Consider the following 72,089-nt stretch of genomic DNA (forward strand, 5'->3'; position numbering starts at 1 on the left):
ATGCGTAATTAGTAAACTAGAAAAAAGAGGAAATTTTGATATTTTTTTAAAATTTAAAAGAGTAATTTCCAAGACATTGGAAATCCATTTATTCCAATGATTTAGAGAATAAAATTGGAATGCTAAAATAATGTATAATTTATGAAAGATTTTAGTTAAATTTATCTTTTTATATAGATAAACTTTTATGATGAAAGAGGAATTCCCACCATATTGAAATCCAAATATTTAAATAAGGAAAGTATAATTCCTAGTGCAAAGGAATTAATGAAGATTTTTATTTAACTTTTAAGAGAAAATATAGTTAAATTTATCTTTTTGAATAGATAATTTTTTATAATGAAAGAGGAATTTCCACCATATTGGAATCCAATTAATTAAATGAAGAAAGTGTAATTCCTAGTGTAAAGTAATTAATGGAAATTTTTATTTAAATTTTAAGAGAAAAAATTAATTAAATTTATCTTTTTGCATAGATAAGTTTAAATGATAAAAGAGGAATTCCTACTATATTGGAATTCAAATGTTTAGATGAGAAAAGTGGAATTTTTAGCTTAAAAGAATTAATGGTTATTTTTATGTAATTTTTAAGAAGAATTTTAATAGATTTAATTTAGGGAAAAGAGGAATTCCCATGATAATTGGATTGCACTCATTAAAATGAGAAAAAGAAAGATTTCAAGCTTATTCAAAAAACTAGATATTGATATTTTAGTTAAAAGATGAATTTCCATGATAATTGAGAAAAGATAGATTTGAATTAAATTCTAATGTCAAAAGATGAATTTCCATCATAATTCTACCTAATGAATTAAGGTTGAGAATTTATATGGGAAAAAGAAAATCTTGGATAATTGAATTGGAAAAATCACTAAATGGATATTTACCCAAAAACTAGATGTTTAGTTGAAAGGAATCCTGGTAGAACTAAACTGAATGAATTTAGTTAGACTACGTGAGATCGGACAGTAAACCTAATTGTCCTTCTCTCAAACTGAATCAGACAAAAACTTCGTGACCAATTCCAGTTACTAAATCCAAAGAATAGACTGCCGGAACTAATCTAGTTTTTCCCTAACCAATCTCACCAAGAATCTAGTTGGATAAATGGATAAATTTACGGGTAGATTACCCTCATGAGAGATCAAGGATCCTCATTATTGAAACTGGGAATTATTGGAAAAAGGGTCTTTGGAACCAATCTCAAACTAGAATCTCACTTGCATTGGAAACTCTGTTTTTCATTCAAAGGACTGTTTTACGCCAGGTAGCATTTGGCTTATGTTTTTCTAAAGGAGGTTTGTTGGAGCAGCTGGCGGGGAGTCGTCAAGGGACGTCGCCTGCCGCCGCCGCCGCGGCAAAGCCTACCGAGGTCTTGACCACCCAACCTCGGTACAGTTAAAATGGTGCGCTTTCGATACGATGGGCGAGGGCCGATGAAGCAGTCCCTGAGTGAAGTACTAGGATACCTAAGGAAGATCCTAGAGGGTTCTGACCAGGCGATGCACGGGCTTGCGGTTGCTAGGACACCCAGGTGTACGTCATCGAGGAAGATATCTGATGGACAAAAAGGAAAGGTTTTGGGAATAAAATTTTAATATTGGATCTCGTTGGTTGGCCAGCTGGTCTTGATGCATTTTTGTAATACAACGGACTTGGAATCTTGGAAAATGATGATCGAAATATTATGATTTTATTCAAGGATTGTCTTAAAGCCACTCAAATCTGTTATAAATGGCAATTTCATATTGGGTGTGTATGTGGTGTGCCTATTTGATTTTTGTATGAATCGTCGGCTAGGGAGCCTGGGAACACTTTTTCTCAGACTCCTTCATATCAGTCCAATCAGGGTCCCGAGCGCCAAAATCAAGGTAACCCCAGAAGAGTGCCAGCTCAGCCTGTAGCCTAGCAGTCTCCAAACTCCCTCCCAGAATTGGAATAACCAAAGAGAGAGAGTTCCACCTTAGACCGCAGCAGCCAGAGCAGTCACCATAGTTGAGGAAGTGGAGGATGAGAAAGGACAGATCTATGCAGCAATTGAGCATCAGGGGAATAACCATCAATTCTCAGTCCTCCAGACTCTAGTAGAGTACCAGGGTAAGAAATTCAAGCTTTTGATTGATTCAGGCAGTACTCATTCTTTTATTTCCCCAGGATGTCTGCGTAAGTTAGTCCTAAATCAAAAATCAGGGAAACCTATGCAAGTGGTATTAGCCAGTGGGAAGATTCTTTTCACTCACCTTGAGACTGACCTTATTCAGTTTAGCTTAGATGGGAACGTAACAGAGTGCCAGTTCAGAGTCCTACCCCTGGGAATATATGACAAAATCCTTGGAATGGATTGGCTTCAAAAGAATCAGGCTGACATTCATTGTCACAAAGGAACCATCTCTTTCCTAGACCTTCACGGGAATAAAGTTCAAGGAATTGGAATTTCCGGATCCATTTTTGTTTCACAATCAACCAGATTAAGAGTACAGTTACTCTACTTTTCATACTGACAGAACTTTCTAAGTCTCGACCAAGTACTTGGCTTAGTTAAAGGCAAGTTTTCTTGACTCAATTCAATTACATCTAAATTTTTGTTCACTTTTGGATCCTCGATCCTTTCAAAAATTCCAGAATCCTTTTCTAGGGAATCTAGGAATAAGTCAGTCATCACAAGTATTTACATTTCATCCAACTAAGCATGTCCTGGTCTTTTTCTAGGAGATCCTTTTTCCCGTTTAGAGTGTACTTAAGATTCTATTTCTCGAGAGTCTAGACGTATACTTCATAATTCCAAAAGTTAAATATGTTTGTGATTCCTCTTTCTAATTAAAATTTGTCTATGTTTTCTCGATGCACCCCTATGAATATTTTCACATCATTTTCTCAACTTTCCCAAAATAAAATATGCTCAATGTTCCTCTTTTAGCATAAAATATTTATGCACACATACTAATTCATTTTCATCTAAATGAATTATACTCATAATCCCATTTAAAATTTAGAGAAGAATTGTACATAACCTTTTTATAATTTCTAAAATGAATAATGCTCAAAACTCCACTTTTGGTATAAAATTTATTATGCGTAAATTTTAATTCATTTTCTAATGATAAAAATTTTACCATAGTTTCTCCGCATTTTCTATGAAATGAGAATGTTCAAAATTCCACTTTTAGCATAAAATTGAATTTATGCATAGACCTTCATCTCTAGCTTAATAAGCTTAGAGTTTAGGGTAAGAAAATGAGATTAGAATTAAGGTTTAACCTTCCAAGAAGGATTAACCCTAAGAAGTGAGTATTCATTCATAAAGAGTGAATATAAGTCATAAACAATACACCTAAGCATAGGAGATTAACATTACTTCATCTAAACAACAACATAAATCAAGAAGGGCATGGTTTTAAGAAGAAACCATGAGATAGAATGCTTCCCAAGCATGTAGAGGAGAGAAAATAGTATAAACATCATGGTTTAGGCTTACCCTTGGTGTGCTTGATTCTTTACCTTGCAAGGAGATGCGTAGCCCTCAAGGAAGAGTCTTGGCCGCCAAGAGAAGAGGGTAATCTTCAAGAGAAGAAGAGGTTTAATGAAGCACCAAGTTTCACAATGGAGAGGCAAGGAAGAGGGAAGAAGGAATTACACTAAAATAAAAATTACACTAGCATGGAAATACTCTAAGATGAAAATACAAAGGAATGGGGTTCTATTTATAGGTGATGAGGCCACCAACCAAGCTCAACTAGGATCTAGAGGTTTCCAGCTTCAGTTTTATCCAATTTGGACAAGTTTTTGGACTAGTTAAGCTCATTTTCTGATCTAGTTTGGAAGAGGAGAGATGAGAGATGAAGTATCTCATTTTTTGAATTAAAAAATGGGGTAATGATGGATATTCTAGGTGCCTCCTTTTATGGCCTCCTCCCACCCCCGTGAGGTGTCAAGATTCACATTTTAATAAGGCTAAGTACCATTACTAGTCAACTCTTCATCTTATGTGAGAATTTACTCATTTTTGGTGAATTTTTTTTTCTTCTTGCATTTTTCTTATCCAAACACTTGGATGTATCCCATTGGCCCATTAGAACATTCTTTGGAGTAACTTTGTATCCAAAAATATCTCAAAATAGTATTATCTCTCTCTAGAATATTTTCTCTCTCTAAACCAAAACAGGGTCAAACAAGATCTTTTTCCATTCTGAAAGGTTGGATGATTATTACAAGAGGCTGAAGGGGAGGTTCTTACATCTTTTCATCATCAAAAGTTGGAGGGAGGAATCTTACAATGGCGCTGTGTGATTGGCTACGAAAAAATTACCGTTTCATGGCATGAAACATTTTGAGCTCTTCACGGCGTGAGACTCTATAAGTTGGTTCACGACGTGAATGGCTGTTATGTGGTTTATGACATGAACCCTTTTTCTCTAGTTTCACGTGGAACGCATAAGATCGAGTTTTTCTCATTTTTTTCTTTATGCTCAAGCAGTCAAACATGCACATAATGAGTGAATGATGCATTGCTTACCTTGTATCCATTTGTGCACTCATTAGATACCTTTTGTTTATCGCCATGATAACCAAGGGGTCACGTGGGCACGTTTGGGCATTTTATGTTGCAGTCATTTTAGTTCCATGTGGGAGTTTTTTATTGTTCCTTCCACCCAACTAAACAATTTTGTTCCTTCCACCCAACTAAACAATTTTGTTGCTGTGTCTGGTTGTGGAGGGCTCCCTGTTGAATTCCGTTGTTTTTGCCCTTAAGTTCCCTGCTCAGTTCTAAGTTAAAGTGGGTACTGTCGTTGCTTTGGGAATTCCCAACCCATTTGGCTGGGGTTGCTTTTTCCTTGGCACAAGGGTTGGTGTGGTGCTAGCTTGGATTGGGAGTAGATGTTGCACACTTTTACCACCCTCTTTTTGATGAACAAGCTAGATAATGTGAGATTTCTTCACTCCATTTGGGCACCATGTCCGACTTAAATAAACAAGCATCAAGGAGGTCATTATCAACACCAATTGCTGGTTCCCCATTTGGAATCCTTGACATGTTGTCGGGCCAGCACATGCTGTGTTGCCTTCCTTACCCGTGACTGTAAAAATCAACGGCTGTGCCTCTCAATGAGGAAAAAAGCATTGGTCTCTATGATCTAAGTGCAATCTTTTCCCTGATCTGACTATGGGACTTACGAGTTTGGTCAGATCAATTGAGTTAGTTAAGGCTTTTGACTACATTAGAGAAAAGTTATCCTAGAGGAATCGCCCATGCTTTTCGGGCAAGGGAAGTTTTTTCCGGGTCAGTTTTGGAAGAACCGATGGATTAATCTCTTGTCCGGATATCCGTGGGCAAGGCCCCAAAGTGTGGGACCCTAGCCCACGCAAGAAGTGCTACTTCCACTGCTAGCACCCCTGAATTTGTTGCTGCGCGGTGGGGACAGGGATCTCACAGAATCTCTTCATTATCCATGTAAAATCCAATGTAAGTGTGCATTTTCTTCTAGAGTTCTACCTATAGCCCATGAGATTCTCTTGAGGATTTGTAGGAGGTATTTAGCCTCGAATTGAGGAGATAGATAATCAAGGAGATAATAGGGGAGATAGATAATCAAGGAGATAATAGGGGAGATAGTAGTGGCACGTCTTGCCTTTGTACTTGCCTATATAAGAGGCCTCAAAACATGGATTAATACAATTGTTTTTCACTAGTATACTCTAGTGCATACTTGTGTTCTTTTTAGGTGTATTTTTCTCTAATCATAATTATAAGCACTAACACCTTCTCATAATGATGCTTACACATAGCTATGATCAAAGAATTATCCAAAAGTGATTTTGACTTTGTCCACTTGGTGATATAATTGAAAACCACCATAATATACTTGTTCATTGTCGGGGTTACCTTCTTGTGAAGGTGAAGGGTCTCATGAAATCTAACACCTACTTCATAAGTGATCCTAGAGGTTGAATAGGGTTTAAGGGAATCATATCACTTGGTATTACTACATCATTAGAGATCCTTTCTTGGAGATTTGAAGTTATTAAGGGAGGTTGTAATATGCAACAATTCGAAACTTTACTTGAGATAAATGCAATGAGAGACGATAAAGTCTAGTGATGTATTCATCAAGCGGTAATGGGGTACTAGCAAAAATTTCTACATTCTTCTACTAAGGCTAGTTTGTCCATTATGATTGACAAGCTAAGGTGCACGATGCTGAGAAGGATCAATGATCTAAAGTTATTTCAGCTACAAATTTCCTCTTGGTTTTTAAACATTGTCATGACCATAAGAAAAGATATTGGTAGGGTTGACCAAAGTAATATTATTTGAGCTCCATATAGCATCACTCTTGCATATCTCTATCCAAGGCTAGATACACAAAGGTTATGCTCACACCACTTCCTTAAGTATGGGTTATGGTTTGCTTCTAAGCCATAATAAGAGCCTGCATCCATTCATAATTCATGTACTAACCTCATTCCTTTATTCGCTAAATAATTTTAATTTTTGATCTTTTTACCTTATTAATCTCTAGCATGACTTCCAAATCATGCAAGGTCGCCTTCATAGTCATTTTATACAAACTCATCAAGGAAGTTAGCCTTGTAATAGACTTTCATAAGGATAGGGGTTCATCGTCTAGTATGATATTCCCTTTGATTATAAACAACATCATGGTCACACATAAGGTTCTCTAAGTATCAACCATGGCTATAATAGGTGTTGATAACAGTATGCCTATGGAACCAATAGTGTCTTTGCTCAACATCAGTATAGGAAAGTGCTCAAAGTGTCATGTTAAGGAAATCCTTTCTCTCGTCACATTAATAGTTTGATAATAAGTTCTCCAAAAGAAAAGGTAGCCAGTCGATAAGCTCAAAATACCATATAAACCTGTTGTAGATATTTCTCAATTCATTTGAACATAAGGAGTGTTCTTATAAGGCCAAGTAATCCATCTTATAACCCATAATCACTGATTTTATAAGTTTATCCTATGAATTAAAAACATGTTTCAAATATAATCCAACAATCATTCTTGAAAAGAAACAATCAAACATGGTTTAAAAGCCTTTTTCCTTACAAAGAGACACTAGGTTTCCACCCTTACTCTTAATAATTCTAGATAGAATGCAAGGGTACAATAGTGCCCGTACATGGACAAGAGGGCCAAGAGATCTTTCCACATGCTCATTGTTATTAAAACCAAGGGTACCTCTTTTCTAGAGTCTAAACCAAAAGTGTCTCATGATCCTTTTATTTCTAAGTTTTGAGACTACTTTATGGATGATCTACCTCTAGTTTACCTAAGTCCTCTCCACAAGATCATAAAATTGAGATAACTCCTGGAAGGATTTTTACCATGTAAAGCTCCTTATCAAGTTAGCATGCTTTAGTAGAAAGAGATTCAGAAACAAGTAGAAGAATTGCTAGAGAACAGACTTATTAGACTCGGCAATTCTCGATTTTGTGTGCTAGTTCTCATTAAAAAAAAGAATGAGACATCTGGAGTGTGTATTAATTTATCATGTTTTAAATAATATTACTGTAAAGAATCAATATTCCGATACCACTAGTGCATGACTTGCTAGACAAGCATAAGGGACAAGTGTTTAGTAAAATTGACCTCAAGTCTTGTTATTACCATCATATTCATATGGATGAAGGAGATATTTTCAAGACTACTTTAGAGCCCAAACCGGTCATTATGAGTCTTTAGAAATGCCGTTTGGTTTGACTAATGCTCTAGCTACTTTCAATAGAATGATGGATATAATATTCTTGAAATATTATTTTTTTGGTAGTGTTTTTTGATTCAGCAGCATACCAGCTGCTCATCTCATCAAAAACAACATCCTTGCTTACTCTCAATTCATGTGTAGCAGGGTTATAACACCTGTATCCCTTTTGCTCAAGGGAATACCCAATAAACACACATTTTTTAGCTTTTGGATCCAGCTTAGTTCTCAGCTCATCTGGCAAATGCACATATGCAATGCATCCAAAGACTTTCAAATGAGACAAATCAGGTTTTTTGCCAGTAAACCTCTCCTCTGGAGTTACATCATGTATGGCTACAGTTGGAGTCCTGTTCATGATGTAAACTGCTGTAGAAACAGCCTCAGCCCAATAGCTATGCGGCATATTCTTCTCTTCCATCAATGCTCGCACAATCTCCGCAATGTGCCTGTTTTTCTGCTCAGCAACTCTATTTTGCTGCGGAGTGTATCTGCATGTAAACTGTCTCCGAATACCATCAATGCTCGTGCAATCTCCGCAATGTGCCTGTTTTTCTACTCAGCAACTCCATTTTGTTGCGGAGTGTATTTGCATGTAAACTGTCTCCGAATACCATTCTTCTTCAAAAATTCAGAGAACTCATTGGAGAAGTACTCTCCCCCTCCATCTGACCTTAGGCACTTTACATATTTCCCTGTTTGCTTTTCAACCATAACTCTGAAATTCTGAAAGTGAGTGAACACCTCACCCTTCTCCTTCATGAAGTATACCCACACTTTCCTTGTGTGGTCATCAATACATGTCACATAATACCTGCAACCTCCCATAGACATGGTCTTCGTAGGACCCCATACATCTGAATGCACAACATCTAGTGCATTTCTGCTCACATTTCTGTTACGTGGAAATACATGCTTTGTTTGCTTTCCAAATTGGCATGCTTCACATATTTTCTGCATACCTTCAACTTTAAACTTTGGCAGTCCTGTCACAATTCCTTTAGTCTGCATAGACTTCATTCTCTGCACATTCACATGTCCAATTCTTTTATGCCAAATGTCTGTGTCTGCTGCAACAATTCTTGAACCATCTGCAAACATCGCAGCACTCACTTCAGGCATGTTTACATTCAACATAAACATTTTGCCCACTCTGTTACCTTTTGCAACCAATCTACACTTGTCTTTAAAGTCTTCAACATAACAACCATCAGGGTTAAACCGAACCTGCAAACCCTGCTCAATCATCTGGCCAATCGAAACCAGATTTTTTGTTATGTTTGGAACATGAAGTACATCTGCAAGGTACTTCACTTTGCCATCCTGCATAGACAATGGCACATCTCCAACATGGGCAATTGGATGAGCAGTGTCACCCCTGTTTCCACAAAACCTGGTCTTTCAAGATTTTTCATCTCCTTATACCACTCCCCACCATGACTTGTCATGTGGTTCGTGTTGAGATATCGAGCTCATCTAGTGAGGCAGTGGACACTGATGACCCACCTGGGGGATAGGCCCCACACTTACACCACTGGCATGGTTGGTGAGATCATGGGTGATATGCGGCCAGTGGGATGACAGGCTGTGTGACAGCCATTCTAGAGACTGGCATAGTTATAGCGCCAGCTCATTTAGTTGGGTTCACACTATAGAGAACCCTAGTATGTATTTGGTTGAGTACCTTTTCATATGGTGTGTACTCTTATCTTTGTATATGGTGTGTTGAGTGTTGTGTAAAGAAGAAGAAGATTTTCAGCCTCTCACCTTGTGTGCTCTCTTTTAGGGTTTTGTGAGTGTGTGTGTGCTTTGCAAGAGCTCAAGCTCTCTTCTCCCCTACATCTTTTCATGGTATCAAAGCCTGGTCCATGCTAAGGGCTGAGCTGCAAGCAAGAGAAGCACAGGAAGCGGTACGAGGGTAAGAGCTTCAACTACTCTTCCCTATTTGTGTTGGCGACGACTACACCCTTGTCGGGAGCTCTACGGGAGGCACCGGCAAACGATCTCTAATTGAGGAGCTTTCTTCGTGGGAGTAAAGCTATAGGGCAACTATATTGTCCTATAATGAGACAATATTTTTTTGGACCAAAAATGGGTTTCGGGCGTGTTATGACCTCCGTTTTTCAGAAAGCAGGCGATTTCGAGCACTGCGGGTAAGTCATCGATTCTCTGTAGAACTCAATTTTAAGAACTACAGGAAGATAGATTGGTTGTGTAGACATTGTGTGTGCTGCAAGGAGGTTAACAATTGCCATTGGGTGTATGTATGCACATTGAGCTCACTGGTTGTTGTGACATTTGAGTGTAGTACAGTACCGCTGTAGAAAATATAGCAGTTGTGTAGACAAAATTGTTATAAGAAGCAAGCTGACATGCAAAATGGAAAATTGCAGCAAAACAACTATGCATCCTCGAGCAGAAACAATGAGGATAATGAAAGGTCGTTTGTTATGCAGCATGTCGTTAATGCCATGTTTGAAAATGTAGAACTAACACATAAAGATGATGTATGGTACGTTGCTTTAGGTGCTTTGAACCACATGACAAGTCATGTGGGGAGTGGTTCAAGGAGATGAAAAACCTTGAAAGACCAGGTTTTGTGGAAACAAGGGATGACACTGCTCATCCAATTGCCCATGTTGGAGATGTGCCATTGTCTATGCAGGATGGCAAAGTGAAGTACCTTGCAGATGTACTCATGTTCCAAACATAACAAAGAATCTAGTTTCAGTTGGCCAGATGATTAAGCAAGGTTTGCAGGTTCGGTTTAATCCTGATGGGTTGTTATATTGAAGACTTTAAAGACAAGTGCATGTTGGTTGCAAAAGGCAACAGAGTGGGCAGAATGTTTACATTGAATGTAAACATGGCTGAAGTGAGTGCTGCGATGTTTGCAAATGGTTCAGGAATTGTTGCAGACACAGACATTTGGCATAAAAGAATTGGACATGTGAATGTGCAGAGAATGAAGTCTATGCAGACTAAAGGAATTGTGACAGGACTGCCAAAGTTTAAAGTTGAAGGTATGCAGAAAATATGTGAAGCATGCCAATTTGGAAAGCAAACAAAGCATGTATTTCCACGTAACAGAAATGTGAGCAGAAATGCACTAGATGTTGTGCATTCAGATGTATGGGGTCCTACGAAGACCATGTCTATGGGAGGCTGCAGGTATTATGTGACATGTATTGATGACCACACAAGGAAAGTGTGGGTATACTTCATGAAGGAGAAGGGTGAGGTGTTCACTCACTTTCAGAATTTCAGAGTTATGGTTGAAAAGCAAACAGGGAAATATGTAAAGTGCCTAAGGTCAGATGGAGGGGGAGAGTACTTCTCCAATGAGTTCTCTGAATTTTTGAAGAAGAATGGTATTCGGAGACAGTTTACATGCAAATACACTCCGCAACAAAATGGAGTTGCTGAGTAGAAAAACAGGCACATTGCGGAGATTGCACGAGCATTGATGGGAGAGAAGAATATGCCACATAGCTATTGGGCTGAGGTTGTTTTCTACAACAGTTTACATCATGAATAGGACTCCAACTGCAGCCATACATGATGTAACTCTAGAGGAGAGGTTTAGTGGCAGAAAACCTGATTTGTCTCATCTGAAAGTCTTTGGATGCATTGCATATGTGCATGTGCCAGATGAGCTGAGAACTAAGCTAGATCCAAAAGCTGAAAAATGTGTGTGTATTGGGTATTTCCTTGAGCAAAAGGGATACAGGTGTTATAACCCTACTACACATGAGTTGAGGGTAAGCAGGGATGTTGTTTTTGATGAGATGAGTAGCTAGTATGCTGCTGAAAAAGAAGCTGTAGGGGGTGATGTGAGTGGAAATGTGGTTGCACAAAATGCAAGTCAGCAATCACAGTCTTTGAGTGGACCAGGAGAGTCCTCATCTAGTGGTTCAGTTGTTGATAGACCATGGAGTGGCAGGCTACGTCATAATACCAGTCCTACAAATGTGATTAGTACATCACATAAAGGCAAAGAGAAAGTGGTTGAGCCCCTTAGTATGCCTAACATTTCTGCAGGAGGGCATTCTCATGTTGATGGAGACTCTAGTGGCTCAGAGATGAGCCTTGATGAGGATCATGGGATACCAGCTAGAGAACACCTGGTGTAAAGAAGGCTATGGAAGCCATGAATGCAAAGCTGCGAAGATCTGGGAGAGTGAAGAATCCTGTGCAGAGGTTTACCTATGATGGTTATGTGGCACATCACTATGCATACATGGCAAAAGTTGTACAGGTTGTAGAGCCCACATGCATTGATGAGGCTGTTGGAAATGTGTGTTGGGAGAAAGCTATGGGGATGAGGAGATGGATGCACTATATGGAAATGAGACTTGGGATTTAGTGCAATTGCCTGAAGGCAAGAAAGCCATTGGATGCAAGTGGGTGTACAAAGTAAAACATAATAGTGATGGAAGCATAAGCAGGTACAAGGCTAGATTGGTAGCCAAAGGATATGCGCAGACATATGGCATTGATTATGAGGAAACTTTCAGCCCAGTTGCCAAGATGGCAACAGTGAGAGTTTTGATAGCAGTGGCTGCGTCAAAGCAATGGTCTTTACATCAGATGGATGTAAAGAATGCATTCTTGAAAGGGGATTTGCAGGAAGAGGTGTATATGTTGCAGCCACCTTGTTATGAGGATGTGAGTTAAAACAAGCACCAAGAGCATGGTCTGACAAGATTTCTGAATATCTTGTCACTATTGGCTTTCATGTAGCCAATGCAGATTTCTTGCTGTATGTGAGACAGAGTGATAGAGGGGTTGTGCTTGTTGTCATCTATGTAGATGACCTGATCATTACGGGGGACCATGATGCAAAGATCTTTGATGTAAAGATCTTGCTTAGACAGAAGTTTGAGATGAAGGATCTGGGGGAGCTCAGATATTTCTTGGGCATTGAGGTGATTAGGTCACTACATGGTATTGGATTACTGCAGAGACAGTATGGCTTGGACATGTTGTCCAAGTATGGTATGACAGGCTGTAAGCCTATCTTAGTGCCATTGGATCAGAATGGCAAGTTCAATGCAGATTCAGGAGAGATTTTGGAGGATCCTACTATGTATAGGCGCATAGTAGGAAGCTTGATCTACATGACGATCACCATGCCAGATTTGAGCTATGCTGTTGGGTTGGTGAGTCAGCTTATGCAGGTTCCTCGAAAGCCGCATGTGGATGCGTTGAGACGCATGTGGATGCATTGAGATGACGCATACTGAGGTATGTGAGGTCTACTTTGCATTGTGGACTATTTTATGAAACTGGGACAGAGATATGTGTACATGGGTACACAGATGCTGATTGGGCTGGTAGTATCTCAGATAGAAGATCTACTAGTGGCTTCATATTTTCTTTGGAGAGTGCTACTATGACTTGGAGTTGCAAGAAGCAGCCTACGGTTGCTCTATCTAGTACAGAGACCGAGTACAAAGGTGCTGCTATGGCAGCATGTGAGGTAGCTTGGTTGAGAAAGCTACTTGCAGATTTGGGTCTATCAGTGGATAAAGTTGTCATTTTTTGTGACAACATTAGCAGTATACAGTTGGCCAGGAACCCAGTTTTTCATGCTCGCACGAAGCATATAGAGGTCCACTACCATTTTGTCAAAGAGAAGGTTTTGGCAGGTGACGTTGACCTTGTTTATGTCAGCACACAGGATCAGGTTCGCTGACATCTTCATGAAAGCATTGGGTACAGAGAAGCTCCGCAGATTTAGGGCTTCGCTTGGTGTACATGAGATGGAGTTGAGCTCGAGGGGTAGTGTTGAGATATCGAGCTCATCTAGTGAGGCGGTGGACACTGATGACCCGCCTGGGGGATAGGCCCCACACTTACACCACTGGCATGGTTGGTGAGATCATGGGTGATATGCGGCCAGTGGGATGACACGTTGTGTGACAACCATTCTAGAGACTGGCATAGTTATAGCGCCAGCTCATTTAGTTGGGTTCACACTATAGAGAACCCTAGTATGTATTTGGTTGAGTACCTTTTCATATGGTGTGTACTCTTATCTTTGTATATGGTGTGTTGAGTGTTGTGTAAAGAAGAAGAAGATTTTCAGTCTCTCACCTTGTGTGCTCTCTTTTAGGGTTTTGTGAGTGTGTGTGTGCTTGCAAGAGCTCAAGCTCTCTTCTCCCCTGCATCTTTTCAGTTCGAAGCACTTGAATCAACGTACCATACATCATCTTTATGTGCTGCTTCAACATTTTTAGACATGGCATTAACGACATGCTGCATAACAAACAACCTTTCATTATCCTCATTGTTTCTTCTCGAGGATGCATAGTTATTTTGCTGCAATTTTCCATTTTGCATGTCAGCCTGCTTCTATTAACAATCTGCTTGCACATGTCCAGGCTTACCATAATAAAAGCATCCATGTGTATCATTATACTGCCTTTGCCAATTTCCACGACCTCTTTGACTCCCTCTGCCTCTGAATTGGCCTCTTCCACCTACGTGTTGTTGTTGTTGTGAATTCTGGGACTGTTGTTACTGCTGCTCTACTGGCCATAATTTTGATTACCTGTTCGGCCACCTCCTTGGCCGCGTCCACGGCCTCCTCTACCTCGTCCTCTTCCTGAACTTGTGTAGAAGGCCTATTGCTCTGAACTGTTTTTGTTTTGTGAAGACTGTTGGTCTTCACCCAAGCTCTTCTCTTCTATAATCAACATAGACACCAAATCTGTAAAATTGGGAATGTTTTCCCGAGTCTGAATAGACGTCTTGAAAGCCTTGTATGGACCGAGACCACGTAGACAGACTTCCACCTTATCATCATCATCTAATGAAACACCAATAGATGCAAGGGATTCCACAATACCCTTTATCTTCAATGCATAGTCATTTACAGAGATACTCTTTTTCTCCACAGTATGAAGTTCATTCTTCAACTGTATCTTTCGTGTCTTGGTATTTGTTTCATACAGTTTTACCAAGGTGTCCCATGCCTCCTTGGGGGACTTAGCATCCTGTATGTGCCCAATCATGGTGTCTTGTACATTGATAGAGAGCCAATACATAACTTTTCTGGCTCCTTGGTTCCAATCCTTGAACTCTTTCACATCTGCAGCAGTGGATTGATCTCCATTATCTCCGGTGCCTCTTCATGCTCACCTTCTATATAGTCCCAGTAACCCTTTTCCATCAAGAAATTTGTCAGCCTGAACCTCCAAGCATGGAAGTTATTCTTATCAAGATTCTTAGCAACAATCTGGTTTATGCCATCATTTGACATCTTGCCAGACACACAAATTTACCAGAAACAGCAGTCTGGTTTGTCCTGCACAAACTGCTGTATTTTCTGCAGTGGTACTGTAGTACACTCAAATGTCACATCCAGTGACCTCAATATGCATACATACACCCAATTGCAACTGTTGACCTCCTTGTAGCACACACAGTGTCTGCACAGCCAATCTGTCTTCGTGTAGTTCTTAAAACAGAGTTCTGCAGAGAATCGATGACTTATCCGGCAGAGCTCGAAATCGCCTACTTTCTGAAAAACGTAGGTCGTAACGTGCCCGAAACGTGTTTTTGGCCTGAAAAATGAAGTCCGATAGGACAATATAGTTGCTCTATAGCTTTACTCCCGCGAAGAAAGCTCCTCAATCAGAGATCATTTGCCGGTGCCTCCCATAGAGCTCCCGAGACAAGGGTGTAGTCGCCAACACAAATAGGGAAGAGTAGTTGAAGTTCTTACCCTCGTACCGCTTCCTGTGCTTCTCTTGCTTCCAGCTCAGTCCTTAACATGAACCAGGCTTTGATACCATGAAAAGATGCAAGGGAGAAGAGAGCTTGAGCTCTTGCAAGCACACACACACTCACAAAACCCTAAAAGAGAGCACACAAGGTGAGAGGCTGAAAATCTTCTTCTTCTTTACACAACACTCAACACACCATATACAAAGATAAGAGTACACACAATATGAAAAGGTACTCAACCAAATACATACTAGGGTTCTCTATAGTGTGAACCCAACTAAATGAGCTAGTGCTATAACTATGCCAGTCTCTAGAATGGCTGTCACACAGCCTGTCATCCCACTGGCCGCATATCACCCATGATCTATCAATCAGTGTCCACCGCCTCACTAGATGAGCTCAATATCTCAACATGCATGACTCATAGTTCAACTTGTTTCATATATAACATTTCTTTGAATCAAGATGGTATGGCTTCATAAATAGTTTTGTCTATTCATCTATGGATATTGTGTATGTTTTAAACTAGCAAGAGAGAGAGAGAGAGAGAGAGAGAGAGAGAGAGAGAGAGAGAGAGAGAGATCAGACACACATACATACATACCTACACACATACATACACACATACATACATACATGCATATACATATACATATACATATACATATACATATACATATACATATATACATACATACATGCATATACATATACATATACATAATATACATATACATATACATAATATACATATACATATACATATACGCACGCACATGCACACGCACACACATATAAAGAGAGCTCTGAAAGATATTTTTCTTAATTTCTATATATATCGGTCTATCTATCAATATTTGTGTGTGCACGCATTTTTGTGTGTGTGTGTGTGTGTGTGTGCATGTATGTGCTCGTGTGAGTACGTAAGTGTGTGTGCATGTGTGTTGAGAGAATTCATAACATCTTTTATAAGCGAATACACATGTCAAATGAGTTTTTCACACCCCTAATGTAAGTTAGAGACATCTAATACTACCATACGTGTCAAATGAGTTTTTCACACCCCTAATGTAAGTTAGAGACATCTAATACTAACATACGTGTCAAAAGAGTTTTATGTAAGTTAGAGACATCTAATACTAATTAAAAAAAGCCATCCATAAATTCTGTGTTATAACATCTTGAACTAGGGCTAGTTGAAAACCATCCATATACTCTATTCCACATTTTTTTCAACAATTAAATATGGGCCAAGTTTAAGATATTCCTTGTATCCTTCTCATTGCAATTTTCTCAAACAATCATTTCACTAAGGTGTCCAACAATAACAAATGGGATTGAATGCTAGTGCTAGGCTCCAATATGATTGGCATTTTTTATATGTTTCTAATATGCCATTGAAAACATATAAAAAATGCCATACTTGCTTGGATGATGGACAAGATGGAATAGAATATTGACAAGAGAAGAAGAATGCTATGTATGAAAAGATTGCAATGCTTTCTACCCCATTGAAAAGAGGAATGTACAAATGTAATGCATAATTGGGCATGATAAAATAATGCCCCCCTTGTAACGATTCCACTTTTGTAGAGGGTTGAAAAAAGGAATTCAAAATGAAGGATGTTGCATATAAGAGGACTTATACGTTATTTTTTTAATACTAAGAAGCCTTTAGGATCACAATTTTAAAATGGGAAGGGGCTTGTGTTCGATGGTTTATTGAAGTAGGGTTCTCAAATGTTGCATATACCATGATTCCTTTTTATACTAAAACTCTTTCGACTCATAAATAAAATGGGAAGGGGCGTGTAGTAGTGTTTACCATCCATGAAACTTCGATGTTCATGACTTGCCTTAAAAATGGATGGTAGTTAGCTTGCTAGTCTTTAAACACTATAAGTGTGAATGATAAAAGATTTGAGCTTATGCCTTGGAAGTTGGAAGCTTTGTGAAAACATTCGTGTCCACATGTATAATTGTATAGACATGTGGGTGCAAAGTCTTTATAACTTGTATAAACTTTGCGTATGTAGCTTGTAAGATTGGGGGACATGGAATCTTGCAGGTCCACTCACGGGGACAAGGATATCCCTTGTAAGAGAAGAGAAAGAGGTGGAAGCTTGAGGGACCACTCAAGAGTGATGCATTTTTACTTGGGTAAATTCTAAAGGCTTTAATCACTTCACTTATTTTTTTCTCCCATTTTTTTGTTTTTCTGGCAATATCATTGTTTTCCTGGCAATTCCATTGCTTAATGCATATAGGTAAGAGGTTTACAAGGAAAAATATCCATTTAAACATTTCCATGTAAACCTCAACTTTCTTAAATAATTTGCATAAGATGTTTAATTTCAAGAGAAGAATCCATTTGAGCTTCCCAGCTTGTAACAATCTTTATTTTCTGAAGTTAGCTTGTAGAGAACTTCATTTGAAGCATATTTTTTAATGAGATAATGCATTATAAAAAGTAATGGTGTAATTTAACATTCGAGTTAGCTTGTAAAGAACTTCATTTTGAGCATAATTTTTAATGAGATAATGCATTATAGAACGTAATGATGATGTAATTTAACATTGAATAGAAACAAACCACATAGAGACAAGGAGGCATCAATGTATTGGGACACAAATCTAGAAAAGGAACCCTTCTTCTTTAGAGCCTATAGTAGCTGGGTTGTTTTTTCGTACATGGCCCACCTTATCATGGTAGTATAGTAGGGTCTTGGCACTGGGCTAGAAGTCGCGAGTCGCGGACATCGGAATGATTACAAGGGGAATGTTAAGGTGGGAACGGCCCCTTAGAAGGAACAAGGAAACCACCAAGGTTAAAAGGCCCACAAACAAGTAAAAAAGTGGACAAGTTTCAAGATGGCCACACCAGCATGGTATGTGTCATCCTCAACCTTTTGCCCCCCCATAGATCAAAAATCATCTCAATCATGAAGCTCCATTCTTTCTCTTTCCAGAGGACCGCTAGCCGTGGGTTTTGCGTAGCCTTGCGGGTTTGAGGTTCTTCATTTGTGCACGCAAAGTCGCCTTCAACTTCGCCGCGAAATTTGACATCCTCTCCCTGCCGCAGGCCGGATTTAAAAGCGCACAACCAAAAACCACGTCTATTCTTTGCTTGCGAAAATGGTAATGAAAGGACGCACAGGGTTTGGATTTCCTCTCATGATGCAGTTTGCGAGCGTACTTCAAGGGGAAAGAAAACGCCTACAACGGTGATGATGATAGAGCATTTAGCAAGACTACATCTACTATGTGGATTCCTGTGTTACAAGCAGTAGCAGGGTTTTCTGTGATGCTAGGGTTTGCGGGAGAACGGTTGCCATGGCAGAGGCTCTGAGAGTGGCGCTACGGCTGCTGACTGCCGCCAAATCTTCCGCCAGATTCAGCAGTGCCTCCGGCGTTAAGGCATTGCTGGTGGGGTATCAATATGTACGGCAGGTCGTACATCATAGTATGGACCTCGCTCGCTTTGCCAAAGCCGTACGGACGTACGTGGGAGTTGGCCGTTCCGTGGTGACGGCCAATTAATTCACGGGACCCTCATCTCTGCTTGCCAAGTATGTTCTCTCTCTCTCTCTCTCTCGCTCTCTCTCTCTCTCCCCCCTGTCTAAGTCTGTCATTGAAGTTTGTAGCCTTTATGTCTCGAGATGGGTCATGACTTGGAAGGCAAGATGCCCTGCCCACCCAGCTTCTGCTAGGACATCTGGTATGCCCTTTGACGAGTCCAGATTTGTATACCCATTTGATAATGTGTTGAATAGCATGCCCAGGTTGCCTACATTTTCGATGATTCACCATGGCGGAGCCAGATTGTCTGTGTGTTTGTGTTAGAATTTATGCATCTCAATTTAATTGGGTTGTACTATTGGGCATTTTATGTATTTTCGGCCTGTGCAGTCTCCAATATGGTATCATTTGCTTAGGTTCAAGCTGCGCCATCTTTTGCATATCTGTCGGCCTTCTCATCTGTGCCTTGCATTTTCTGCCCTAGCTCCTCTTGGTTGCAGATCAATCCCAAGCAGTGGCTGCATTTCCCTAATCTGCTGTGTTTTCTGGTCCAGCCAGCCCTTTTTGTTGCCTGTTGGCCAGTTTCTTGGCTCTGTTGTCTCCTACAGAGGCAAGCCGGCCAATGTGCTTTCTTCTACGGAGGCAAGCGTTGGGTTTTTTGTGATAGAATGTGTGGCAGAAGAAGGGAAAGTGGAAACATAGGAGAGAGAGAGAGAGAGAGAGAGAGAGAGAGAGAGGAAACACAGGTGAGAACCTGCTCTCAATATCATCATCCAAAGGAATACATGTCCCGAGCAAGAGGGGAGAAAACCTCGTATGTGAGGGACTGCAACAAACAATGCTAAGCAAGCAGTGAAGAATGAGGGAGGCAAGCCAGCTATATATGTGCCAACATGAAGGTAGCCGACTAGGGAAAAGATCCTCCACAACTAGGGAAAAGTGCCATAAGACTCCATAAAATGGGGATAAAATATGGTTAAAATAAGTGAGGGGTGACCAGTCCTCTAGCTAAGATGGTTAGCCATAGAGGCTAAAATAGGACACCAAATAGGAAGCCAGCAACAAGGAGATGATGTCTAACACCCCCTCTTAGCACCGGATGCTGAGTGAACTCCAAGAAGCCAGAGACGCCATCCTCGATCAAAGATGAAAGACTGCGGTAACAGGTACCAAGAAAGCTCTACAAGCAATCTCCTCAACAACTCAGCTACAAAAGCAACATAATAAACTGCCAGGTACACCGCTTCTCTGGAAGAAAACAACCAAGTAGGTTGCGACGTGTTGCTTCAAATAATGGTTCCGAACCCAAGTGTAAGATCACTCCCTGAAGTCATATGTCGTGTTTCCAGCCTGGAGAAGGTATGAAAAACCTCAAAACCAACCAAGATGAGATCCTGTAGATAATCAATCTTGGGAGAAGCAGGCTGCTCATCACTGGAACCCTCAAAAGAAATATAGTCAATTTGCTCCAACACTGTAACAAAAGTTGCCAAATGCTGAAAAGAAGCATCCTCTGAAAAGGTCGGCATGGCAAGATGTAAAGACTCTGTAGAAAAGATGGGGTCCATCTGCCCAAACTCCGTACCATGAGTTGCTCAATGCTGTACATAAGCACATGGCCATCGCCAGATGAAAGGACTCCACATCCCCCTCTAAAAAATGATGTCGTCGGACTGGTACAAGTCCAACCTGATTCTGATTCAAATCCAAAAAACTCTGGAAGTACCACTGTGCCCCAGGCACGGTTAGCAACCACAGATTCAAAGCATCCCACCGGGTCCAAAAGTCCATCCTCCAAAACAACAAACCTGCACACTGCATCAAACTGGCAGGGGGAGGGGCATCCTTAGAAGCATCACAAAGAGAGGCAGAGGTAGACTCCTCACACACATGAGAAAGGGAAGCAGAAATATAAACTACAATGGTAACAAAGTCCTCAAAAGCATCACTGAAAGCAGAAGACTTTTCCATAAGTAGAATCAGATCCCAAGAATCAGCAACAAACAAGTGATCCATGTGAAAGTATCACATCTCACAGGCAAAACACTCTCCTTTCTTTGCAAACACTGCAAAGAACACAGGCTCCGACAAAAAAATGAACTCTGCTCAGGATCTGAAAAGATCACTACTCTCCTCCAAAATCTGTAAACTCCTATCACAGAAGAAAGTCCACACAGATACAAAACAACTCCCGAAACTGATCCTCAAGTGAAGTAGCTGGAGATGGGTCCCCCTTGAGCATAGAAAGCTTTTGTGGGAAGCAAAACACTGCTGAAAACACTTCTGTCCAGCAAAAACAGCACTCCACCTCTAACAGAAGACAAGGAACATGAAGAAACTGGGTAATTGTGAAGGCCAAGAACAAAACACAAGTATAGATGCTCCCAAATCAGCAAAACGTTGACTAAAATCAGAAATTCAGTACCACTGTTTTGAGGGCAGCAGCACCTAGTTTGCTGCATTTTCTTCTGCAGGTGTTTTTTACAGCAGATTTGCAGCGTTTTCAGCATCTACCCCTCCCGGTAGTGTTTTGGCGGCCTGTTTTGTACACGATAGCAACAGCATCTTTGCTGCGTTTTTTTCTACAGGTTGTTTCTTCTGATGCTGTTTGTTAATCTGAGGACTTGGGTGTACCATACCACTTCTGCTTTTCCTGATTCAACCCTTTCTACAGCCCTTTTTACCTCTCCGTTTTCAGAATTCCAGCCCTTGTTGCTACATTTTTTTTCTGAATAGATCTTGCTGGTAGCTCTACCTTCATCTAGGCTTCATCCGTTGGACCCAAAGGTACCTTCTCTTCAGTGTTTTTCCTCATAGGAGGTGTGGACACTGGTTGGCCTGAATTTTCAGGTTTGCAGCCCTCTGTTGGGGCTGCGTTTTCTTCTTCAGTGGACATAGATCAATTGCAAAGGGGGTTTTGTTTGGATTGTGGCTTTGGAAGCAGTTTGGTACTTGAGGAGGAAGCCAACAGGTGAAGGGGGTTCTCAGAAGGTCAAAACATGATATGGATGACCATGGGCTGCAGAGAAAAACTCCTTGGCTTCTCTCTCAGGTTTGAGAGGAGGTTGATTGGTTCTAGAGCCTCGCTTCGTTGGAAAGCACTTGAGAGAAGTCTTTGAGCGTTGAGATCTGTGTTTCTTGTTGTTGTGGATATGGCTCCCCCCCTTAGGAACAAGGATGACAAGTTGAAAGGACCCAACTATGCCCATTGGAAGCTTCAAATGCGGATCTGGTTCATCCACAAGATAGCCACACCGACTTCTCACCTCCGAGAATTCGACGTGCGGGTTATCTTTGTTCGTACTTCTGCACAGGATCTGGATCATTATTGTTTTATACTCAGGCGTCATCCTTATCTGGGCGCTATCCTCCCCGAGTGTAGCATCATCTTTCATGAATATTGCACTTATTCTGAAGACACTCTTCATTTACGGTGCGTCCCTCTACACCGGAGTATACACCCTTGACACCAGTAGCTGCCCCTACTCCTGTACCTTCTTCTCCAGTTAGCAGACTCTCGTGCGAGCCCAGTCCCAGTGGATCGCCCTTACTATACTGGATGGTCTATAGCCGCTTCACCAATACGTAGCCTCTCCTCTCGGGATTTATAGATGTCGCATCCTCCAGCGGATGGTTCTTACTAGAGCCCAGCGGCGTCATCAACAGTAAAAACCCCCAGAGCCTCATCATCCTGAAGCCTCTACATCAACATCTCCTCTCATGGCAGAACCTGTGGACATACCAGCCCCTTCGGAATGGCAGTCCGCTTTACAGCGACTCCAACAACAGTTCCAACGGCAACTCCAGGAGTCTATGGCATCCTTGGCCTCTCAAATCCAACAGCTTCACACGGATCGCCACTCCAACACAAGTTCTGTACCAGCAGCAAATGTTTCAGCAACAGTACCAGCAGACGAAGACGTCATTCCTTCCGAGGTAGAAGGTGACGACCTTAAAACTCTTTATCGTCTTTTACAAGCCAGTAAAACAAAGAAATTGGAAATTAAACCCCTTGACTCTTATGGTGGTCAGCGTAATAAGCGCATCTTAGACCAATGGCTCTACAAACTGCAGTTATACTTTGAATCCATGACCCTTTCTGACTCTAAAAAGGTGACTTTTGCGGTATCCCTCCTCAAAGACACTGCTTTATTATGGTGGCAACGACTACAGCACTCTGGAAAAACGGTTACAACGTGGGAAAAATTCGAGCGGGTCCTCCGTAAGTAGTTCATACCTGCCAATGCGGATTTCCAAGCCCGTACTCGCTTACGCCATTTGGACCAAACTGGTTCCTTGGCCTCTTATAACTCCCAGTTCACCAACTTGATACTGGAGATTGATTCTTTGTCCCCAGCGGAGGAACTTCATGCCTTCGTTGAAGGACTTAACCCCACACTGCGTGCCGATGTTCAGAAATATAACCCTGTCGATCTTGCCGATGCCATACGATATGCCGAGCGTGTTTCAGACATTAATTCTCGAAATTCGGCCTCTTCCGGTCGAGCTAATGACTTTCAGAAAGCCAGTGGATCTCGTATGAGCCAAGATAGTCGCAGAGAGTCATCTAGATCTTCTACCTCCGGGCCTAATCCTCAATGGAATAATTCTCAACAACCTCGCCGATCAGAAGGATCGTCCTCTTTTCGGTTCCGACGTCCTAACTCCTTCCAACCACGCAGTTCGGATCGTGGACAGGACCAAAGACGTGGCCAATCTCTTAATCCTCGTCCTTCTACTGTTCCTTCTGGACGGGATCAACAAAAGACAGGATTGTGCATAATTTGTAATGGACCTCATCGTTGGTTTGAGTGTCCCAAAAGACCAACCCATCGACAGAATTCTAATGCTGAACCCCCCATTTTTGCGGAGAAACCCCTAATTGCTGACAAAGGAAAGCGTGCAGTTAATCACCATGCTATTGCACATGCTTCAGTAATTACCGCTACTGCTACAGCACAACCTGCCTCTTCACCATTGCCTCAGCGGTCTACTCAGGTTTTGGTTCTTCAAGGTTCTATTTCCAGTCACCCTATTCAGGTGCTCATTGACAGTGGGTGTTCTCATAATTTTGTGGGAACCACCTTGACTCAGAGATTGAAGATTCGGACTTCTCCAAGTAATGTTGTTTATGAAGTAGAGCTTGCCGATGGTTCCACATCCTCGTGTAACACCATTGTCAAACACCTCTCCTTTCGAATTCAGCACTATCGTGACAAATTGGATTTCCAAGTCATGAATTTGGCACATTATGATATGATCCTTGGTCAAGAATGGTTGTATCAATATGATCCCCTGATCAGTTTCCGGAACCATTCTATACAATGTACTCAAAGTGATATGCTTGTGGCTCTCGAAGGAATTAGAGATCAACCTTCTACACCAACCCTTTCAGCTCTTCAAGTGAAACGGTGGGTCCGCAAGAGTGGTTGTTTCTCAGCACTTTTAATGGTCTATTCAGCAAACGACCCTCCCGAGGACATAGATACAAAGGTGATGTATCTCAAGCAACCTTTCTTTGCTCCATACTTGGATCTTTTTCCTCAGGAGCTCCCTGCGGTCCTCCCACCTCGTCGACCAGTCGACCATGCTATTGATATTCTTCCTGGCAGTGCTCCACCTACTCGTGCTCCATATCGATTTTCTTTTACGGAATCTCAAGAGATACAGCGACAACTTACTGAGCTTTTGGAGAAAGGACATATTCGACCAAGTAAAAGCCCTTTTGGAGCTCCAGTGCTTTTGGTGAAAAAGAAGGATAAGTCTATGCGTCTTTGCATCGACTATCGTGGCCTTAATAAGTTAACTATCAAGAATAAGTATCCTCTTCCACGCATTGATGAATTGTTTGATCAATTGCTCCATGCAAAGGTCTTCTCCAAAATTGATCTTAAGTCTGGATATCATCAAATTCGCATTCGCGAAGGTGATGAATATAAGACAGCTTTTCGCACAAAATATGGTCATTACGAGTACCTGGTCATGCCATTCGGGTTAACCAATGCCCCTGCAACATTTACGAGTCTGATGAATGATCTTTTTCGTCCTTTTTTGGACAAGTTCGTCATTATTTATCTTGACAACATCCTGGTGTTCAGTCGCAATATGGAAGAACACAAGGCACATCTTAAGATCGTTTTCCAGGTGCTTCGAGACAATGCTCTTTATGTTAATCCAAGCAAAAGTGAATTCTTCAAGACATCCTTGGAATACCTTGGACATGTTGTTTCAGCAGACGGGATTTCCATGGATCCAAAGAAAATACAGGTTATTGTCAATTGGCCAACTCCCACAAACATCCATGATGTTCGTTCTTTTCTGGGACTTGCCAACTTCTATCACACAAAGGTTCATCGATTTTCCGAAATAGCTGCTCCTCTCACCGAACTTTTAAAGTCCGCTCCTGCATTCCAATGGACTGAGCCGCAACACAAGCTTTTGTAAATTTAAAGACAGCTTTGACAACAACTCCTGTCATGGCTATTCCAGACCCTACTCTCCCCTTTGATGTTTACACGGATGCTTCTGATATTGCCACTGGTGCCGTCTTAATGCAACAAGGACGTGCTATTGCGTTTGACAGTCATAAGCACTATGCAATTCAAGGAAGGTACCCGGTATATGACAAGGAATTTTTAGCTATTGTTCATGCCTATTGTGCATGGAAACATTATCTCCTTGGTGCGGATTCAGTGGTGAAAACAGATCATCATTCTTTGAAATATATCTCCACGCAGCCAGTTATGAATGCCAGGCAAGCACGTTGGGTCGAATTCTTAGTCAATTTTCATATGACAATTGAGTATGTTCCTGGTCTTACCAATGTGGTTGCGGATGCTCTCAGTCGTATGCTGTCAGTTTCGGTCTTGGCTATTTCTACAGTTGAAATGGATATACCTCAAAGTTTCAAGGACCGTTATTCATCAGATTGTGATTTTCCTTGGTATTATTATATATTGCCCCTCATCGATACAAGACAGTGAAATCAGTTTTCCCAAAGCTTCGTCCAAGATATTATGGACCCTTTCGTATTATTAAGAAGAACTCATCTCTCAGTTATAAGTTGGAGTTACCACCTTCTTGGGGTAGAATTCATCCAACTTTCCACATTTCTTGGCTTAAGAAGTTTGTGGACGGTGATTCTCCAGTTTTAGATCATTTGGATTATGTTCCAGAAATCGACAATGAACACATACTCTTAATTCCAGAGATAATTCTTGATGTCAGACAGAAAGAAACAAGACATAAACTCACTACAGAATTTTTGGTTAAATGGAGAGATCTTGATGATTCTGACTCTACTTGGCAAAGTGATGAAGACTTACAGGAATATCCAGAACTTCTTCGGGAATTCTTTCAAAGACAACCATCTCTTCTTAGCCGGAGTCTTATTTTAAGTGGGAGGGAATGTCATGATTGTGACTAACTCTCTTAATCTCTCCTTAATTACTCCTTAATCCCTTATTAACTGAAAGGACACCTGTGAAGGGTCACACCCTTACACATGGGTCACTATCAAAGGACATGTCTATTCATTAAAAGGCACACTCCTGAGTCCAAAGGACATAACTGTTGACTCAAGAGCCACACCCCTTCCCAGGGATGTGTCTCTTCATTTGTACCCTTTCGGCCTCTCTTTAAGAAAGGCCCCTGTCTCAATGCAAACATCTCAATCTTTCTATCAGCATTTGTCTTATGTTTGTTAATTAAGTCTTAATAATGTTAATAAAGCTATAAAAGCTTTACAATCAGGATCGTATTTGTGTACCTCATGATACTCATGTTCAAAGAGTCTTGGTGAAAGAACATCACGAGGTCACTTATGCTGCACACCCATGCATCAACAAGACATATCGTGTCACCAGCCTGGACATTTCCCGGTATGAAAGGGGTCTGGTGGACTCCCAAGATGTCTAAATATTTGGAAAGTACAACTTTGGGAATGGGGGCTTATCCTAGAATACAAAGGACCACACTCCTAAAATTTAGGAGAGTTGCTATTTTTGGCCCGACTCAGATGGAAATTCTGTTCGCGTCATTACATCTGGAATGGAGTAGAGACCAAGAGTTGGCAAAGTGCCTATGACAGAATGTCTACTAGTTGGGATATTTTTAGAGGTAAAGATTATGGAAGGACCCATCTCTTAGATTGGGACATGTGGCAAGAAGGTGGACCAAAGTAAGACAAGTGGCCTGACACTTGTTAGAAAATGGACAAAGTGAGACAAGTGGCCTCACACTTGTCACTTCAGCTATTGTGTGGCTCTCCACTTGTCATTGTAGCCTTGTCTTGCCATTTGAGCTCATGGGAGGCCCAAATCTATAAATTGGAGCCCTCTCTCTTCATTAAGAGAGGCTCTCTTGGTGTACACTAGCCTCTACCACTGTTACAGGCTGCCCTAATGATGGCTAGCCTCTTTCTCTCTCTCTTGAAGGCTGCCCATGAAGAATACCGGCTGTTGGGGACTGTTTTGGAGGCTTCCATCGCGAAGAAATACTGAAGGCAAGGGTATTTAATCATTTATTATGATTTCTAGCCATTGTACTTGTTGTACCAACCCTTCTACTTGCTGTACCAGCCACTGTAATGGTTGTACAAGCCCTTGTACTTGTTGTACTTATTGTACCACCCATTGTATTGGCTGTACCAGCCACTGTACTTGATGAACCAGCCACTGTACCTGCTGTACCGACTGAATGGAGAGTTGTACTTGCTGTACCAGCTCTATTGCATGAAGACCCGTGGTTTTTGGGGAAGAATCAGTACCCACACGGAGATATATGGATTATATTGTTGGCTCGGCATTTCTACAGCCTATGTTCTGGCTTGGTAGCCTCGTGTTGGGCTGTGTTATGGCATTTGTATATGGATAATCCAGCATCTCCCGTGGGGAGAGTAAGGCCCTCAAAGGTTGTACAAATTATTCTCCTTGGGTAATAAAATACTCCAAGGGGGGGGGTCGGCCCATTCCGGCCTCTATGCGGTGTCACACGTGCAAGCTCCATTTTCAGCATTTGTGGATGTTTTGTTTAGCTTTATGTTTTATGCAAAGTGATGATGGATATGTGTTAAGGCTGTGGCCATGTTTAAATGTTTTAATATGCATTGATGGTATCAATAAGTGTGTCAAAGGCCCTAGTCCCTCGGGCACCCGCCGCGAGTTTCATATCGTCTTTTGACGGCTACATACTATTGGCCTCAAATGAAACAAGATGTTATTAAGTTTGTCACAGCTTGTCTTTCGTGCCAACGTATGAAAGCTAGCAGACAAGTTCCAGCTGGTCTTCTTCAACCACTTCAAGTTCCCAATGAACGCTGGGAAAGTATTAGTCTGGATTTTATCACTTCATTGCCACGTTCTTCTAAAGGACATTTTTGGACTTCGATATTCAAGTCTCTTGGTACAAATTTACTCTTCAGCTTTGCTTATCATCCATAGATAAATGCTGCGTCATTATGTTTAGTCTCGATTAGCTTCATGGGAAGAATATTTACCTTTGGTGGAATTTGCTTGTAATAATTCTTATCATTCAGCTATTGGCATGATACCTTTTCAAGCAGCTTATGGCCATTCTCCCCTTGTTCCTGCCAACTTTGTTCTTCAACATAAAGTGGCTTTAGCAGACTAACTCATTCAAGAAATGCAAGATATTCTGTTACAGATTAAGGATAAGATGGTTAGCGTCGAAGAGCAATATCAGCGCACAGCTAATAAGCATTGTCGTCACATTGAATTTCAAGAAGGAGACTTGGTATTATTATATATTGTCCCTCATCGATACAAGACAGTGAAATCAGTCTTTCCAAAGCTTCGCCCAAGATATTATGGACCCTTGCGTATTATAAAGAAGAACTCATCTCTCAGTTATAAGTTGGAGTTACCGCCTTCTTGGGGTAGAATTCATCCAACTTTCCATATTTCTTGGCTCAAGAAGTTTGTGGACGGTGATTTTTCAGTTTTAGATGTTTTGGATTATGTTCCAGAAATCGAAGATGAACACATACTCTTAATTCCAGAGACAATTCTCGATGTCAGACAGAAAGAAACACGACATAAGCTCACTACAGAATTTTTGGTTAAATGGAGAGATCTTGATGATTCTGACTCTACTTGGCAAAGTGATGAAGACTTACAGGAATATCCAGAACTTCTTCGGGAATTCTTTCAAAGACAACCATCTTTTCTTAGCCAAAGTCTTATTTTAAGTGGGAGGGAATGTTACGATTGTGACTAACTCTCTTAATCTCTTCCTAATTACTCTTTAATCCCTCATTAACTAAAAAGACACGTGTGAAGGGTCACACCCTTGCACATGGGTCACTATCAAAGGACATGCCTATTCATTAAAGACACACCCCTAAGTCTAAAGGTGTAACATGCGGAAGCTTCGGAGAAGATCGGTAACTTCAATGCTCAGAAATCAGCACACTTTTCGCGACAGAATTAACGCACAAACTGAATGAAGATGTGCAGAAAATAGAGAGAGAGAGAGGGAGAGATGAGAGGACACAGTATTGGGTCCCAAATACCCTCTGTAGGGCCCCCACCACGAATGGTGTATTTGCTTTATTAGAATGATGTAAATTTGAAAAGAAAATATAGAAATCTTGATCTTTCTTGGCTGAGAAATCTGTGTCCTTGACCTGCAGTCCTCTACCCCTTTGCTTTAGCAACTTCTTGGCTGTCCTAGCCCTGGTTTGCTTGAGCACTTGGTGAATGATGAGATAACTAGGGCCCCCACCACGAATGGTGTATTTGCTTTATTAGAATGATGTAAATTTGAAAAGAAAATACAGAAATCTTGACCTTTCTTGACTGAGAAATCTGTGCCCTTGACCTGCAGTCCTCCACCCCTTTGCTTTAGCAACTTCTTGGCTGTCCTAGCCCTGGTTTGCTTGAGCACTTGGTGAATGATGAGATAACACAACTGAATTATGGCTCACCTACTCCCCAACAGCAGTCGGCCAGCCAAGCAGCCAGCAATAAAAGTCCCATGACTGAATATTTCAGCATTAAATGCTGAAAATTTGCATAAAAAATCTGCGCTTTTCCCCCTTGTTGGCTGGGCATCATGCGCTTGAATCTAGATGGGCTGGACCCTGAATATATGCTGTTTTTGGGGACTGGGCAGCCTGTATGGGCTGCCCCAACTTTGCCCTACAGCCCTCATAACACTAGATGTGTTGTTGGTTGCCCCTGGCATGCCCCTAGGGCTGTCCTACAGCCCTTCCATGGCTGGTGGGTTCAGCCAAGGCCTTCCTGGCCCTCATGGGGGTGGTTTCACACTATCCCCATGGCCACACTAAGACTTGGGGTTGCCCTATGGGCTGGCCCCTTGTTCTAAAAGCAACCCCTAACTAACTACACAATGATCTGGCATCCGGTACCATACCATATACACAGAATCACTGTCATCATTCCAGAGGGAGATTCACAGTGCGGACTGGCACTGATTCATGTGCAGGACAGTGCAGACCTGACCTTGGACTTTTGTGTAGGACAATGCACACCTGACCTCGGACGACCAGGATGGATCCCTGGCTGACTCATCTCGGACTGGGCTCGATGTCTATGTGGCGTCCAAGTGCGGGATGCACGTGACATCCCCTTCTGCTTAACTTGACGGAAGTTGCATAGCCTCCAAATAATCCGTCAATAACGTCGGATAGTCTTCCAAAAACTCTCTGTCAAGCCATACCGCTTCGTGGGTCCCTTGGTCATGAAACTTCGTGAGGAACTGTCTTTGTCGTCGGCCGGAGTCATGCTTGAAACGGTGCAAAAGGATCTGTTCTGGAACCATAACTTCTGCTTCATCAACAATATCTGGTTCCGTCTCGTCTTTAACTTCTGAAGGGATTGTACTTGCATATGGCTTTAACCAACTGACGTGAAACACATCGTGCATAGTCCAACTCGGAGGTAGCTTTAACTGCATAGACACCTCATTAATCTTCTTCTTGATGGGAAAAGGTCCGAAGCTCCTGAAAGACAACTTTGGGCATCGCTTGTCTACCTGTTTTAACCTTTGCTTTATAATTTGAAGATAAATCCAATCCCCTTCCGAAAACTTCATATCCCTCCGGTCTTTATTAGCCTGTCGAGTGTAGGCCTCTTGCGCTTTAGCCAATTTGTCTTTTACTGACTCTAAAATCTCCTGGTAAGACTCCGTCACTTTGTTTGCTTCAGGTACTGAAGACGAGGTCCTGGTCAACAATGACTGGAAAGGTCTTTCAAATGCTGTCTCATATGGAGTCTTGCCAATAGCTGAAGAAAAAGAATCATTCAAAACAGCTTGAACTAAAGGCAAATACGATTCCCACTTACCTTGCTGATCGTGGACATAACACTTCAGCACATCAAAGGCCAACTGGTTGTATATCTCTGTCTGGCCATCCATCTGTGGGTGGAATGCACTGGAAAAATTCAATTTAGTACCAAAGTTATCAAACAATGCCCTCCAAAAATGACTGGTAAACTTGGTATCTCGGTCTGACACCATGGTCCTAGGGATCCCTCCAATCGGGTACCAATGCCAGATGAACAACTGGGCAACATCCTCGGTGGTCACATTGGCCCTGCAAGGAATCTATCAACAATAGTTAAGCACCGCGTATTACGCTTACTCGGATTGGGAGGCAGATTCGTGACAAAGTCCATTGAAATATCTTGGAAAGGACCCTCAGGAATCGGCAAGGGCTGTAACAACCCATCTTCTTTCCATGAGGAGCTTTCACCTTTTGACAAATATCATAGCGTTGTACATATTTAAACACATCTTGCCTCATCTTTGGCCAATAATATTGCCGTTCCAGTTTCTCCAGAGTCGAATTCATGCCCCTATGACCACTAGTAATGGCATCATGGAGAAGGGCTGCCTTGAACGACTTCATGACACACAGTTGGTCTTTGTAGAAAAGCCAATCATCGCGTATCAGAAAGTGGCATGGTCTTGTGGCATCCAATGCCTGTTCCCACTGTGTACCGAATTCCTCGGAATCCGTGTACGTGTGCTTCATGTCATCTAGTCTTGTACCAACAAGATCGAGTCTAGTGGTCTGAATCGAAGTCACTTGGCTTTTCCTGCTCAAAGCATCGGCCACTGGATTGGCCTTTCCTGGAAGAAGGTACTCAATCATACCACTGAATTGCTAGAATATCTGACTCGAGCGGTGTTGTCGATCACTCCACTGTGCACTTGGCATTGTCTGAATCCAGCGTAATGCCTGATGGTCAGAGCGAACCTCAAAGTCACGGCCATAAAGAAAATGTTTCCAATGTTTCAAGGCTTGTATAACTGCTAGGAGTTCACGATCATAGATTGAGTAATTTTTTTCTGCGGGCAGTAACTTATGAGACATGTACGCTACTGGATGACCATTCTGTTGTAACACACCGCCAATTACGATGTTACTCGTATCAGTGATCACCTGAAATGGTTCGTCCCACAAGGCAAGTGCTAAACAAGGCGCTTCTGATAAAGCCACCTTGAGGTTCTTGAATTTCTCCAACGCTCGTGGAGTCATTCGAATCTTTTGCCTTCTTGTCTTCACACCCTTTAGCAGATGGGTGAGATCCGCCGAGAGATTAGAAAACTTGTCTATGTGGGTGGAGTATGCTTGGCATATACCCACAAAGGATTTGATGTCGTAGGCTGTCTGAGGTCCTTCCCAGTCGACAATCTCGGCCACTTTAGCCGGATCAAGTCGAATGCCTCTGGCACTAATTATGTATCCCAAGTAATGCACCTGGAACAAATAAAATTCTGACTTCTTTTCATTGACGTAGAGCTCGTTGCTTTCGAGCAACTTAAGGACTTTCTCCACATCAATGTCATGTTGCTCAACCGTATCTGAAAAAACCAGTATGTCATCCAGAAATATGAACACACACTTTCCTATCAAATCCCGGAAAACACACATCATCATGCGGTTAAATGTAGCTGGGGCGTTCGTCAAGCCAAATGGCATGACCACAAATTCATAGTGGGCCCGTTCCGTACGAAAGGCTGTCTTGGGGATGTTCCCCTGCACAATCCGCACCTGGTGGTACCCACTCTTTAAATCAAGTTTCGAGAACACCTTTGCTACATTCAGCCTTTTGAGAATATAATCAATTCGAGGCACCGGGAATCTGCTCTTGATAGTCAGCTTGTTGAGTGCACGGTAATCGACACACAAACGGGAAGACCCATCTTTCTTCTTGATAAATAAAATCGGTGCTGCAAATGGCAACATGCTGGGGCGGATGAAGCCAGATTGCAACAATTTTTGGAGTTGGCGGTCCAACTCCGATTCCATTGCCTTGGAAAGGTGATATGGAAACTTGCTCGGGGGTTCCAAGCCTGGGAGGAGGTCAATCTTATGGTTCTCCGGTCTAGATGGGGGGAGTTGGGGAGGGAGATTGTCCCGAAGAAAAATTTTGTGGAACTTTTTATGGAGAGCCGAGTACTTCTTGGAAGCACTGGCCACCGTCTGGGCTGTCTGGATGTATATCATCGCACAATGTGCGCCTTTCCTGACTGCTTGCTTAGCCTGTAAGTGGCTTATGAGCGGAAAGTTAGGAATTCTTGGCTCACACTTAATGGTTATTGGGGCGTTTGACACATTCCGATTGATTTGGAACGTGTGCTTGTCGCAGCGGAGATGATGACCAGATCTGGGAACACGAGCAAAACGCAGTGCAAAAAATCACAGCACAAGAGTGTGAGAGATAGAGGCGTGTAACTCTGCTCTATATACACAAGAAGATCCCGAGAATACTACAAAATGGAATGGGGGACTGGGGGCCTATTTATATGGCCCCATATACGAGTCGGCCTGTGCTACAGGCAGCCGACTGGTCCTGAATCCATAGTCACCAGGGAACGGGAACGGATATGGGAACGAGGGGCCAATCCGGAACGGGAACGGGACCCCTTGCAATCCGGAACGGGATCCGGAACGACACGTTATCATATTTCAATACACATGAGTAGACAAATATACAATTAAAAGCAGGTAAAAAGAGACAAATATACAATTGAAAGTAGACAAAAAAAGACAAGAATTTGATAGCAAACTCAATGACCTTGTTCATATTTAGAAAACCAGAAGTACAATAGCTTGTACAATGTACAGCCACATAGTGAAAGCTAGAATCTAGATAGCTAAGAACAAAGAAACCTAAAGTCCTAGGTGATATCAAATAGGTGCAAAGATGTCAGCTAGATCATCCATAGATGCATCATGCATCAATGCAGGTGGAGGTGGAGGTGGAGGGTCGTCATCATCCGACTCAGACTGTGGCTCCATATCTATGAAGCTCTCATGGTCAAAGTCACCACTAGCAACCTGGGCTAATAGTCGCAAGTTGGCTGACACATACACAAGGTCATTTGTTCTGGTAGTGAGTAGCCGATTTCTCTTCTTCGAGGCAACATGGCTAAAAACACTCCATAGTTGCTCAATTGGAGAAGAACTTGCATTTTGACTGAGAATGCGCATTGCAAGCCGTTGTAGCTCTGGAGTACCCGATCCGTAGTTCTCCCACCAAAGAGCACCTCCCATAAGTGTCCTATCTTGCTGGGCATCTGCTGAACCAAAATTACCTGTCTTTGCTCTGTACTTTCCCAAATCAATTCTAATCTTGCTTCTCATCGTAGCATCAGGCACCAATCTGGCAAGGATTTTGTCCCAGCCATTTGTGACTTCTTCATCCGATTCCTGGCCTTTGCCTTGAAACTCTGGATCAATCACAAATGCAGCTGCATGCATTGGTGAGTGATATCGGTCCCACCTTGCTTGACACAAACTTTGAAGTTCTGCCTTCTTTGTTGTGTCGGGCTCCAAAGAAAGGATACGCTCCACCATCTTGTCCATGCCCTCATAAACTTTGCCAATGCAAGGTTTTTTCCCATCCACCATACGCAGCATGTAGATAATGGGCTTCGTAATGTTGACAACATGCTCAATCTTCACCCACAAAGGAGCATCCATGATGTGGGTGTAACAAGTTGTTCCTTGTGTGCTACGGGCAGTGGGCCACGTGCTCCACTCATCACTCACTACAAGCTGCTTGAGAATGTTATGGAGTGCAACTAGCCTCTCTAGCATAATAAAATTATATGCAAAACGAGTTTCCGAATATTTTTTAAGATCCAAGTTTGGGGATCTTTTCCTAAACTCGGAGAGGCTAAATGTGTGCCGAGTGATGAATGAAACTATGTCTTTTCCCTTTGCTATGCATGGTGCTACCCATGAAAGACCATCAATGTCTTTCAGAAGATTATTCAAGCCATGTGCAATGCATGGAGTGAATGTGATGTGTGGATACCTTGCCAAAAGAAGGTCGCCTGCAGCTCGATTTGAGGCCTCCCCATCACCAATGACCTGGATCACATCTTGAGGACCCACTTGCTCAATTGCCTCTGCCCATTCCTCCACGATGACGTCGGCATACTTGCCCGTTGGAGAGGCAACATGGGAAGACACAAAAAATGTGTTCCCTCGAGAGTATGCGATGATGCCATGGATGGAGCGAGATTGGCTATCACTCCATCCATCACTAATGATGGAGACACCGTTGCGTTGCCACCCTTCCTTGACGTTTTGCATGGCTTGCTCAACAGCTTCCTTTTCCTTTGCCAAAAGCGTGGTTCGAAGGCTCTCCGAAGAAGGGGGAGTGTAGGTTGGTCCAAATTCAGCAATGAGACGAACCATTTCCCGAAAATAAGGGGACCTTGCCACATTGAAAGCGATGTGGTGATGGTAGAAGAACCTTGCAATAGCTGCATCCACGGCTTCTCGTTTGCGTGGATTCCAAGAACCCGCAAGAGTTCTTTGCGTGCCTTTGGGGGGTGGTGGTTGATGCACGGAAGAAGAGCCTACGGATGTGGAGAAGTTGCTTGAAGGAGTTGTAAAGAATGATGGGTTCGCAGCCATAGCTCTTGGAGGAGGAGCACGAAAAATCACTTCATTATGCCTAGCTTCTAGCTCTCTCTTTTTCTCAGCTGAGATTGACAAGCATGGTTGGATTTCTTGTCCCGGCTCATGGATTAGGTGACCTCGAACTCGGTTGACTCCCCCATGTTTGGTGCTGCCACAATAGCGACATTTCCACTTCCTAGCTCCTCCGCCTTGATTGGCCTCAAGAATATCCACCTCATCCCACCATGACCATGCTTCGTTCTTCTTGGCTCTCTTGGTTCCCTTAGGAGGCATTATATGAGAGAGAGAGAGAGAGAGAGAGAGAGAGAGAGAGAGAGAGATTGTACTTGGCTATGAGAGAGAGAAAGCTGTCTTGGTTCCCTTATGAGAGAGAGAGAGAGAGAGATTGTACAATGTACTTGGCTATGAATAATGAGAGAGAGAGATTGTACTTGGCTATGCACACTGCAAGTGCACTCTGTAGGTTTTTATAAGTTCTCAGAGAGGTACGTTTTTTTTAAAACGTTGATATTGACGTTTTTTTTTGAACGTTGCAGGGCAGCCTGGCAGGTCTTCTTTCAACGTTTAAAAAAAACGTTGCATAATCTTTTTTTTTTCCCATGTTTTTTTTCAGGGGTCGGCGGCGGCGCTACTTGCAGGTATCCGTTTTTTTTTTTTTAATACAAAGGGTGCCCAAAACGTTTTGGGCACCCTTTAAAAAAGGCCCAAAATTTGGGCCACGTTTTGGGCACCCGTAACCCAGCTTGTCCAAAAAAAAGAAAGAACGATGCGCTATTACGCTGCCGGCGGATTTGTGACGTGGAAAAAAAAACGTAAGGGGTGCCGCTTCGCGAATCATGGAAAAAAAAATTAAAAAAGCGTTCCTCCACGTTCCGCCGTTCCCTTGTTCCATTACTCCACGTTCCCCCGTTCCACACCAATGGAACGGCGTTCCCATGTGACTATGCCTGAATCTCCACGACCAGCATATGTAGCCAGTCGGCTAGTTGTGAGGCAGCCGACTGGACATCCACGACTTGCAACAGCAGTCGGCCAGCACTGAGGGTCCACGACTTGTCCATTTGAGTTGGCCAGCTCCAGAATGGGAACACACACACATGCTGATGCAGTCGGCCAGCAAATGGATCCTCCTGCCAACTCAGGGCTGCCTCCCAAGCCACAGAAAAATGAGAAAAAATAGGGGAAAAATACGGGGAGTGAGGAAAAATGATAAAACACCTCATAAGGGCGGGCACACCCACAACAAAGGCCTTGGTGTATAAAAATAGACAGGAGATGACTTCTAACACCCCCTCTCAGCTCCTGGCTGTGAAACCAACCACAGGGAGCTGGGGTGCCGCCTGAGCAAATCCTGAGATAGTGACTTCGTGAAGAGGTCTACTGTACTGTCCTCCGTCGAACAGAACTCTAGCAAGATGTCATCAGCAACGATCTGTTCACGAACAAAGTGCCTCTGGATGACCATGGGTTCCGCCAGTGGAAGCCCAAACCTGCAATGCAACCTCTGCATCCTCACCACCTCACAAGCAGCATCACAAACAGCCCGATACTCTGCCTCTGTCCGCGACAAGGCAAAAGATGACTGCCTCTTACTGCTTCGTAAAACTGCTCCTGGGCCTGAAGTAGATCTCCTCGTGTCCGGATCTCCTTCCCAAACTGACTCACTCCAACCGTGGAGTCGGACTCCATCCAACGATCCCCCTCCTGTGTACAAGAGTCCATGATCCTTCGCATGCCGCAGAAACCACAGGAAATGCAATCCTGCCTCCCAAAGAGTCATCCGCAACCATGAGCTCAACTGCCTCATCAGGAAGCTCCCGTCCAATCTGGTGTCCATCAACCAGATCAATGAACCATTCTGCTTCTGAGTCAAAGAGGCATCACACTGCTCACAAGGATCAACACCTCACAAGGATCAACACCTGTTACGGTGCAAAAACAAGTCCTGGAAACCTGCTGAAGACCACGCAAGGCCTTTTGAAACCTGTCTACCACCCCCCCTGAATTCGGAACCACAAAGCCTGGAGTATGCACCTCCTATTGCAAGTAATCAACTGCCACCTGCTTGGCTTTCCGAAAGGTCCCCGTGGAAAGAACATCCTCATCTACAGGAGGTTCTTTGTCTCGAATACTACGAGACATCAGAGCATAAGTTACCTGTTCAGTTTCCTCTGACTGACGAACACAAGAACTACCAACATCAGGACTGGAGAGTTCCTGCCAACTGTTGCCATCTACTGGCAAGCTATCCACCATCTGTTCTCGGAAAGCCTGCACCTGCAGCATATCCACACACAAGTGGCCATTACCAGACTGCCACTCATCACAAACCTGAGGACCTGGGAGAGAGAGTGCTGAAAGCTTGTAAACTCCATTCTCCACTCCGCCTTCCCAAACTACCTGGCCTGTTGCTTTGTCCCGGAGAGCAACGAAATGCTCATCAAACTCCACCCGTACGCCAGTCTTGCAAACCCGATACACTGACAACAGATGAAAACCAAGTGACGGAACATACAACACCTGGGAGGAATGCTTCTGTTGGGGTAAAGGCATTATGCACTTACGCTTCTGTGTATAGAAGCTCCAACCACCTGCACTTCATCTGCACAGATTTTCAGCAGCAACAGCATCAATACAGCAACACCAAATTCAACGCCCCCTTTCTGCAACATTAATCAGAAATTTCAGAGGTACATGCTTCATTTTTTTTTTGGGGGATTTGCAATTGAGCAAGTACAATTATCAATTGAGCAGGTACAGGTGCCAAATTGCTCAATTTTTGAGCAAAATTGGCAAAATTGGGTGACATTGGTCACATTCAGGATCAATTTGCAAGAAATTGGATGTCGAAATTTGGGGCTTTTGATGTAATTGTGCAATTGGGCATTCATACATACTGGATGATGTGAGCAATCTCACATTCGGGCCTAAATTGTAGGAAATTGATGTGCAGATCAAAGGGCTTTCCGATTGGATTGATTTGCATGCAGGCACTCGTATTTGATGCTTTGGGCAACGTGTTGATGCCTGTAAAGCACTCAATGTGCCTGTAAATCAAGGGGCTTTTATGTACTGGATGTATATGTGGCCAGGGGGAAGCATTGTGAAGACTCTGGATGCCTTCATGTGCGCTAATGTACCATGTATGATCAGAAATTGATCTTAAATCAAGGGGCTTTTCAAGATTTTATGCTTGTTGAGCTTGGCAAAACAGCAGGCAAGACTTTTATGCCTTGAATCCTCAGAAATCAGCTTGCAGTCAAGGGGCTTTTGCCCAATTTCTGTTCGGAACTGTTGTATGCATTGGTCGGGACTGTAAAAGTCTGATTTTCACTCATTTGGACAGCCAGGAGAGCATTTATTGCTGCTGTACTTGCTGGTACAGATTTGGTACAACTTTGTGCAAGTTTTGGCATGGTTGCACATTGATTTGAGTGAAGAAAAGGTTCATTTTCAGCTGCTGTACTTGCCGGTACAGGTTTGGTACATCATTGGTGAGCACTTAGTACTGCTGTACAGTACTTTGGAAGGGGAACAGAGTACATTTAAGGTGCTGTCCTAAATCTGCAGCAACCAGATTTTGGTGATTTTATCACATACAGTGGGAGTAGAGTTGCATTTGTGCTTCCGCAGTGGGAGATAAAACTTGGGAGAACAACTATGAGCACTTTGTGTGCTTTTGGTGCAGTGTTTGCACATTTTGCAGGGAGTCAGGCATTGACAGGTTGCGTATTGCTATGGCAACCACAGGTGAGAGCTCTTCATTGCTTCACATCAAGAAGCTTAAAGGCTCACATAACTATGATATTTGGCAAACCCAGTGCTATAATGTGTTACTCCAGAAGAAGCAGCACAAGCCTATCAAAGAAAGGGGCGTAATGCCTGCTTCTCTTATCACTGAAGAGTGGGAAGATATGGATGAGCTAGATCCACCATCATGTTGTCTGTGTCAGACACTTTACTTTTCAGCATTCGTGAAGAGAAGACAGCTTGGGGAATGTGGTAGAGATTGCAGGACTTGTATGCCCAGCAAAGTGCCTCAAGCAAAGTGTATTGGTTGAAGAAACTCATAGGTCTTCAGATGAAGGAAGGGGCGTCTATGACAGCCCATTTAAATGAGTTTAATGGTATTGGCAGCCAAGTTATAAATCAAAAGTTGGCAATGGACGATGAGTTCAAAGCCACCTTTCTCTTATGCACTTTGCCAAAGAGTTGGGACACATTCAGGACAGCCACTAGCAATTCGAATGCTATGCTGTCATATGCAGATGTTGAGGGTGCTCTTCTTCAAGAAGAGATGAACAGGAAAAACAACTCTGTTGGAAAGTCCAATGCAATGAATGCACGTGGGAGATCCCAGCAAAGGGGTAAAAGCCAAGAACGGGGAAGGAGCAAGTCCCGCTCCAAAAAGGACTTGGAATGCCATTATTGTGGCAAGAAGGGACACATCAAAAAGCAATGCTACAAATGGAAAAATGATCAAAAGGAAAAGGGAAAAGGCAAAGACAAAGACAAAGACAAAGATGAAGCCAAAGATGTAAAGCCAAACGGCAAAAGTGGAGTCAAGATTGAAGAAATCAATGTGTCACATGCAGGTGACAGTGAGGATGAGGTCCTATTCACGTCTTCACTTGATGCCCATTCACTTCTTACAGGAGATGGTCATGGTATGCACTCATGGATCATTGATTCAGGTGCCTCCTTTCATGTCACAGGTTGCAGAGACTTGTTTGTCAGGTATACAGCTGGCAATGAAGGAGTAGTTTATTTGGGTGACAACCATGCATGCAAGATTCTTGGCAGAGGTGATGTGAGGCTTGTGTTTTCAGATGGCTCACAGCTTATGCTCCATGATGTCAGGCATGTGCCTGAGATCAAGAAGAACCTGCTTTCTACTGGACAGCTTGATGATGCTGATTATGTTACCACATTTGGTCGTGGAAAGTGGAAAATTAGTAAGGGCTCACTGGTTGTTGCCAGAGGCTCTAAGGTGGACACTCTTTACTTCATGCATGCAGGTGTTTGTCACCATGCTAATGTAAATGCAACCGAGCTGCCGGAAATCTCTATGTGGCATAGCCGGTTGGGACACATGAGTGTCAAAGGAATGGAGCAATTGTCTCGTTTGGGTTACTTGCCTTCTCTAAAGTTTTCAAGTTTTCAGTTTTGTGAGCAGTGTATATATGGCAGGCAACTCCAGTGCCCCCACAAGAAAGCTCTTGGACAGAAAGATGCTCAGTTAGAGCTTGTGCATACAGATGTATGTGAGATGCCTCAGCTTTCTTTGGGAGGGGCAAAATACTTTGTGTCTTTTATTGATGATGCCACACGCAAGGTGTGGGTTTATCCTCTTCGTTTAAAGAGTGATACATTCTCAGTGTTTGAGAAGTTTGTTGCTCTTGTTGAGAATCAAACTGGTAAAACACTGAAGGCTTTGCGTTCCGACAATGGTGAAGAGTATATGTCCAAACAGTTTCAGGACTTTTGTGACGCTAAAGGCATCAAGAGGGAGCTCTCTACTCCTTATGATCCTCCACAAAACGGGACAGCAGAGAGGATGAACAGGACCATTCAGGAGAAGGTCCGTTCTATGTTGTCACATGCTGCATTACCTCATGGTTTTTGGGCTGAAGCTGTTATGACAGCCGTTCATCTTATAAACAGGTCACCTAACACGAGGCTTGGTGGGAAAGTGCTAGAAGAAGTATGGACAGGGAAGCCTCCGTCATACAAGCACTTGAGAGTGTTTGGTTGCGTTGCGTACGTGCACATACGCAGGGAAATGCGCACCAAACTTGATCCTAAGTCTCACAAATGCATATTCCTAGGATATGGTGACAGAGGTGAAATGGGGTATGGACTTTGGGATCCCGTGAATAGAAAGATTATACGCAGCAATGATGTCATTTTTGATGAAACATGCATGTATAAGGAGCCTGCAAGGCAACAGGAGCCTGGCAGAGTCATCTTTGATGATGATGGACATCATGGACAACAACCAAGGGCTGTAAATCAGCCATTACAGCAGCAAAACCAGCCCTTAAATGGTGCTGAAAATGGTCCAAATGGATAGCCAGACATGGCAGAAGATATCCCTATGGATATCCCACAGTTAGAGGAGATACCGGGCATGATTTTTCAGCCTTATGGCATGGAACAGGAGCCACCAATAGGTGATATGCAGGCTGGACAGCAACCTGCAAATGATGGTCATTGGGTACGGAGGCGACAAGACCCTCCAGACCCCCTGACAGGTTTGTTCCAGGGGTTGACTACTTAATGCTTACTGACTGTGGGGAGCCCTCATGTTATAAGGAGGCTTTACAGAGGGCAGACAAGGCTCTTTGGGAGCGTGCCATGAAGTTAGAGATGGATTCTCTGCACAAAAATGGAACATGGAAGTTGGTGCATTTGCCTACAGGCAAGAAGGTTTTGCCATGCAAGTGGGTTTACAGGCTCAAAGTTGCACCTGATGCAAAGCCAAGATACAAAGCCAGGTTAGTGGCTAAGGGCTTCAAGCAGGAATATGGTGTGGACTTTGATGAGATCTTCTCTCCAGTGGTCAAAATGACCGCACTTAGAGTTGTATTAGCTTTGGTTGCTCATGATGATCTGGATTTGATTCAGATGGATGTGAAGACTGCTTTTCTTCACGGTGATCTCCATGAGGAGATATATATGCAACAGCCAGAGGGTTATGCAGTGAATGGAAAGGAGAAGCTTGTATGCAAGCTGAAAAAGAGTCTTTATGGGCTCAAACAGGCACCAAGGGAATGGTATCATAAATTTGATACATTCATGAAATCCCAGGATTTCAGGAGAAGTGACATAGATCACTGCTTATACACCAAGAAAGCTTTGGATGGCAGTCTATTGATCCTCATCTTGTATGTTGATGATATGTTGATTGCCGGGAAATCTCGTAAAGAGATGGATGCCTTGAAGAAGAGGCTGCATCAAACCTTTGATATGAAGGATTTGGGTGATGCAAATCACATTTTGGGTATGCGGATACTTCGGGACAGAAATCAGCATGTGTTGTATTTGTCTCAGAAGGAATACATTGGCAAAGTTTTGCAGAGGTTCAATATGGACGGGGGGAAGAAGACTAGTACTCCTTTGCCTCCATATGTGAAACTCAATGCTATGGACAGCCCATAGTCAGATAGTGAACGGGCTGATATGGCCAAGATTCCGTATGCTTCAGCTTGTGGCAGTCTCATGTATGCCATGGTTGCTACTAGGCCGGACATTGCATTTGCAGTGGGAGTGGTTTCTAGATACACGGCCAAACCTGGCAAGAAGCATTGGGAAGCAGTGAAAGGTGTCATGAGATACCTGAAGGGCACACAAGATATGTGCATATGCTTTGGCAAACAGGATGCATTAGTGCATGGTTACACGGATTTGGATTATGCCGGTCATCCAGATAACCGGAAGTCTACTACCGGTTATGTGTTTACATTCACAGGAGGTGCTGTGTCATGGATATCCAGGATGCAGAAGTGCACTGCCTTATCTACTACAGAGGCCGAGTATATTGCAGCCATAGAGGCTTGCAAGGAGGCATTATGGCTATCTCGGTTAGTGGTTGATTTGGGCTATACAGGGGATATTCCATTGTTGCATTGTGACAGTCAGAGTGCCATCCAGTTGGCAAAGAACCCTGTCTTTCATGCAAAGACAAAGCATGTGGATGTGAAGTATCACTTCATCAGAGAGGTGATAGAGAACAAGCAAATTCAGCTTATTAAGATTCATACGGATGACAACCCGGCTGATCTGTTGACAAAGAGTTTGCCTCCGGAGCGGTTTGCTCATTGCAGACACTTGATGGGCATTGGATGAGGCCAGTTTCAGCCTTGATATGGCCTTGTATATTATCATGTACATGCTGATTTTTTCTTTTCCTTTACTTAAGGGCACTTTGCCTTTAAGTGGGAGGTTGTTGGGGTAAAGGCATTATGCCCACCCTTGTAGTGTGTACAAGCCCATAAGTTATAGTACATAGTACACTTAGTACTTTTAATGTACTAAGTGCACTATGTGTACTAGTGCAATATACATGTGTGATAGGGGAGTCACACACTCATTCTGATGAGTTGACTTATCCCCACAACTCTCTCTCTCTCTCTCCCTTCTTCTCTGTGTGTTTGTCTCCCACATGAAACTCTAACCCTAATTCATTCTCCCATTCAGCTTCCACCATCGGGAACTATCTCCATCCTGCCCTCACTGTGAACTGGGATAGTGGATGTATCCCCAGTAAGTATGTGACCAGAAAGCCTGCAGAGATCCTGTAAACCGGAACGGGAAGGAGTCATGTGCCTGGAAGCACCACTATCTAGAATCCACTCCCGAGTATCCGTTGCGGAGAGTCCTCCAATCTCCTCCCTTCCTGAAGAAAATGAAACATTGGTGTCCACCACCTCCAGGTGCACAAAAGCCGGAGTCTTCATGATTGCTGTCGAGGAATCTTCACCCTTCTCGGTCTTCCGCTTGGGACACTGCCTCCAATAGTGGCCTTTCTCACCATAATCATTGCAGGTCCTCTCTGCCTTTAGTTTCTCGCGGTCAGTAACGGACGTCTTCTCAGAAGACTTCGACGACGAAGCCGTCCCTTTGCCCGTATTACGGCCTTTCGACCGTTGGCCAGTTAAGGCCTCTGAACCTCCACCCTGAGGAGGGTTCGTGAATCGTTCCTCCTGGTCCAGGACCATGGGCACAAGCTCCTCCCATGTGATGGTGCTGAGCCTACCACTGGTAATCAAAGATGAGTAAAATGCTGAGTACTGAGAGGGCAAGTGTGACAGCAACGTTATGGCCATGTCCTCTGACGATATCTCCTTCCCAGCTTGAAGAACTTCCTGGTGAAGAGCCTGCAACTTGTTAATATGCTCCCGTATCGTCGACGACTTTGTAGGGTTCATAACCCGCATTTGTACTTCCAAGGAAATCCTCTTCATGGGCGATACCCTGTTGTAAAGAGAGGCCAAATGCTACCATATACCTCTGGCCAGCGTCATATGCTTTACATGATTGATTACCTGCGGTGTGCAGTTGAGAAAGATAAACGAACGGACCCTGGCGTTGACACGATCCCACATCTGTGTCTGAGCCTCCCGGTCCTTTTGGATCGACGGTAACTCCCCTTCCTCTACTTAAGGCCGTGGAACACCACCAACGACGAAATCAGCGAGGTCGTAAGAATCCAAAACAGATTCCATCATAACCTTCCATATGCCGTAGTTGTTCCCGTCCAACTGACGGTCCACCGGGAACGTGGGGAGTGTCGGGCTCACATGCCTCTCGGCCATCTCAAACAGATCTGCCATTGCGGGGATGTACTCTGAAAAGGGTGGGTGGGTGGGAACAAAGAAGAACTAATACGTGCAAGTGGCTGTCCAGCAAATCAGCCCGCCGTCCTCTTGCTTCTCCTCTTCCCGAACAGTCCCGTACGGTCCACCAATCAGCGCACACAACAGTCCCCCCCAAGAACTATCTAGAGCCTAGGGCTCTGATACCATGTCAGAATACGCAGCGGAGATGATGACCAGATCTGGGAACACAAGAGCAAAACGCAGTGCAGAAAATCACAGCACAAGAGTGTGAGAGATAGAGGCGTGCAACTCTGCTCTATATACACAAGAAGATCCCGAGAATACTACAAAATGGAATGGGGGGCTGGGAGCCTATTTATATGGCCCCATATACCAGTCGGCCTGTGCTACAGGCAGCCGACTGGTCCTGAATCTCCACGACCAGCATATGCAGCCAGTCGGCCAGTTGTGAGGCAGCCGACTGGACATCCACGACCTGCAACAGCAGTTGGCCAGCACTGAGGGTCCACGACCTGTCCAGTTCAGTCGGCCACTCCAGAATGGGAACACACACATGCTGATGCAGTCGGCCAGCAACTGGATCCTCGTGCCAACTCAGGGCTGCCTCCCAAGCCATAGAAAAATGGAAAAAAATAGGGGAAAAATGCGGGGAGTGAGGAAAAATGATAAAACACCTCATAAGGGCGGGCACACCCACAACAAAGGCCCTGGTGTATAAAAATAGACAGGAGATGACTGCTAACAGGAAGGCGTGGAGGCAGCGGCGGCGGGCTTTGGAGGCTTCTTAGGACACTCCCAAGAAGTATGTCCTTTTGTATGACAAAAGAAACATCTACCCTCCTTGTACTGAGAAAGCTCCTCAGCACTCAACTTGCCACTTGTCTTGCCTGCCTCCACTTTTTGGTCTGGAGTAAGCTTAGACGCATTGTTCGAGTTCTTGGAGCCAGAGGCTACCGGGCTCTGTCCTGGGGAAGACCCCGTCTGGTTCTGGCCTTTGCCCCCTGAGGCGGTAGCCTTGGGAGAAGCCGGTTGGGAAGTCTTGGGCTTGCCATCATTGTGCTTCATTTCTGCACTTTGCGCAAGTGAGAGTGGGTCTTCAAAGGTGGCTGGCCTAAACATACGCACCTCCCATTGATTTGCGTGTCAAGGCCATACAAAAACTGCCCTTTCTTGTCCGAATCAGATAAGCCTAATTGCAAACATAAAGTCGAAATTCTATTGGCAAACTGAAGGACTGGTTGCGTGTTCTGACGCGCTCCCCTGAACTCGTCTTCGAGTCGCTCAAGGTAGTGGGGCGGTAGAAACCGCTGCTTAAGGTCGCGGACAAACTCGTCCCACACATAAGCTGCCATACCTAATCTGATGTAGGCATGAGCCTCCACCAACGAATGGCCTCACCTTCCAAGTACCAACTGGCTAAGATCACTCTGTCAGTATCTGTCTTTGTAACTGTGGCAAAGTAAGCTTCAAACTGATGCAACCATGAATAAAGAGTTGTGGGGTCGAGTTTACCATTATACTTACTGAAGTTCATTTTCTCGGGAAAATGATTCGAGGGCGCTGCTGGTGTCAATCTGGCGTCCAATGCTGCCAGGTAACGCTTGTGTTCCATGCGTCGCATGGCTTCATCTTCTCGTTGTCGGATCTCCAATGCAAGAGCTCGGCTGCGATCGTGACCCCGCGAGAGGGTCCCTGTGTCAAGGATATGGAATCTGGGATACAGAAGGAGAGGGAGGAGGAGATGGAAAACGCGACGCTGGGGAATAGGTACGTTCTTCCAGAGCCTCAATCTGCGCCTTCTGCTCTTCCAACTTGGTCGTCTGGTCTGCGATTGCTCGCATCATCTGTTGGAACATCTCTGCAACACTCAAGCCTGGTGTCCTAGATGGGTTGCCTGGTGCACTCTGGTCCCATGGTTCTTGGTCTCTCTTGTCGTTGAAGCTCGCCATAGCAGGAAAACACACTTCCTTTCTGGAGTGCAATCTGACCATCCACTATGTGTGTGGGAGACGTCGGGAGGCTGGAAACCAACCGTCCTTCGAGGGACAGGAGTCACTCCGAAAGGGGTAGTCCACCGACGTCTGATAACCAACCACACGAGCGAGAAAAAATTCTGGTTTCTTTGCTGAATCTTTGCACTTGAAGTAGGCTCTGATACCACTGTAACATGCGGAAGCTTCAGAGAAGATCGGTAACTTCAATGCTTAGAAATCAGCACACTTTTCGCGATGGAATTAACGCACAAACTGAATGAAGATGTGCAGGAAATAGAGAGAGAGAGGGAGAGAGGAGAGGACATAGTGCTGGGTCCCAAATACCCTCTGTAGGGCCCCCACCACGAATGGTGTATTTGCTTTATTAGAATGATGTAAATCTGAAAAGAAAATACGGAAATCTTGACCTTTCTTGGCTGGAGAAATCTGTGCCCTTGACCTGCAGTCCTCCACCCCTTTGCTTTAGCAACTTCTTGGCTGTCCTAGCCCTGGTTTGCTTGAGCACTTGGTGAATGATGAGATAACACAATTGAATTATGGCTCACCTATTTATACTCCCCAACAGGAGTCGGCCAGTCTATAACCAGGCAGCCAGCAATAAAAGTCCCACGACTGAATATTTCAGCATTAAATGCTGAAAATTCACATAAAAAATCTGCGCTTTTCCCCCTTGTTGGCTGGGCATCATGTGCTTGAATCTAGATGGGCTGGACCCTGAATATATGCTGTTTTTGGGGACTGGGCAGCCTGTATGGGCTGCCCCAACTTTGCCCTACAGCCCTCATAACACTAGATGTGTTGTTTGCTGGCCCTGGCATGCCCCTAGGGCTGTCCTACAGCCCTTCCATGGCTGGTGGGTTCAGCCAGGGCCTTCCTGGCCCTCATGGGGGTGGTTTCACACTATCCCCATGCCCGCACTAAGACTTGGGGTAGCCCTATGGGCTGGCCCCTTGTTCTAAAAGCAACCCCTAACTAACTACACAATGATCTGGCATCCGGTACCATACCAGATACACAGAATCACTGTCATCATCCCAGAGGGAGACTCACAACGCGGACTGGCACTGATACATGTGCAGCACAGTGCACACCTGACCTTGGACTCTTGTGCAGGACAATGCACACCTGACCTCGGACGACTGGGATGGATCCCTGGGGCTGACTCGTCCCGGACTGGGCTCACATGGGACTTGTTTACCATCCCAGGTCCTGCACCTTCTGTATAGAAATGTCGACGTGGCATCCAAGTACGGGATGCACGTGACAAAAGGACATAACTATTGATTCAAGAGCCACACCCCTTCCCAGGGATGTGCCTCTTCAATTGTACCTTTTCGGCCTCTATTTAAGAAAGGCCCCTGTCTCAATGCAATCACTCAGTCTTTTCTTGCAGTATTTGTCTTATGTTCATTAATTAAGTCTTAATCATGTTAATAAGCTATAAAAGCTTTACATAAGTACTTTAAAAGCATAGTCTGAAAGCCTTGGCTGGCTTCCACACTTTTTCCCTATGAGCCCATCTCTTGGTTGTGTGTCGGCAACGGAAGCAACCTTTGGTTATACGAACCCATGGACAAAATAAAAAAGGGCAGGCGAATTTGTCCATCTATGGACAACAACCACACCTATTCCACATCAAAGTTTGAGTGCACATTGTATTATGGTCCATGGACCAGCAGAGTTCCTATCCACACCTCTCATTCAATGATCCAGCTATTCATTCCATCCGATCAATCAATGCAGCCATTCATTCCATTTCATGATCTAATATTCATTCCTACCATCGAATGAATATGCAATCTGGCTGCTTGAGAGGGCATAAGATTGGAGCAAACAAGGTCAAAAGCTGTGGGTAACAAAGTTTACGCTGACTGACAAGGGTTGTGCTTGAGATTATAAGGCATGTAGAAGCAAGACATGCATGTAGAAGCAAGACATGCATGAGACCTCAGATGGACATGACTATTGAGGCCAAGTACAGGGTAGTCCCGTGCTCGTGCCCGTGTCCGTGCCCATGCCCTGTGTGGATGTATTGTGAACGTTTCAAGTTTTGCTTGCTGTCTAAAACAGTTCAGAACAAAAAACTCACATCTAAAGATGACCACTTCCTTTAGGTTATCTGACATACATGATATTTTTTGAACCTACCTTTCTTTTTACACGCACTCTGATTCTTTTCTTAGGGATGTCATAGGCATGCACATGTCAACACATCTCTCATAGATCTTGTTTTGGTCACGTTTGACCTGCAACTTTTGTTCTGTTTGTTTGTGTGTAAGGTGTTTTGGTATTCATCAACTTCTGTTTGGGTGTGCTTACAGGGAAGCTAAGAGAGAGAGTTTTATAATGGCAGAAAAAAGGTCTGGGTCCAGAGTGTCCAACAGGTGCTTGACTGACCGAGAATCCGAAAGAGAGACTGTTGGTCTTTACAGACATTATGAGATGCTGTCTGCAGGGAAGGGCATTTCAATGTCCAAGGGCATTGATACAGCTGAAGGATTGTCCTTTTTGCCTGGTGAACAGTGGGGCTGTGTTAGTGACAAGACTGATTTGCCCTGGCAATTTGGTCCTGGTAGTCCCCTTGATTATGGTTCCCAGTACGTAACTGTGGAGAAGTCCCCCATGCCAGAGTTTCAGGACTTTTTAAGAGTGGCAAAGAAGGATTGCGGGAAGTCTGCTGAAATAGAGCTCGAATGGCAGTGGATAATGGATCAACAACAGGCTCCAAAATGCGAATCCTTTCCTCTAACCAAATTAAAAGACAGCAATGAGGAGAATTCCAATGATGCTTTGGACAAAGATGCCAAGGAAGGTGTTGTGAGAGCTGAAACAGAGTCATCCACAACAAGCTCTTTGCTTGGTGGATCAAAGACTGAACAGTCTTCTGATGCTGGGACTAGTAAGTCTTCAAGGGTATCTGGAAACCTCTCTGTAGAATTAAATGCAGCAAAATTATCACATAAAGATGGGGCCTTATGGCATACAGCTGACAGCAAGGAGTTAGCTGACTTGGTCTCTCAAAAAGGCTATGGGTATCTGGAGAATTGTGATTTACCACCTTCACAAAGCTCCCTTACATGGAAGGGACCTTTGGCAAGTTGTGACTTCACTACCTCTAGATCTGTCAAGTTCGGTACCTCTCCATCTGTAGACAAGCTTCTCTTAGCTTCACTGCATAGTGGCCACGAGCCAACTCAACTGGAGAACAAGTCTTTAACTTCATCACCTTTAACTATGGGTATGCCAGATCCAACACCAATTTGTGAGCATCTGTCAAGTGTTTCCCAACCTCTTGCCATCCCATCAGCTCTACCACGAGCTTCCACCCAAGACAGGTAAGATTAACTTCTCATTTGCATCCGATATCAACAGGATACAAGGTGTGATACTTGACAGGCTTCAGTGCATTCAGCCCGATGATGCTTCCGTTGGCTAACATGTTTTTTTACAGTTCCGATGATCCGAACACAAGCTGGAAAGCGAGCTGGAAAGCGAGTAGTGGAAAACGTGTTGGTGTTACTAAGCGAGGGTATGAGACACTTGGTGAGGCTCTTTGCCATTCACAAACACGAGCAAGACAAGCAGAGAAGCTTGTGGCACAGGCATTGCAAGAGAGAGAGAAGCTTGCGCAGCTGCTATTTAGAGAGGCATGGACTGCTCGTACCTACAAGCAGTGGGTGCAGACTCTGGAGTTGGAGAACTTGTTGCTTAAGATGTGTTCTGGAAGTGATTTGGAGGTCTGGATGGACAACCAGATTTTGAAATCTTCTACTGCTTCTGAGCAGATAGGAAATAACCCTTGGAATCATATCCGGAAGCGCCCGCCTCGGAAGAAAATGCATCAGCATTTCCCCCCTCTATGGTGGCAAGGTAAAGATCGTGATCGTGGTTGGGCCCCTGAGAGCAATGTTTTGGTGCGTTGCACCATTGGGCTTGCTTTTGCTCTTGGTTTGAGCTTTGCAGGTGCTGGTCTGATGATTGGATGGAGCATGGGTTGGATATTTCTCGCTTACTGAGCCCAGTTTTTCTTTTGTGAATGCAAGTGTTGCCTATGGGAGTACCACACATTGGTAATGTGTCTTTTTACAGATAACTTGATCCGTTTAAAGGCATGCAAAGGGTTGTTTTTGGAATGCTTTATGTAAGAAACGGAGAATGTAGGTGTGCCCTGTAATGTACAGTTCTGTACATTCGCTTAGAACATGTATATTCATTGTATCTTGCCTTATGTGCCTTTTTGGTTGATGATCATTATTTAAAGTAAAAACCCATGATTGATGATTGCGCAGATGGTTTCTTTCATGATTAATGACCTTTCTGGTTATTTTGATCTTGATTTGGTAGTGTCCATGATAGTCGACCTTTGTAGTGATTTTGATCTTCTTTGGGGTAGAGTGTTGTTTAGAGCACCTTTACTGCCTCGCTTAAGAGCAGTACTATTGAAGAGCCTTACTGGCTTCTGTATTTATTAAGGCAATTGAGCTTAATTACTGAGGTGGGATTGTTGTTCGTGTCGATACATGATGGTGTTCTTACCTAGAATCTGGGCAGAAATGTAAATTTTATCAGAAATTGTTTTCCTAGCAGAAATTACCACGTTGCACTAAGATTTCCTGAAGAGTTCTATTCAAAGTGGATAATTTTTGTGTAACCTTTGGAACTTGTACAATATTTTGAAACTATGGCTTTTCTTAGGTTGGGAAGGAAAACCTCTTAGCATCACTAAGCGAAGACCCTCAAAATCATTGTGTGACACCGACAATGCTCAAGTTGTTTTCTCCTGGCCCTCTAAGCTATGCTATAAAATAGCTCTCCTTACGTTCTTTTGCTCTCTTTTATGTTTCCACAACTAAGGCTATACAGGCATCTATTCAACCTGTTCACTATCGTGGACCATATGAATGCTTAATCAGATTATGTAAGGCAAAATTGTGCATGATTTCTTTTCTTTACATGGATACTTAGTTGCATGCTTTGAGTGAAAATTAGGGGACCTCTCTGAGGTTGAAATTAGTACCATGAATGTGTAGTGAGGTTGAAATTAGTACCATGAATGTGTAGTGTGTTAGTAGATCAATAAAATGTTCAACAACAATAAACAACAATGACTATTAACTTGTTTCACAACGTCCTTGGAAAACTTACCAAAACTACCAAGCTTGAGCCACGATCAAGCTTCACCCGTGTGTGCCAAGAGCCACTCCTCAGGTGGCCCTCTTGCACTCATTATCACATCGAGGTGGCTCCATGAACCAAAGGTATTGCGTTTGATGAAGCAATTGATAAAGCAATGCCTTGTGTTGTCGGTATGGCCTTGATCCACAATAAGAGAGAATAAAAAGAAGAGATGAGAAGATAACGAGAAGAAATGTATGATTTACAGAATGCCTTTACCTACCTTATGCGTCAACATGGACAACTTAGGCAAAGGTTGATATTAACCACACTTCTAAAGTATAAATTCATGGTACTAGTTAAACCTTGCCTTATTAGTATAGCTACATCAATAACAATAAGTTCAACAACAATAAACAATAATGACCATTCACGTGTTTCCACAAGGTCATGAGAAAACTTACCAAACAATGGAGCTTGAGGGCTTCAACTTTGTGTGTCAAGATCTCACTCCTCAAGTGGTTATCTTACTCTCATTAATCAAGGTGGCTCCTTATGTCATAAGTTTTGTTGCTTTTAATAAGTAATGCTCGTGTGGTTGGGATGGCCTTGATCTACACGCTTGCAATTCATAGACCCACAAGAAGAGCGAATAAAAAGAAGGGGAGAGAAGAGTTAGAGAAGAAATGTGTGGTTTATCGAATGGCATTTCCTTTCCAAACCCTAAGCATCAACATGGCATCACACACTTACATAGAGTTGAAATGGTGAGAAAGAGTAGAGAGAACACTCATTCTAGTCTTGCATAAATGGGAAATATTATTACAATCTATGACTAATATACTTCATAAGTCTTTTCTCACTAGGCCGCCCAAGAATAAATGACCCAAGAGTGTCCATCTGCTAGTTCTAAAACATTTGAATAAGTTTGGCCTTGCTTGCTTTCCTCATCATGATTAATGGCCAAGATGTGTGAACAACTTCAAGAATCTTCTAGCTTAAATATATTTCTACAATATAATGAAGACATCTTTAGCCGATATAGGATAAACCGAGTGATTTCATACTTGGAAATAATAGGCTTGACTTGTTGGGATGCTCCATGTTAATTGAATGAATTAACAAACCCCCCTTATAGGATAATGAAGACGTCTTTAGCCGATATAAGATGTCTTTAGGATAAACCTAGTGAATGTATACTTGGCAATTATAGGCTTGAGTTGTTGGAGTGCTCCATGTTATAATCAAATTAATTAACATATCACCATTATTTTTCTTGATCATGTTCCCATAATTGGATTGAAGTTGTGGTCCATTTGAGAGGCTATAGGGCCTTACTAGTAAGACTACTACACTTGAGAAACCATTATAGGATTCTAGAGGTTGCAACCTGTAGAATTGGCATCATTCAAACTCTCATTGGCTCTTGGATAGTTGTGGAGAAAGATGGCTTGGTGTTGAGCATATAAATAAGATTTGAGCATTATGATCATTAGGATATTTTGGATGTCTAGTTTGGGCTTTCTAAGAATGTATAGCTAAACATACACTTTATGGGTCCTTTAGGATAATAAAATCACAAAAAGGGTAGCTTGGGGGGGGGGGGTAAAATGTGAAATGTGCATTTAGTATTTTAAGGTAGAATCCCAAATCTTTAAAAATATTTTAATTAAATGCAGAATCCAATTACATTAGGACCAAAAAAGAGAAAAAAGGGCCCTTTAGGTTTTGATTAAAGCACTAATTAGGTGAGGTTTTAGTAGAATGAGACCTCCAAATTCGATCGTTTAGAGGTACTTTTGGAGCATTTAAGAGACGGGCACAATAAATGCTAACATTCCTTAAATTATGTCAGAGATACTTTTCAGTTGTTATTCTCAATGTTATTTGAACTTTTGAAATGTCTATTGTATAAATATTCCCACCAAAATACATCCATTTTTCCTCTCATCATCAATTGAGTGCTCTCTTTTTCTTGCTCTGTGTGTGTGTGTGTGTGTGTGTGTGTGTGTGTGTGTGCGCGTGTGTGTGTGTCTTTTCTTCTCTTCTATTATTTTATGTTATACCCTTGCATAGTGGATTATACTCTAATGTCTATCGCTAACTCTTTACTCAATGCAAGAGAACGCATATACAAGCTTGCTATAGATAAGGTCTACTCATCTTGGAGAAGTATTCATCACTGAGCATTGTTGGACAAAGATGAGGCAAACAGACTACGACTAGAGAGAAGAAAACACATTGATTTGTGGGTGGATGGAAGTATTTATCCCAATGATCCTTCAACTGGTAGACCTTCATTTGTAAATGTTCATGACTTGATTAGATTTGTTGGAGATGGTTTTGATGGTTTGCTTGGTTACTGTATGAAGTTATATTCTGCATCTTCTATGTGCTCAATCCAAATGCATCAAGTGAAAGAAACTTTATTAACATCTCAGAAAACTATTTTAGAGCTTTATGATAAGATTAGAGAGCTAGAAGTTGTAAACCACTCCTTGAAAGAGAAACTAGTAAACTTGAAAGAAACCCCAGGAGGATTCAGAGAGAGGAAGAGAACTTTAATGAATATAAGTGAGTTGTTTGAAAGTAGTGGGGCTAAAAAGAGGAGACTCCACCTTGCAAAGAAATGTCTCTCACATTTCAGGTATTAATATCCGTCGAAATGAGGAGAGAATCAAGCTTCTCATGGAAACTATGAACAAGGTAGACCTGGTCAGAATTCTTTAATCTCCAGAGAATACAAATTTGAGAGATCTTACTCTCAAAGAGTTGGTAAGAGACTTAAGGACCATTGCAAAACCAAATGAAATAGTAGAGACTTGTGACACTGTGGGTATTAGTCGCAAAGGTTACCAAGCTCTTTCTAGATTATGGTTCCAAAATCTTAGATGCAAGAGAATAAGAGCTTTTGGTTTGCCGAGATCCCTTTCAGTTTCTACTGCTAGGACTGCTGAAGGGATAATGCCTTATGAGAAGTAGAAGAAAAAGAGTACATTTGTCTGTAATGCATTCAACAATATATGGGTAGATCTTAGAAAAGTATAAATTGCAATGGTGCATATGTATAAAATTACTGTAGAAGAATGTGGTGGTGTGCTAAAGTTTGTGTTGAAGCTGGATGAGGCACAGATCCAAAAAGGAAAAAAGATGGAAAGAGTGAGCATATCTATGATGAATAGGGCACAATTGAGTACAGCAATGGTAGAGGAGATGAACCAGAACATAGGGCACAATTGAGTACAGCAATGGTAGAGGAGAGGAACCAGAACATAAAATCCAGTCGGAGATGGAGCTTTGGTGGGTTGGTGCAGCTCAGATACCAAGTGAAAATCATCAAACCCTCAAATGGTTGTTCTCCCACATAGGTATCCATAATATCATTTAATCCTAAAGTTCTGGAGATATGTTGATAATTGATGGAGTTGGCAATTTCAAAGTGGAATGGCATTTGGGTGCTGACTTAAAGACTATCAAATGTATGCTTGGAATATGCAATGGGGCTAATGCAAAGTATCCTTGCATTTATTGTATGGAAGGTATGAGATCAAAAGAGTGGAGCAGTTTGCGACCAGCAAGGAGAGTCCCAATGAGAGACTCTATAGATTTGAGTAAGTTCAAGAATAAAGAAGACATTTGGGATCCCATTCTTCCTATCTCTTAAGAATGTTCACATATGCACTTTGCATGCAGAGATAAGATTAATTGACAAGCTTCTGAGATTGCATCTTGATTATGCATATTCTATTAAACCAACATCGTTGGCAGATCAATGTATTGATAAATGTGAAGCATTGTTATCAAAAATGGGATTTCATGGGGGGTCAGGTTCATTTAAGGAAAGATCCAACAATTTCAGAGAAAACACGAGATGTCTCCATCGGAGGTGCAAAAGCCAGAAGATTTTATAGGAAACCATAGTAAAAAACAAGTGAATGTTACGTGGGATTGTTGGAAAGAATTATGTGAGGTTAGGACAAATGTTGCCAGTACACCGCCGCGGCCAGCAAATTTTAGAATGGAGGTTTGGAAGCATCTTGAAATCTTTTTAAATGTTCCTAGACAACAGAAGACATCAGCTACATATGCGCAAGAGTACAAAATTTCTATTACAAATCTCATTCAAATAATCAAAGAAGCATGGGGAGAAAAAGATATCACATACTATTTGGTAAGACTCCTTTGTATTCATGATACACTTAGTGGAATTGACATATGCTATTTTTTTTTTTTGGTTATGCAGCACATCCTCTATGTACATGGGCCATATTTTGTTGAGGAGCATAGACCCCTAACAACATACAGTAACCAAGGATAGAAAAGTCACATTACCAGACACGCACTTCATTCTTTTGGAGCACAAGATGTGGTGGAGGGGCTACAAGAAGAATGCTCTTGCTGCAGAGTTATTTAACTGGTTTTTCAGAAGACAACTACAAAGAATGCAAAAAAATGACATTTTGAAAACATAACACTGTCAAAAAAGAGAACTATTGTATTCATAACTTTGTACAAAAGGTTATCTACTGTAATTCAAAGTATGTACAAAAAGTCTATTCCAAAGTTTTCACATCATCATCCTTTGGTCAGTGCTCCCTGGAGCATAGAAATTTCCTTTTGTTGTAGCCACCTAGTGTGTTTACATCGGTTTTATTTGCAGCTAGAGCATACGCAGAGTATGTCAAAAATATCCTCCTCTAGAGGCGGAAAACCTAGGGCCATAACCAAAAATTCTAGTAGCGGTTGTCTTCTCAAGAAACATGATTTTGTTAGCGTTGGCTTGTATAGTTGAGCATACAGTCTGCATAGAGCTTTAATACAAAGTATAAGCCAGCCTGCGTCCTCGGAGAACTGGCTATGCAACACATGGAAAATATTCTCATCCATTTTGGACAAATAGTGTCCAAGTGCGGAATCTTTCTTGCTAGAGCTTGCTTGCCTTGAGCCTTTACCTCTCCCTAAGAAGTTGTCTTCATCTGCTAGCTCCAAGTGTAAACAAGAGGAACACTATGAAATTATTGTAAGTTAAAATAATATAATGTATGGATTCAAATTCATATTCACTTACCTTTTGCTTTTCATCTTGTCTAGTATATCTGATGTCCAGAGTGAGATTGAGGTTTCTTTGATGTCTTTAAGTTGGACATTATCACTCTATTCCCTTCCAACATCAGCAATACCAAGTGAGCTTGAGAAGCTGATTAAATTCATCATCGGAGAGCAATGGTTCTGACTCTTGTGCTTTCTTAATACATGGTGATAAAGCATGAGTTGAGTCAATGAACTTGTCATCTGAAGTATACACATCTAAAGCAACAAATGCATCATTATGCTCATTCTCAATATCAATGAGCCCTTCAGCAGCTTCACAACCATTTGTAATGACGGCAAGACAATAGACCCTTAAGTTAAATAGATTTTGAATATTAGAAAGGAGTAAAAACTCCTTATCCTTGATAAGAGAACTTGGCAATGAAGGAACAATATATTTATGCAATGGATCTCTAGTTTCCTTGGGTGACTGAACAATTGTATGTGCCTTTAATTCTGTGATTTCAATATTCTTGGCAAGCCTCTCCTCCTCCTCAGGTCCAAGTTCCTCCTCTATATCATTTGCCTCTAAATCTCTAAGAAAGCAAATGTTTGAAGAGCCTTCAATCTCCTCAAGTTTCTCCTCTTTACCTCTAAGAGGATATTTGACAATGGAGAAAACTATAAAGGCAGCAGCTTTGACCATTCTCCTGCAACCTTTTGGATGAGAGGAGCATTCTACATTTTCTAATAAAAACCTTTGAAGTTTTTACATATGCTACACCTCTTTGTAAATGTTTGTCTCTGGACAGTGGAGGTCCCAACAGGGACATGGACATACTCCTTGCCTTTAACCAAGATAGAAGGCCCTGTAGTTTCCTCAAATTCATCAAAGTTCTCCTTGATAAATGGCATGGCATGATTAATAATCATTGAGACATCAACTTTTGGATTGAAAATATTCAACTGAGAAGAAAGAGGCTTCAATTCCACTTTCAATAAGAAAATCCAACATTCTCTCTGCAGGAGACACCACTACTATCTCAAAAAGACCAGGAGCCTTACATGATGACTTAAACATCTTTGATGCCATAAGACCTGCCTTTGGTGACTTTGTAAGCATTCCACATGCTTCAAATACACTTAACTTTGATTGGGTATCTAGTGCACTAAGAGAAGGACTAGAGGGCCCAGTAGGCTTTGTTGGAGAGGGTTTGCTTGTTTTCTTCACTTTCTTAGACGACTTTGTAACTTCTGTAGGAGATATATAAAGCTCTCTTTTTGAAACATTGGATATGGATGGAGATACCCTTGAAGACTGCAAACTAATAGGTGTTTTTGGTGAAGGCTTTGAAAAACCAACCGGGGATGGTGACCTTGATGAGACACGTGCTACTGACGGAGAAGAAGCCATCCGGAATGGTGTGATACTACGGAGAGATTAAACTGCTAAAAATTGAGAGGTCACGTCGTTTGCGGATACATAGGAAAAAAAATGAGCGAAAATGTTTATATACATCCGAATCTTGTACGACATCGAATCACGAAACGCCACGTGGAAGGTACCATTGATGAACGATCCAGTGAGAACGTGCCATGTGGTGTCACTAGTCGTTGGAGACAATGAATAAAAATTTGAACGTGTCCAATGGTCTGTCGGGTATATGTAGAGATATATGACCACATTATCCATTTTTGACTTCCATAGACCTCCATCCTCGCGTGCGACCATGACATTCCCTAGGGTAGTTTCTACTTGCCTTCGGGTGATCCTGTGCTACCTTCTTGATTCTTTAACGGCACGAAGGGATCGTTATCAGCATGCTGTTTTGCCTCTATCACGCCGTTGCGATCAACAAGGTATAGGTTTGTGTGGTGTGGGACCTTCCTTGGGTTTCCTTGGGTTTGTGCTGTTTTGTATGTAGCTACCTTTTGTGATCTTTGCTTTTAACATTCCGCAACGGCACGACCGTATCCAAACCATAATGCTATTTTACTCCCTTGCGCGCCGTTGTTGCGGACGTCTTTCAATGGGTGACACTTCCGGTTCTTGAACTATACTCTTGTTAGCCGGTACTCAATAGCGGGTTTGGAAAGAAGGACTCATCAAGTAGCACTATCGGGGGCACTATCGAATTCGATCTTCGCTTTTAACATTCTGCAAACGGCGCGACCGTATCTAAAGCTCTATGCCATTTTACTCCCTTGGTAAAACTTTATGAAACAAATACCAAGGCACACAAGATACAGTTGAAGAATGAACTCCATACTGTGGAGAAAAAGAGTATGTTTGTGAATGACTATGCATTGAAGATAAAGGGTATTGTGGAATCCCTTGCATCTATTGGTGTTTCAGTAGATGATGATGATAAGGTGGAAGTTTGTCTACGTGGTCTCGGGCCACAATACAAGGCATTCAAGACGTCTATTCAGACTCGAGAAAACATTCCCAATTTTACAGATTTGGTGTCTATGCTAATTATAGAAGAGAAGAGCTTGGGTGAAGACCAACAGTCTTCACAAAACAAAAACAATTCAGAGCAACAGGCCTTCTACACAAGTTCAGGAAGAGGACAAGGTAGAGGAGGCCGTAGTGGACGCGATCAAGGAGGTGGCCGAACAGGTAATCAGAATTATGGCTAGCAGCAGCAACAACAATAGTCCCAAAATTCATAAGAATAACAACAACAACACGCAGAGTGGAAGAGGCCAATTCAGAGGAAGGGGGAGTCAAAGAGGTCGTGGAAATTGGCAAAGGTAGTATAATGATGCACGTGGATGCTTTTATTGTGGTAAGCCTGGACATGTGCATGTAGATTATTATAAGAAGCAGGCTGACATGCAAAATGGAAAATTGCAGCAGAACAACTATGCATCCTCAAGCAGAAACAATGAGGATAATGAAAGGTTGTTTGTTATGCAGCATGTCGTGAATGCCATGTCTGAAAATGTTGAAGCAGCACATAAAGATGATGTATGGTATGATGATTCAGGTACTTCGAACCACATGACAAGTCATGGGGAGTGGTTCAAGGAGATGAAAAACCTTGAAAGACCAGGTTTTGTAGAAACAGGGGATGACACTGCTCATCCAATTGCCCATGTTGGATGACACTGCTCATCCAATTGCCCATGTTGGAGATGTGCCATTGTCTATGCAGGATGGCAAAGTGAAGTACCTTGCAGATGTACTTCATGTTTCAAACATAACAAAGAATTTGGTTTCAGTTGGCCAAATGATTGAGCAGGGTTTGCAGGTTCGGTTTAACCCTGATAGTTGTTATGTTGAAGACTTTAAAGACAAGTGCAGGCTGGTTACAAAAGGCAACAGAGTGGGCAGAATGTTTACATTGAATGTAAACATGCCTGAAGTGAGTGCTGTGATGTTTGCAAATGGTTCATGAATTGTTGCAGACACAGACATGTGGCATAAAAGAATTAGACATGTGAATGTGCAGAGAATGAAGTCTATGCAGACTAAAGGAATTGTGACAGGGCTACTAAAATTTAAAATGGAAGGTATGCAGAGAATATGTGAAGCATGCCAATTTGGAAAGAAAACAAAGCATGTATTTCTACGTAATAGATATGTGAGCAGAAATGCACTAGATGTTGTGCATTCAGATGTATGGGGTCCTACGAAGACCATATCTATGTGACATTTATTGATGACCACACAAGGAAAGTGTGGGTATACTTCATGAAGGAGAAGGGTGAGGTGTTCACTCACTTTCAGAATTTCAGATTTATGGTTAAAAAGCAAACAGGGAAATATGTAAAGTGCCTAAGGTCAGATGGAGGGGGAGAGTACTTCTCAAATGAGTTCTCTGAATTTTTGAAGAAGAATGGTATTCGGAGACAGTTTACATGCAGATACACTCCGCAGAAAAATGGAGTTGCTGAGTGAAAAAACAGGCACATTGCTGAGATTGCGCAAGCATTGATGGAAGAGAAGAATATGCCGCATAGCTATGGGCTGAGGCTGTTTCTACAGCAGTTTACATCATGAACATGACTCCAACTACAGCCATACATGATGTAACTCTAGAGGAGAGGTTTACTAGCAGAAAACCTTATTTATCTCATCTGAAAGTCTTTGGATACATTGCATATGTGCATGTACCAGAGGAGCTGAGAACTAAGCTGGATCCAAAAGCTGAAAAATGTGTGTTTTTATTGGATATTCCCTTGAGCAAAAGGGATACAGGTGTTATAACCCTGCTACATGTGAGCCGAGGGTAAGCAGGGATGTTGTCTTTGATGAGATGAGCAGCTGGTATGTTGCTAAAAAAGAAGCTGTTGGGGCTGATGTGAGTGGTGGAAATGTGGTTGCACAGAATGCAAGTCAGCAATCATAGTCTTTGAGTGGACCAGGAGAGTCCTCATCTAGTGGGTCTGTTGTTGATAGACCATGGAGTGGCAGGCTGCGTCATAATACCAGTCCTGCAAATGTGATTAGTACATCATAAAGGAAAAGAGAAAGTGGTTGAGCCCCTTGGTATGCCTGACATTTCTGCAGGGCATTCTCATGTTGATGGAGAGTCTAGTGGCTTAGAGATGAGCCTTGATGAGGATCTTGGGATACCAGGTATGAGAACACCTGGTGTAAAGAAGGCTATGGAAGCCATGAATACAAAGCTGCAAAGATTTGGGAGGGGGTGAAGAATCCTGTGCAGAGGTTTACCTATGATGGTTATGTGGCACATCACTATGCATACATGGAAAAGGTTGTACAAGTTGTAGAGCCCACATGCATTGATGAGGCTGTTGGAAATGTGTGTTGGGAGAAAGCTATGGATGAGGAGATGGATGCACTATATGGAAATGAGACTTGGGATTTAGTGCAATTGCCTGAAGGCAAGAAAGCTATTGGATGCAAGTGGGTGTATAAAGTAAAACATAACGGTGGTGGAAGCATAAATAGGTACAACGCTAGATTGGTAGCCAAAGGATATGCGCAGACATATGGCATTGATTATGAGGAAACTTTTAGCCCAATTGCCAAGATGGCAACAATGAGAGTTGTGATAGCAGTGGTTGCGTCAAAGCAATGGTCATTACATCAGATGGATGTAAAGAATGCATTCTTGCATGGGGATTTGCAGGAAGAGGTGTCTATGTTGCAGTCACCTTGTTGCATGACGAATACAAGGATGCAACAAAAAAGACACTTAGGGCTCTTGAAAAGAGTTCCAAGTTGTGGATGAGTGTGGGAGTGGGTTTGACAATAATCCCACATGGGAACTTTTGGGAGTTCTAGAATTTTTGTATAAAAGGTGGCTCATTTGAGAGCATGGACACATTGGGCAAACTCATGTTTGAGCTCTCTTGAGACTAGCTCTCCCTCTTCTTCCATAGAGGTGCAAGCTCTTCTCTCTCCCCATCTACATTGTTGTAAGTTCTATTCTTTTGTTAATTCAATGCAATGAGTTGATATTTGTCTCTCTTCTCATGTCAATTCTCTAGTGTGCATGTTTCTTATTGATAGCTTCAAGGATTGTGTGCATGCTAGGGAAATGAGTATTTGAGAATGAAGAATGCTTTGATCTTGTGTAAGCAATAGCTAAGCTTTCTTCTTGTTTGGATGTATGGATGAGTGGAATGTGGAGTTGAGTGAGCAATAGCAAGATTGAGCTTGTGTGTGTGTTGAGTCTATGTCATTAGTAGTAGTTTTCTTAGCATTCTCTCCATCAAATGGATAAGCTTTTGTGCACCGGTACGGGTTGAATCCCTAGCTCCGAAAGGGATGCAAATCCCATTGGATTGAGCTAAGTGTGGATCATACTACTCTTGCTACAAGTGAGAGAGTTTTTCCGTCTCTCCATTGGCGCCGCTGCCGGGGAGAAGACTCAAAACCAGTTGAGAAGCTTGCATTACTACCACTATTTCTTTTTGTTTTGAGGTTTAGGGCATTGAGTGTGTGATCTCGCCTTGTGTGTTTTCGTTTTTTTGATGAGAAGCAAGAAAAAATTTAAACCCCATTGCGGTTGAGTAATCCCGCCATTAATCAGAATTTAAGTACTTTCTGTTTTTGTATTTTTGTTGCAAGTTGGCGAGAGATAGGTAGGAAGTAGTGAAGCGGCTTTCTTTCCTTTATTGTTTTGTTGTTTTGTAGTTTTGTGGGGAGTCGTCGCAGCAAAGAAAAAATAAATAAATAGACATATATATATATATATATATATATCTATTTATATATATATATATATATATATATATATATATATATGTGCGACTGTTGGAAGGCCGGTTGAAAGGAGAGCAGAGGCGGTTTTAAGAATATATATATATATATATATATATATTCTATGCGTTGACGTGGCCGTGGAAGCAGCTGGCTGCGAGGCAGCTGCTGAGCGGTCGGCAGAAAGCGAAGTGGGAAGTGAAGCCTGCAGATGGCAGCACTGAAGGGACAGCTGGAGCGTGAAGGTGATGTGAACAGCCGGCAGAGGGCGGGGAGTTGACTGGCCGGTGCGAAGGAGAGCAAGGAAGGTTGTGTGGAGAGGCGACTGAATCTGTGGCCAACGCAGGCGAGTACGTAGAAGGAGAGGCTGCGTGGAGTTGCGAAGGGCTGTGGGGGGGCGTCTTCATCGAGCGCAGCAACAGTGTGAACGCGGACTGTGGGAGGTAAAAGGCGCAACAGCTGGGCGCAGCATGCAGACGGTGGCTAGAAGACGCGCGAGCAGAGCGTTGGTGTGAGGAGACACGGCTGGAGCTCGCGGAGAGAGAAGGCGTGGTGGCGTCGGCAGTGGAGGTGGTGAAGGCGCTGCGTGGAGTGGGGGGCCGTAGGAGAAGGTGTAGGCGGCCGGTTGAAAGCCAAGGCAAAAGCGTGTGTAGCTGTGTGAGGCGGAAGACAAAAAGCTGAAGAAGGTGGGAAGCGTCTGCAAAAGAAGCAGCGCATAAGCTGAGCTTTGCGTGGGCGGAAGCGTGCAAGAAAAGGTGTGGGAGGCTGAGGCGGCTGCAGAGTTGAAGCGGCCGAGGGGAAGAGCTGCAAGCTGGCAGCATTGAAAATGGTGAGGCGGCGGGAAATCCGGCGAGCGGTGAGCGGTGGATAAGGTTAGTGGATTTTTTATTTTTTTTATTTTTTTAATTATTTAATTTTCATAATTTTTGTTTTTTTAAAAAAAAAGAAAAGAAAAAGAGATTTTAAAAAAAAAGAAAGAAAAAAGAAAGAAAAACAAATAAATTTAGAAGAAAGAAATTAAAAAAAAGAAAGAAAAAAAGGAATAGTAATTTTTTTTTAAAAAAAAGGAAAAATAATTAAATTAAAAAAAAAACAATTTTTATTTTTTTTGAATCCATTGTTCCTTATTTAAATTTTTGCATAAGTAAAGTAGTGTGCATTTTTTATTTTTTATTTTTGTAATTACGTGCATAATTAGTAGATTTATATTTTTTGTAATTAGGCACGAAATTTATTAGTTTAAAAAAAAAACAAAACAAAACAAAAAAAAAAAAACAAAACAAAACAAAAGGAGAAAAAACAAAAGAAAACTAAAGAAAATTAAAAAAAAAAACAAAAAATAAAAAGAAAAAAAAATTGAGTATTTTTTAGGAGTCTACTTTTTTGCATAATTTGTAATTCTTCATTTTTTAATTTTTTGCATAATTAGTGTAACCTGCATTTTTTAATTTTTGTAACTTTGTGCATAATTAGTATTTTTTTTAGTGTGATTCATAATTTTTGTGTAAATTTAAAAAAATTAAAAAAAACATAAAAACATAAAATCATTAAAAAAAATCATTTAGAAAAATATATAATTACAAAAAAGGATAGATAGTTATGCCACACACATACTCCTTTTAGTTGCATTTAGTGATTAGGTAGGTTAAAAAATATATATATATATATATACATATATATATATATATTTTATTTAAAAGAAAAAAACAAAACAAAACAAAAACACATAAAAAAAACCAAAAAAATTTGACCTTATGCACTTGCGGTCGGGACGTCTTGTAGATTCTGCCATAGGGCCTAGGGCACCTTCTAGAGTACCTACGCAAGAAAGTGGGACCCAATCGGTAGGAAATTTGGCAGATATTGCTGAAACCCTTTCTGAATCCCAATCCGATACCCTTTCCTCTAGAACAACTAGTTCATTGTCCATGGACAATCTAGGGCCGACAAATAGTCATCCCGTAGCCCCAAATAGGACACCCTCAAGATCCTTTAATCCATTTGAAGCCGACACCATGGGGTTAACACTCAATGTGAGACTCCAATATGTCTACACAAATGCTCAAGGAGCTGAGATCTTTAGGGATCCACAACAACGGTATCTTGTTAAGATCGCAGACATCTTCTCAGAACTTGATAGAGCACCTCTAGTCGATGACCAGGGTAACATGTATATGGGTGGAGATGGTGTTCGCTACGAAGTCACCTACCATCCAGAAAAGGTAGACAAATTAGGGGAGCTCTCTAAAACCGAGTTCTTAGACTTATCAGAACTTTCCAGAGCAAGGGAGTCTAGAGATGACTGGCTCATTGAGCCGGACATGCCTGGACCATCCAATGCCCAGTCCTCAAAGCCATCCACCATAGATGATTTACTTCTTGTAGATCTAAATTTGGAAAGGGATAGGAAAGGCAAGTGTAAAATGGATCAGGGGGTTGAATGCCAATGGGAGTTTGTACGACAAATTCCTGTGACAAAGGTCTTACAGGATGACCCACTTCAAGAGGTCTATAAGGACTCGTTAGAGGGATATTATGCCACAACTAGATTGCCACAGCTGGATCTTCCTCTAGCTCATGTGGTGGTAGTTGAGAAGCTTGCAGGACACATGAACAGAATAATTGATAAATGGGCCAATGAATACCGAACCTTAGATTGGAAAGAGATTCGGGAACTCACGTGGAAAGGACATCCATTATTCATGGAAGTGTTCTCAACAAATACAGCCAAACCAGGAGAGACAGCCTTTCTTGGAGAAACTTTTGCTCCTCCCCTACGAGAGTTCACTAGAGAGGGACCTTCAACATCTAAGTGGACCACTGCTAGTAGCCCAACTCTAGCACCAAGATATCGTCCTACACCAAATGTGCGACCACAGGTCACACCACACCAACATCTTTCTCATTATAACAATCGGAGGGTAGGGGAGCCAACTCGGCCTCCCATTAATGCACCTCCTGAAATGCGGGTGACAAGATCCTTGGAGGGGTTTGGTGAGGCTGGTAATAGGGTACCCACACCAATTTTGGAAACATGTGGACCATCTTTCCAAAGAGAGGAACAATTTCCACTGAGAGTGAGAGGCCGTAGGCCCTATGACGAGTATTCAAGACAAGTAAGACCATCAACTCTTCAGAAACTGGTAAAGAAGTATGAAGGGTCGGGAGATCCATACGATCATGTAGCAGCATTTAGACAAGCAGTTCGAGCTGAGCAAGTGGCTGATAAGCATACTCAAATTGAAGGATTTGGACTCACTCTTGAGGGAAAAGCCCTGGCTTGGTTTCAGGCATTAGAGGCTTCAGATAAATCTTCTTTACGAGTTTTGGAAGAGAGATTCATTGCTGCTTTTTCCTTGATGGGAATACAACATGACACGGTAGCACACAACTACTCTTTCAAGCAAGGCGAGAATGAGAGTGTTAGAGACTGTGTAAATAGAATGAAACAGTACATTAATCGTTGCCCAGAAGATGAGAAGCCCGCCCAAAGTCGATTAATTTCTCTCTTCTTAAAAGGACTCAAAAATTCGACTCTGCATACACATCTCTATGCGAAGAAACATACAAATTTCAATGAGTGTTGCCATGATGCTATGGATTTCACCGATAACTTCAAATTCCAAGATGGTTCTGGCCCAGAAGTGAAACCTCGAGATCAGTGGGGTGACGACCAAAGTTCAGGGTCTAGCGCGCTAGTAAATCCAGACCAGATAGCTAACCTAGTACTACGAAGATTGGGACAGACCTATCGTCCACCCATGCAGCCACAACAACAGTAGTAGAGAATGAGGAGTGTACTTCCTACAGGTCCTCATCTTTGTGGAGCATGTGGTGGTAACCATAAAACAGAGGATTGTAATACCTTTTCTCCTCTAGTCACAAACCAACCCACAAAAAAGTGGTGCCAAGCCTGTGCTTGGAACTTTATCCACACCACACAGGAATGCACTCGCATTGCGAGAATGAGACAGGAACGTGAGCAGCCAAGGGGTGGAGTGGCTCCACAAATGTATCAACAATATACTAGTTTTGAACGTAAGCCACCGATGGCACAAGAGCAAGCACGACCTGTTCTTGGTGCTCAACCTCCTGCTCCAGGGACTGCTCCTGTGAGGGTTGTTGACTACGACAATTCAAATATGTGTAGAGACTTGGTAAACCCAGGCTATGTGGAGGAGGAATATGTATCATATTCATCCAAAGAAAATATCTTTGAAAGTCCCGCATACCCCCAAGCCCAGCACTAGCGCTCAATCAGGGGAACAAAACTCTTTAATGTTGCTAGGCGGCTACCAACCTAGGACTCCAGGCCCCTCAGGTCAATGGCAGCCAAGGAAAGTAGAGGCCAAACCAATGGGCCCTTGTTATGAGTGCGGAGAACCCCATTGGGCTCGTGATTGTCCACATCGCTCAAGGCAAGCATCTCGGTCAAATACAACAGTACAACAGTTTCCACCAATTGAAAGATATTGTCTAGGGTGTTGTGTAGAACACTTCCCAAAAGACTGTTTGCTGAAACCACATGAGGAAGGCACCTCTCAACCAAAGGTCTCACTCAACCTTGTAGGCGCAGTTCCATCACCACCTTCATCTGAGAATGATGATGTCGTGCCACTTAGAGTCATGACTAGATCACAGACACGAAATGCAGAAATGCAAACTAATGAGACACCTCGAACTAGGGATGCAAAAACAAATCTAGTGGACAAGACCCTACAGTCCAGTAGAAAAAAAACCACTCGGCGGAAGAAGAACCAAAGCAAACAAACTAAAAGTACATCCACTAGTTCTAAAGAAGCCTCTAAACAAAACATGAGGGATAAAACTTTTACATCCCAAGAAGTGCATGAGGAACATCAACCTCAACCTGGGCCTAGTGTTAAACAAGATGAGGCTAGTACGATTGAGAATAGTTCTGGGGGTTCTGTTTTTGTGGACAAAGTGAATGAGACTCTAGAGGCCATCATTGATGCTCATAGAAGTCGCATTGCAGCTTTATTTGAGCTACCCAAGAAGCTTCAAGAATACCCAAACCCTCGTGAGGAGAAGATCAATCTAGCTGTACATCAGCAACTCATTAGGGAAGCTCAGTCAATACTTGTTGAGGGACCACCACCACCTATTCCTCGGGGCCCAACCTCTCTTAAGCCAACATTAGAAACCATACCAGAAGTGTCATCAAGTCGGGAAATGAAAAGAGAGCTCATTTCACAAGCTCATAGCGAAAGGTCTACACCAATTGACACCCAATTGAAAGGGGGTAATCTGCCACCACCTAACCTTGTCTTCCCATGCAATAATGAAGTTATTGATGCTAATGAGGACATGGCAAATGAGATGTGGGCTGCAGTTCATGAGAAAGTTAATGAGAACATGTCTTCTATTAGTTCGCCTCCATTCTCTGAGGTGGATTTTACCAGAGGCACGGAAAACAAATTTAGACACCCAAGCATCCAGGAGGAAGTTCAAACAATTGTTTCTCCTAGAAGTAAGCATACAATGAAAACCTTACCATCATATCTGGGAGAATATGAGAACTGTTCTCAAACCTTGAGGATACCCTCCATGCATAAAAGGTTGACAAAGGAGAAAGATATGAGTATGGTGCAGGCTATTTTGTCAGCACCAGTGGCTTGTACCTTACCTTTGCTTGATTTGATAAAAATTCGACCTGAGTTGTGGAATGATATTGCCACATGTTTGTCAGAGCAGGTATTGCTACAAAAGGGTCACCATGAGTGTACTATACACCCTGAGACAAAGCATGTATTGCCAGTTCCTATCAACAAAGTAGGAAAATTTTGTGAGGACGATCAGGGAAATGCTACCCTCCCATTAGAAGTGCGAAAAGTATCTTCAACTGCAATACTTGATAGTGGTGCAGGAGTGGGCATTGTGACAAGGTCCATTTGGGAAAAGTGGGGCAAACCAGCTATTAGGAGTACCAGGATGCGCTTGCAGCTAGCAGATGGAAGCTTAGAACATCCCCTTGGGTTGCTTGAGAACATATTGGTCACCACATGTGGGATTGAATATGAGCACACCTTTGCAGTAGTGGATTTTGGAAAACATCCAAATTATGAAGTGATATTGGGTAGACCGTTCATGCGACAATTTCAAATGATTCAAGATTGGGGATACAATTATTTGTATCTCCGACATGATTCTGTCATCACAAGGGTCAACCTAAGGAATCACTCATATCGTGATGTAACAAGGTCTCCAATAGATGAGTTTGATTCTGCTTCATCTGAGGGCTCAAGAGTTACATTGTCCGATGGACGAGAAGATCTATGGATGTGCGGAGCCTCATGTAGGGATTTCAACACTGAGAGACTTAAGGGTAATCGAAGTGTATCAGACGAGGCATACATTCCACAACCCTTCCCTGAGCATTTAATTGATCCATTAGAATGGAGTCATGTCCTTGCAACATTATCGACATGTGCTTTACCGAAGCCAATTCAATTTTGTGACTCAGATGGATATGATATTATTCCTATACGAATGGTACAACCACGTGCCCTTCTAGATGATTTGTACTATAGAGATACATCCACAACAGCTATGCATGTCGAGGAAGTCTCAGTAGAGGATTTGACACTCGAATCTGCTAATGATGCTGATAAGGAAGATGGATGGGACTCTGATTTTAATAATGAGGTGACAATCCCTGAGGAAGAGTTAGGAAAGGCACGCCTACTCTTGAGAGGAAGGGAGGTTCAGGTAGAGATCACTCGAAGCCGACCTAAACGTAAATGCTGTAAGAGCCATAAAAGAATCCGTAGACAAGATGAGCGTGAACAACGTGAGAGACTCCAAAAAGAAAAGGAGGAGTCTAAGAGTGAAAACTCTCGACCACCACCTCACTTCTCAGGAAAGAAAAGGAGGAGTCTAAGAGTGAAAACTCTCGACCACCACCTCACTTCTCAGGAAAGAACGAATATCTATACTATGTCCAAGCACAAGATAGTATCAAAGACCAAGTCAAACGATCAGATGGATTCCAAGCAGGGGAAAAGATAACAACTGTTAGCAAAAATCGTAAAAAAACGAAGAAACAAAAACCAAAACTCACGTCTAAAACCGATTCAAAAAAGAGTGTGGGAAGTGCAAAGACAACGATTGAACAAAAAAATCCGATGCAAGATAGCAAAGGAGAGCTCAAAACCGCATGGTCTTCAATGAGTGAAGACTCAAGTGGACAAGAACAAGGTCTCAATGTTCCTCCCAATTTCACACAGTACACTCTTCAGGATCGGAAGATTGTTCTTCAACAGCCCATGCGACAAAAACCAAGCGTGCCAGGGGTTTCATACGATGGTCCAGAAGATGCAAAAAAGATTGATATTGCTAAGCCAGGAGAAGAGCCTTTCTATGTGTGGATTGCCACAGACTTGTCCTTAGATGAGGAGAAGTTATTAATACAAACAATAAAGGAGTATCGTGATGTTTTTGCTTGGAGTTATAAAGACCTCAAAGGAGTTGATCCAAGCATATGTCAGCATACAATACCATTGCGAGAGGATGCAAAACCCTCCAAGCAACGTCCTTATACCTACAATGAAAACTTCGCACGGAAGATAAAGGAAGAAATAGACAAGCTCTTAGAGGCAGAATTTATCTATGAGATTGAACACACTGAATGGGTCTCCCCTATTGTAGTGGTGCCCAAGAAAAATGGAAAACTTCGAGTATGTGTAAACCTCAAGAAGGTAAATGCAGCTACTGTGCGTGATCATTACCCACTTCCAATCACGGATCATGTTTTGGAACGAGTTACAGGGAAAAAGGCGTATAGTTTCTTGGATGGATTCTCCGGGTACAATCAAGTGTCAATTGATCCAAAGGATCAACACAAGACAGCCTTTGCTACTGAAGATGGCATCTTTGCCTATCGTGTTATGCAATTTGGTCTAACAAATGCACCAGCAACCTTTCAGCGGTTAATGAGTCATGTATTCAAGGAGTACCTCAGGCACTTTCTTGAGATTTTCATGGATGATTTATGTGTCCACTCACAAGAGCGTGATGATCATATAGAACACCTGAGACTTGTGTTTCAAAAGTGTCAACTTTATCGTATATGCTTGAATCCTGACAAGTGCAAATTCATGGTAAGACAAGGGAAAATTTTGGGCCATATTGTTTCTCGCAATGGAATTTCAACAGATATGGATAAAATTGATGTCATTGTCTCATTACCTTGGCCTATCAACCCTAAAGGGGTACAAACATTCATGGGACATTGTGGCTATTACCGTAGATTCATCTACATGTATGCTGTCCTAGCCAGACCGTTATATGCTCTTCTTGTAAAGTTTAATTGGACTGATGAGTGTGAGGAATCCTTTGAAAAGTTGAAGCAAGCATTAGTGACTGCACCCATTTTACGGGCACCAGATTGGAACCAAATCTTTCATGTCCATATTGATGCTTCCAACTTTGCAATTGGATGTATTTTGGCTCAATCGGGAGAACACAATAAGGATTTCCCAATCTCATATGCTAGTCGACAGTTG

The 72,089-nt window shown here is 42.5% G+C and overlaps 2 protein-coding genes across 4 annotated transcripts; one reads left to right on the forward strand and one right to left on the reverse strand.

Moving 5' to 3' along the window:
• Window positions 1–18,311: 18,311 nt before the first annotated feature.
• LOC147621025 (uncharacterized) lies at window positions 18,312–51,525 on the forward strand. 3 transcript variants are annotated; one of them, XM_086825277.1, is made up of 4 exons: window positions 18,413–19,025; window positions 19,722–19,843; window positions 49,559–50,572; window positions 50,689–51,525. In XM_086825277.1, the coding sequence occupies exons 3-4, from the start codon at window positions 49,584–49,586 to the stop codon at window positions 51,251–51,253; spliced, it is 1,554 nt and encodes a 517-aa protein (XP_086681403.1). In that variant the 5' UTR covers window positions 18,413–19,025; window positions 19,722–19,843; window positions 49,559–49,583; the 3' UTR covers window positions 51,254–51,525. The 3 variants fall into 3 exon arrangements, with proteins under 3 accessions (XP_086681402.1, XP_086681403.1, XP_086681404.1); XM_086825276.1 differs by lacking the exon at window positions 19,722–19,843 and having other exon boundaries at window positions 18,312–19,025; XM_086825278.1 differs by lacking the exons at window positions 18,413–19,025; window positions 19,722–19,843 and adding an exon at window positions 19,153–19,174.
• On the reverse strand, window positions 34,157–35,896 carry LOC147621026 (uncharacterized). Its single transcript, XM_086825379.1, has one exon. It carries the CDS (start codon window positions 35,894–35,896, stop codon window positions 34,157–34,159), a length of 1,740 nt encoding a protein of 579 aa, XP_086681505.1.
• Window positions 51,526–72,089: the final 20,564 nt, after the last annotated feature.

Source organism: Cibotium barometz, chromosome 31 (genome assembly GCF_041138505.1).
Source record: "Cibotium barometz isolate CiBa-2024 chromosome 31, ASM4113850v1, whole genome shotgun sequence".
NCBI classification, from domain to species: Eukaryota; Viridiplantae; Streptophyta; class Polypodiopsida; order Cyatheales; family Cibotiaceae; genus Cibotium; species Cibotium barometz.

Excerpts from the sequence above, each read along its gene's own strand:
- LOC147621026 (XM_086825379.1), bottom strand. The coding sequence starts at position 35,896 with ATGGCTGCGAACCCATCATTCTTTACAACTCCTTCAAGCAACTTCTCC.
- LOC147621025 (XM_086825276.1), top strand. The coding sequence starts at position 49,584 with ATGGCAGAAAAAAGGTCTGGGTCCAGAGTGTCCAACAGGTGCTTGACT. Across the intron at positions 50,573-50,688 it reads CGAGCTTCCACCCAAGACAG|TTCCGATGATCCGAACACAA; the intron begins GTAAGATTAACT and ends GTTTTTTTACAG.